The 72,089-nt window shown below is 35.7% G+C and overlaps 1 protein-coding gene and 1 long non-coding RNA gene across 3 annotated transcripts; one reads left to right on the top strand and one right to left on the bottom strand.

Moving 5' to 3' along the window:
* Positions 1-25,100: 25,100 nt before the first annotated feature.
* Positions 25,101-34,345, bottom strand: LOC101254698 (serine/threonine-protein phosphatase PP1 isozyme 3). The gene is made up of 4 exons (XM_004240727.5): positions 34,000-34,345; positions 27,224-27,783; positions 26,949-27,150; positions 25,101-25,302 (listed from the first exon to the last, which is right to left on the bottom strand). Exons 1-3 carry the CDS (start codon positions 34,175-34,177, stop codon positions 26,974-26,976), a joined length of 915 nt encoding a protein of 304 aa, XP_004240775.1. The 5' UTR covers positions 34,178-34,345; the 3' UTR covers positions 25,101-25,302; positions 26,949-26,973.
* Positions 28,518-32,628, top strand: LOC104647881 (uncharacterized). 2 transcript variants are annotated; one of them, XR_003247147.2, is made up of 3 exons: positions 28,518-29,642; positions 31,837-31,953; positions 32,076-32,628. It is a non-coding gene; the product is annotated as an uncharacterized lncRNA (long non-coding RNA). The 2 variants fall into 2 exon arrangements; XR_002027988.3 differs by having other exon boundaries at positions 28,518-31,953.
* Positions 34,346-72,089: the final 37,744 nt, after the last annotated feature.

Here is a 72,089-nt window from a genome sequence, read left to right as displayed (position 1 = left end):
GTGTTAATCAAGCATGTACCTAAAATCATGCCTATTTATCTGCTATCTAGGTTGAATCCCCATATTATAGTGATAAGACATCTTCACAATATACTTTCAGTGTTTACTGGAACAATATAGTTGATAAAAAGAGTCGACACTGGATGAGCTTGGGAACTTTATGCCTGCCAAAGGAGGAAGGTGGTGTGGGTTCCAAATCCTTATTTGATGTCTCAAATGCTTAATTCTGCAAATTGTGGTGGAATATAAGAAACAACCCCCCCTCCCCCCTGGAGCTTTTTTATGGTCAAAAAATATTGCAAAAAATTATATCATGTAATTGCTAAAAGCAACGGGGTATTTACAATCTGTATAAAGATTATTAAGGCAAGAGATTTTGTAGAACACCAAATTTGGTGGCACATAGGAATATAAAATTCTAGCTTCTGGTACGATAATTCGGCAGGCTTAGAGTACTATATCATGTCTTACCAGATGTTTAAGAAGAGGAAATTCGAGGTCAGCACTTTCACAGGAATGGAAGGATGGAATATACATGAGCTAAGGGATTGTGTGCCACATGAGTATGTGTAGCATGTTATTAGAAACAGACCACCTCTAGATATAAATAGTGATATTGACAAGGCAAAGTGAAATAGAAAACAATGGACATATTTTCTGTGAAGAATGCTTGGGGATATATAAGACTAAAAATGGAAAAGGAAGACATTTTGAAGCCTATGTTGATTTAAAAAATTGCCTTTCAAAATGTCATTTTTCTTTGAAGACTATGGAAGTTTAGAATTCCAGTAGATAGAGTTTTGCAAAATATTGGAATTCAATTTTATCTCAATGTTAGTGTTGCTAAACTCCTAATCAGGAGACTACGTCTCACCATTTTCTAACCTCCACCACAACTACAAGGTTGTGGAGATTGTTCGCTACTTTTACAACAATAAATATAGGAGGTTTGCAGCTTTACAACTGCTTAAAAAATGGTGGACAATACCATTTTGCTCAAAGCTAAGACCTATTATAACTACAATAACAAGAATTATTCTATGGACTTTATGGAAAAGAAGGAAAAGTATCAAACATGGAAGAATGATGAGTTACAGGAGTCTTCATTTAAGAGTTAGCAAGAACATATTTAGATTAATGATTACAAAATATCCCACTATGAAACAAATTCCTTGAAGTTGGCCAGATATTGTAGTATTTTTGAGAAATTACTAGCCCAAATTATACTATTTATCTATCACATCAAAACCACATGAGTCAATGATGATTCAAGATTTGGACTCATTTAGGGCTTTGTTTACAATGATTTTGTGTCCTCAATTGTCAACTTTATGCCAATAACTAATGTGAAATCCATGATTTTCAAATATATGGATGAGGACAAATCTAGGATAAAAATGAGCAACAAAGACAACATGAATGAAAAAGAGAAGCCTGAAGGTCGCTGAGGTCACTCAATGACACACCAAGTTGCCCCTTTACTGCCTAAAGTTACAGTATGCTAAATTTGGATTAGGATTAACTTTAGTGAGTAGCAGTTCCACTAGGTGTGACGCTGATCGCATCCACCATGAACGACTGGGTCGCCAAAGGTACTGATGAGACAAAAATAATCGCAGATTGACAAGTCAAGAGAATGAAGAGCGGATCGCCGAATGAAATGGCAATTTTGAGCCCGCTCTTCTATAACTATAGTGTTCGAACTAAGAAGATGTTAAGCAGGAAGGTGAGACAAAAGGAAATTGTTGTATTGTTGAACCGTCGACAAAACTCGACTTTCCTCGCCGAGGGGTTCCAAAGGGTCACACCATATTTTTGTATAAATTGATTTTTGCATGAGAGAAAAAGTATTTAGAAATTGTAAGGAACAACCTATAGTGAGCAAAAGCACTATTGTTGATTTGAATTAATTTTTAACAAGATTCTTCAATTGAGTTTTGCAATAGGGAATATATTATTAAATTTAGACTTCTGAATTTCATTTACCCATCTATGGAACGCATAACAGGTATTGAATTTAATCTTTTCACATGGTTGGCTAAAACCCTAACCTTGGGGTTTTACAATGTGACCAATTGTTGCATTTGACTAAGGTGTCATAAATTAGTGAATTTTGTGTTAATTTGAAATGGGTTTGTTCTTGATTGAAAGACTAGTATAGAACCAACATAGTAATTCGGCATCATTAATAGTGGGTCATTTCGGTTTCAGCTTAATAAAGTAAAACAAGAGATTCAGCCTTTTCGTCCAACTCAAAAGAGTAGACTTGATGAGAAAGTGGGATGGGCGTCTTATGGATAATGTTGAAGATTTAAAGAATTCAACAGAAGTAAGGAAATTGTTTGAGCGAAAATTGTTTTACATACGGTCAATTCTACCAACAAAAATTAGCATTGTTACTAATGATGTTCACTCACTAAATTGAATTTAATCATTGATTTGTCATTCCGCCAAGTGTTGTTTTGTTATTATCATTGTAGCGTGTTGATTGTTGAAGTGGGTAAGTAACCACAATCAGTAATTTGAATCCTAAACTCTTAAAGGGTGGTGTGTGTTCAGTTGAAAAGGTCATTGTCTTACTTTCATATTTGAATTCAAAAAAAGCTACTCTCTCTGGGATCGACCCTAACTTATGTAGTTGGGTTTATACTGATTTACGATGGTAGAAACTTAGAATTGGATGGAGCATCTTTGATACGCCTAATCAAATGGTACCCTAAAATGCAACACTAATAGAGCGTCAGGGGGTAATCCTAGTAGAAGTGCTTATGGTTGCTTTTGAGAAATCACAAAGGGGAACATATATACTCATAGGGAAGAAATCAATGAGTACACCAACATTGAGGCAGAGGAAATTGTAATCAGATAAGCAATTGTTCATTGTGTTTCCATATGTCTTGATAAGGTATACGTTGAAACTTATTTATTAATTTTTGTGAAGATCCTATCAAGAATTTTCGGAGTGCCTTGTGTAAGACCCCCATAATGAGTTAGGGTGTATAGAGACTCACTTGATCCTATAAGTTTGTTAACATGTTAATTAAGTGTTTTAAAGTATGCATGGGTGATTTGAAGTCATTTGAAAGTCAAGCATCAAGGGATGACCAAGACGTTCGACGAGTAGTCACCATGAGGCCTTAGATGTTTTCATGTGCTTATATGTGTATTATTGTCATATGAAGTCCTCATATGATTAAAAAAAGATATTTATAGGCAGTATGTTGAGATTCATGAAGTTCAGAGGTCAAACTTCCAAGAACGTCCAAGACGTTCGAAAGTTATCTTTTAAGACGTGCATGTGTGTGTCTTGAGTGTGTCTAGCATGTTTAAAGGTATTGCGTGTAATATTTTTGGGTAAACTGATGTGGAAGGTCCTTGACATGTTAATGTACATATTTACATTGGAAAAGCCCGGGTACGACTCCTCAAGGGCCCCGCAAGAGGCCCTCAAGAAGGACCCAAAGGTTGTTGACACACTGCCTTGGCAGTGTCAATCGACTGAACCAAACGACGCCTCGTCTGTTAAATGACGCCCCTTGAATGGGGGGTAGTCATTCAGGACTTATATTGGTGAAGTCTTAAGGCAGTTGACAATCCTTAGAGCGCAGGACGACCCGTCGATGGACTTACTGGGCGTCGATGGGTCCATCGATACAAGATGTGTCAAACTGCCAGACGACTGTTTTATTTATGGGGTAAATAGGAAATTCACCCCACGTTGTAACCTGACCCTACATGGTTTATTTCATTATTTTTTGGTGTATTTAGGTGATCAAAAACGTGACAACCCCATTCCCAATTCAATTCTCACAAATTAGACTTCCCTCCCAAAATACTCTCTAGAACCTCCATCGAAGGTGAATCTCAAGAACAGCTTGTAGATGTGATTTTCATAGTTTCTTCACTAAGTTTTAGAGATTTTCTTCTACATTAAGGTATGGTGATCATTCGTCTCTAGTTATCCTTCCATCTAGAGAGTTAATCTCAAAGTTTACAATGAGAAAATATGATCAAATTTCTTCTTCTTCTTCAATCTAGCCATGGGTTCTTTCTCAAAAAGTTTTTAAAGGCTTCATACTGATGAATTGAAGTTAAACATGTTTATTGTAATGTGAATTTTAATCCAATTGCATGATGAACCCATGCTCCCTTCAAACCATCGTTTTAGCATAAGTATGGGCTTTGTAATCAATCTTGAATTGATGTTGATTGAATTATGATTCTAGCATGTTGAATTGCTTATACCTATTGCCTACATTGTAATGTGATGATGAATTATGTAATATTGGATCAATGTGGTGGATGCTTGAAGACTTGATCTCTACTCCCTATATTGTGTTAAAATTTGGCATTTACTTTAAGATTGACTCTATTATGGATGAATGTGGGATTTGATTGTGTATGGATAATTGTATATACTGCTTTAATTGGATGTTATAGATGAATTGTATAGGAGTGATCCATAAGGATCAAGGTTTGATTAGCCTATGTTTTTCTATCTTCCATGGATTTCTAATGTAGCATGCTCACTATATCTCGAGTTTATGGCAATTGTAGTAGGATTTTGTTTTGGTTATGATTTATTTAACTACTACCTTATATTGATGTTGTTGATGAATTTTGGGTATGAATCATTCATGATCAAAGTAAAGGAGTCTTGGTAAGGATTGATTTTGGTTCTTCTAGCCTATAGAGTGGATGTTGTAATGTACATGATGTAATCTTAATTCTAGGGTAGATGAAGAATGAGTTAGACATGATTATTATGTATTTAGATACTTCCCTAGATTGATACTATTAATAAAATATGATTGATGATCAATGCAAGTGAATTTGATTAAAGATCTATGTCCTTCTACTTTTTAGTATGTTGATGATGTATTGTACTAGTTTGTAGCATGGTCTTGTAGTGGCTTATTCATGGTTTCTTTTATGAACTGCCTTTATATTAATTTTTGATGAAAAAGTAGTATTGATCAAGGATGATCAAAGGGCAAGAAAATGGTAAGAATGGTTTTTCCTCTTTACTTTCTTATTGTATTGATAGTTGATGAAACCTTGTATGGCATTGTGTGGTATTGTCCACTTATGGTGGCGGTGTTTACTTTATTGTCAATATAAATATATGTGATGTGAACATGTCTTTGAAGTAGGGGTGGGCATTCGATATTTCGGTTCGATTCGGTTTTTTTTTGATTTTTTTGGTTTTCGGTTTTCATAAATTGCGTACCGAATATCGAACCAAAATATTTTTGTTCGGTTCGGTTTTTGTTAATTCAGTTCGGTTTTTTATTTCGGTTTTTAATGGGCCTGACTGCTGCACGGCGCGCGGCTGGCTGCTGCTGAGTGCTGTCGCGGCTGGCGGCTAGCGGCTGGTTGCTGTTGTTTGCGGCTGGCTGTTGTGCTGCTGTCGCGGCTGCTGCTGCTTCCCTTGTTGTGGACGACGGCTGGCGCCTGGCGGCGCTGCTGAAGACAAGAGTGGTTGGAGCTGAAGAGGAAGAGGAGAAGAGAAGAGGAAGAAGAGCTGAAGAGGAGAGGATGAGGAGTGAATTGAAAGGAGAAAAAATCTGGTAGAAAGAGAAAGAGTCAAAGTAGGGTATTAGGGTTTTTTACTTTTTAAAAAAAAATATTTAATATTAATAATTATTAATTAATATAATATAATTTATAAATTATTAAATTATAGCATAATATTTCGGTTTAAACCAAAATACCGAATTCCAAAGTAATATGTACCGAAAACCGAACAGAAATACCGAAAAATACAAAAAATTAAACCGAATACCGAACCGAAAACCGAAATACCAAAACCGAAATTCTAAAAAAATTCGATTCGATTCGGTGTTTCGGTTTTTCGGTGTTTATGCCCACCCCTACTTTGAAGTCAATTATACTATGAATATGTGTTGGTGATGATCACCCTTTGTAAAGCCTATGCCTAGTTCTTATTCTAGCTATGATCTAAGTTGTATGACTAATGTTATGAGTATGTAAATGGTTATGTTAACTTTATATATGTGTGCTGCCTATGATAAGGTCTTATAATGTTATATGTGAAGTAAAGATAATATAGGTGCATAATGACTAGAGCTTACTATAAGAATTTTGTAGGTCTTGAATAAATGAGGCTTATGTTATGCTATCTATTATATGATGTTGTGTGATATATCATTCACTAGAATGACTTGATAGGTGTACTAGTATAGGCAAGGGTATAGGACCTTGTCTATGCATTGCAAATGTAAACCTTGATAGGATAGTTCATGGGTTGGTCTTCTAAGTACATGCATAGGAATGTATGAACATGTTATCAATATGATTTATATGCTATGATGTTAAGTATATTAAATGATTAAGTATGAATGTGCATATTGTCTTGGTGTGTTTATATGAAAGGATTGCTCATATAGTTATACCGATAGACTTATGCATTGATATATAAACATGTGTGACATTTAATGTTATGTGAAAGTTTTGCTCACATATAAGTATACACACACATGTATGATAATCTAGTCAATGGAGGGGCCTTGAAAGGTGTGCTCTAGTGTACCCTAAACTAGATAGGTGCTTACATATGTCGTGTACATGTGAAAGGGTTCCTCACATGATTTAGGTTGATGAACTTTCATCTATGACCTATGAGCTTAGCATATGAGGAGTTAATCTCCTTAGCCTAATTTTATAAGATAAAGTTAATAAAGGATTTTTAATAAAAAGGGAACTTATCTTAGCACTGATAAAACTTGAAGTTGAGGAGTGTCCCTTCCTATTGTAGAAGGTAGGTCACCAAAAACCTCATGAGGTGGATAACTACAATGCCTCAATAGCCATAAAGAGGGTTTCCATATGTGAATAACCTAACGCCCCATTTAGCATAAAGAGGGTTTTCACATGTACCTCCAAGTTTCATAACTATGCTTGTCATATAATATCTAGCAAGTGATTTCACTTAGTATGATAGCATGTGTTAATGTTCTACCTTGTCTAAGTAAGAACACCTTCCCCTGGTGTAAGGCTCTACAATACAAAATTTCATGTAGCATCCATGGGCTTACAGTCAGTTAAGGCTATAGTTTTCCTTAAGTAAAAATGACAATGAAAGTAAGGTAAGGACCCTAAATAGGATAACGTAATGGTAGTTGCTTAGTGCAGGTGGGATATGGGACTTCACCTATGCATTGCAAAAGTGGCTCTTGAAGAAAATCCTAGGAAGGTGTTTAATGCATGTGACTATATTTACGTTCCTTATGCATGAATTTGTAGTATGAGTCTACTTGTTAAGAAGATGTGCATGGTATGTGTCCTAATGGATCTATGTGATGTGGTCTCTTCATATATGCACTATGTAGGTCTTATTGATAAGGTGTTGAAGGTCTTACCGAGTTTGGATTAAGTTGTCTTCACTTACCATGTTGATGTATGAATTGGATGTTAAGGCTTGTGGTCTCATCATAGGTTTACTAAGTATGTGTGAGGTTATGGGGCTTCACATGTACATTGCATTAGTAGTCTTAGATTGGGATTATGAGTGAGGTTCATAAGGTCCTATGTGAAGTAACATTAGTATATGTGCAAAGTGAATAGAGTTCACTGTAATGTCTTTGTGGTCTTGACTTAAATGTGTCTATGATGTATTACACTTTATGATGGTATGTGTTGAATTATGTAGATTGTATGCATGACTTCCTTGTGGCCTTAAGGTGATACATTGCACCAACTATAACTAGAGAGTTACTTGGTGGAATAAGGAATTAGGAAGAAAGTGACTGTAAAATGAATGTTGTTCACCGTAAAGGGAAAATCAAATTACTGTAAAATGATTCAAAAATGTCTTAAATGCAATATTTGATTTTATATTATGTTTGACGATGAAATATGCCTATATTAAGTATGTAAATGATGTAATGTTTATTATATAAAGGTTTTATAAAGATTTTCTCAAAAAGGCATGAAGTATGATTTGTTTTATTTCGTTTTCGAAAACTATATTTTTATAAGTTTTCGACTTTTAGAGTCGCCACTTATTTTTTTTTAAAGAAAAAAATCAAGAAAAACTTAACTTTCAAAGGACTTAAACAGAAAAATGGAATTTAAAACTTAAGGGGGTTCAGGGATTCATATTTATATTTTACAATGGTTTTACGACACCTAAAATATTTGCTAACTTGCAATTATCCAGCAACTAACCTATTTGGCTAAAAAACGTCTAACTTGAGCTAAATTGAATATTTGTTTGAAAACCTTTAGAAATATCATCCTACTGTCTAAGTGAGTTATTAAAACTTGTAAAATTATTTATTTATTGCTTTTAAGTCTATTTAAAGTCAATCGAATCAATTTGATCGTTAAAAAAAGATAGTGGCATATTGCTGGGGTTCAAATTTTTTTAACCCTAAAACTAACGACAGTTAATAGTCAAACAAATAAACGATAAAGTAATAGAGAGTGAGAGAGACAAGGAGAGAGATGTTGGGACCAAGTCTGGATTCTGTCCGCCTGGACCGGTATTTGAACCCTGTTTGCTTTTAAGTTTTTGACTCATTTCACTTTGGTACCTATCCTAAGTCCTAACAATACAATAATGATAAAGGGCTTAAACCCAATAATACTAAATATACAATAATTTGAAATAACAGGGCCCTTTTTGTCCAAACTTCTTCAAATCTCCAACTTCTTAATTTGTGTGTATTCTTCAATTTTCGAGACCTGATCATCAAGTATTTAGTAATATGAATAAAATGACGAATGAAACATCTATATCATTATACTTAAGATGCAACACAAAAAACTGAGCAAAGGTTGCAAAGGATATAACATTAAAACCATGTACGGAATAAGATTAATCATTTAGATAAAAGCAAAGTGGTAGAAAAAATAGTAAAATAAGTCAAATCTTGCCAAACTTAAGCGTCAGAACTAAAGGGAAGATTGTTGTATCTTCTTATCTTATTATTTTTTTTTAAAAAAAAAATCCATAACGTCAAAAAAAAGAGAAGAAAATAATAATAAAAAGAAGAACAATATAATAATAATAATAAATAATAATAATAGCAATAATAATAAAATAATAATAGTAAGCAAAAGAAGAAAACATAGATAACAAACAAGCCACAAGGTTTAGAATAATTTCCACAAAATGAGACATATATTTAAAGATTAACGAGAGTAAACTCAATAAAAAACTCTAGCCTTAGGATTGTAATCTATCTGAAATGAGCAACAGTCAACATAAGTCATTTGACGAGGAAAGAGGGAAATGTTATATGCCTAAGGGACGCAGGAACGAATAGAACACCATTCCATCATAGAGAGATTTCAACTTAAACCATTTATGAAACTTGACCCATTTATCTTACACAATATATATACAAGTCTATGAGTGTTCATATGAACAGAAAATCAACATTCCAAATCTTCTTTTAGAGTTAACTTACTCACAAATTTCATGGAAAACATGCAAGGGTGTGAAAGAAAATAAGGTGAAGACTACTAAAAATTGAAATTATATGGAAATATGAGAAAGCAAAAATTCTAACATGTTTATAGATCAAATCAGTACAGCATGCTTCGCATAATAAGATGAAATACAAATAGTCGTACCAACTAAATAATAAAACTATCAGTGATTAAATGGAGTGGGTTTAATTCTAATTACTTGAACAAAAGTGATGATAAAGAAGCAACTATTAATCAAAGTGGAGCAAACCATTGAAGTTGATACTGCCGGAGCCAAAAGAATTGCAATATGAATTTAATAACTGTTATAAACTCATGCATTTATAAAATAAATCGAGTACTATACATCTGAGTAAATCAGCAAACCCAGTTAACGAAATAAAGTTGATACTTTGCAGAATTGTTGACATAAATGAGAGAAGGGTTTTAGTATTTTTTTCAAAAAAAATCTCATGAAGAGACAGGACAAGTGGAGGAAACAAAACAATTTTTGTGAGCTAATCTTAACACAATTCCGAATGTTTTTAATGATAAACAAGAAATGCATTAACACATAAACCTTAAGACTCTAATCCCATGACATACGACTCACTCAACAAAGACCATTATAAAAAAAGATAGAACACAACTCACACTTTATGAATACAGATGGGAGCGTGACAGACAAAAAACAAACTAACTAAAAAAAGAGCGATTGTTGCAACCTAGATACAATGACATTCAATCTCTCAATTAGTCAGATCGACATTTGCAGAAGCCAAATGAAAGAGTTTTAAACACTAAGAAAAACAACTAAAATGAGGAAATGACGATTCGACAGTATCAAAACGAGTATACACGAAAAAACATAACCCCACAAAATTTAACCCATGAATATGGGAACAGAAGAGATAAAATATATAGAATCTCAATGGGATTAATGTTGGGAAAACGCGGACAAGCACAAAAATATATATGGTAAAAGTAATGGAAATAAAATGGAAAAATAATGACACCAAGAATTTTACGTGGAAACCCTTCTAAGTAAGGGAAAAAACCACGGACTAAGAGGAGTCATTGATATTACTATAGTAAGAAATTTTACACTATGTAGTCACGAATACAATACTCAAAGTGACTACTACACACTCAAAAGGAACAACACTCTTTTGGTTTCTGTCTTACTAAAATATCGCTCACACTCTATTTTTCTTCACAGACTATTTTCTTGTATAGTCTATGAAATACCTCACTTTGCTCACAAAATGTTTTTTCTCTCTAAATTGGTGTATTCTACAAATGAGCAAGAATGCTCTATTTATAGAAGGATAAAATCATACCTATGTCACTAATGACATATGTAAACATAGCAAAGTCAAAAATGGTTGCAAATCTTACCAATTTGCCGACTACCAAATCTTTTCTTTTCAACTCCAATTACTATTCCTTTTTAACAATTGCGTATACCAATTGAATAGCTAAAGTTGACTAAAACAATGGGATGGATTCAACAAATCTCCCCCTCCAGTCCCATTTACTGGAAGAAGGTATCTTCAACTTCTTTAGAGAGAGCTCATACCCACAAGTTCTTTGCATAACTCGAACTTGTCTTTTGGTATCATCTTGGTCAGCATATCTGCAAGATTTTCACTTGTGTGAATCTTTTTGACGTGAAATGATTCATTCTCCACTTTCTCGCGAATCCAATGATATCTGACGTCAATGTGTTTTGTTCTTGCATGGTACATGGAGTTCTTGCTCAAGTCTATTGCACTCTGACTATCACAATAGACATTATACTCCATTTGATTCAAACCAAGCTCTTTAAGAAATCGCTTTAACCATATCATCTCATTGCCGGCTTCAGTAGCCGCAATATACTCAGCTTCAGTTGTAGATAATGCAACACACTTCTGCAACTTTGACTGCCATGATATAGCTCCCCCTGAAAAAGTAAACAAATATCCCGTAGTGGATTTTCTGTTATCAAGGTCACCTGCCATATCAGAATCTGTATAGCCTTTCAAGATTGGATTTGATGCTCCAAAACACAAGCATTCATCTGAGCTTCCTCTAAGATACCTGAGTATCCATTTCACAGCTTCCCAATGCTCTTTTCTCGAATTTTTGAGAAATCTACTGACAACACCAACTGCGTGAGCAATATTAGGTCTAGTGCAAACCATTGCATACATTAGACTTCCGATGACGGAGGAATATGGAACTTTGGCCATGTTCTCTTTTTCCTCCCTAGCTGTAGGACACATCTTCTTGCTCAACTTCATATGACCAGCAAGAGGTATACTAACAGGCTTAACATTCTTCATATTGAAGCGCTCCAGTACGCGTTCAATGTACTTCTTCTGGGACAAATAAATCTTCCTTTTATCTCTAGGACGAGTAATTCTCATGCCCAAAATTTGCTTGGCATGACCCAAGTCTTTCATAGAAAAAGACTTACACAACTCTTTCTTTAGCTCGTCAATCTTGGAAGTATTTTTGCCCACAATCAACATATCATCCACATACAACAAAAGGATGATAAAATCATTGTCAGAAAATTTTTGTACAAATACGTAATGATCTAAAGAAGTCTTCTTATAGCCTTGCTCCCCCATAACATATTAAATTTTTTGTACCACTGTCTAGGAGCTTGTTTTAGGCCATAGAGACTCTTTTTGAGTTTGCATACAAAATTTTCTTTACCATCTACTTTGAAGCCCTCAGGTTGTTCCATATAAATCTCTTCTTCTAGATCACCGTGAAGGAAAGCCGTTTTCACATCCATCTGCTCAATCTTCAAATTAAGACTAGTAGCCAAACCCAGAACTATGCGAATCGAGGACATTTTAACAACAGTAGAAAATATTTCGTCAAAGTCAATACCTTTCCTTTGACCGAATCCCTTAACAACCAATCTAGCTTTGTACCTGGGCTTCAAGTTGTGTTCTTCGACTTTAACTTTGAACACCCACTTGTTCTTCAAAGCTCTCATGCCCTTGGGCAATTTTACCAACTCATAAGTGTGGTTCTTATGCAAAGACTTCATCTCGTCTTGCATGGCTTCAATCCATTGATTCTTGTGCTCATCTTCCATGGCCTCCTCATAACATTCAGGTTCTCCCCCGTCAGTGAGTAACACATACTCATTTGGTGAATAACGGGAGGAAGGAAAATGCTGTCTTGTAGACCTTCGAAGCGGAATATTTGATTTGTCCACAACTTCATGAGCAACAGGATCATCAATAACAATATCATTATTATTATCAACATCAACATGTTGATTCGATACATGGTTCTGGGCGTCACCATGATTATCAAACCCAATAACATCATGCAAACTTGTGTGAGGAACTTCAACATGATGGACTATACCATCAAAATTTGAAGATTCTACCTTCTCCGCTTTGTCAATATCTTCAATTGTTTGATTCTCCATGAAAATAATATCACGGCTTCTCACAAGTTTCTTTTCAATTGGATCATATAGCCTGTAACCAAATTCATCTAGGCCATATCCAATGAAGGTGCATTGCCTTGTCTTGGCATCTAATTTTGACCTCTCATCTTTTGGCACATGTACAAAAGCTTTGCAACCAAATACTCTCAAATGGTCATAGGAAACATCCTCTCCATACCAAACACTATTTGGTACATCACTTTGCAAAGCAATAGCAGGAGATAGATTAATAACATGTGCAGCGGTCAATAAAGCCTCACCCCAAAATGAGTTTGGCAACTTTGCTTCAGAAAGCAAACATCTAATTCTTTCCATCAAGGTCCTGTTCATCCTCTCAGCCAAACCATTAAGCTGAGAAGTCTTGGGAGAAGTCTTCTGGTGTCTAATACCTTGATGCTTGCAGTATTCGTCAAATGGTCCACAATATTCATCACCATTATCAGTACGAATACATTTCAATTTCTTTCCAGTTTATCTTTCAACTGAAGCATGAAACTGCTTAAAGACACCTAACACTTGGTCTTTAGTCTTCAAGACATAGACCCAAAGTTTTCTCGAGCAATCATCAATGAAAGTGACAAAGTAAAGTGCACCACCCAATGTCTTTGTCTTCATTGGACCACATAAATCAGAGTGCACTAACTCAAGCAACTCTGTCTTTCTCGAAGGAGGGTAGGACTTAAAGGAAACTCTATTTTATTTACCAGCCAAGCAGTGCTCACATTTTTCTAATTTAGCACTTTTGAAATTTTACAATAATTTCTTCTTGGCTAGTACATTAAGTCCTTTCTCGCTAATGTAGCTAAGCCTCTTGTGCCATAATGTTGAAGAGTTATCGCTCTCAACCGCATTCATCATATCAACACAAGCAGAGGCCGTAGTCCAGTATAGACCACGACGTTTGTTACCACGAGCCACAACCAAGGAACCCTTAATGAGCTTCTATTTTCCATCACCGTTGGTACTAACATATCCTTCATCATCTAAACACCAACAGAAATTAGGTGTAGACGACCATCAGGAGCATGTTTCACATTGTTCAAAACTAGTTTAGTTCCAACACTAGTTTCCAAACAAATTGTACCAATACCAACCACCCAGAAACAGTCTCATTACCCATAATCAAGGTTCCAAAATCACCAGGAGTGTAGGAAGAGAAAAAATCCTTCCTTGATGTCACATGAGATGCGGCACCAGTGTCCACAACCCAGCTTGACTCATCACAAGCAATATTTATCATGTTTGCATCAAGAACGGTAACAAGATCTTCGGTGGTGACGGTGGCTAGGCAATTTTCATTGCCATCTTGTTTAGTTTCCTCTTTGTTATTGTTCTCCCTCTTCAACTTCCTGCAGAACTTCTTTGTGTGCCCTTTCATGCCACAATGATAGCACTCAATATCCTTAAGTATGCCTTTGGATTTTCTCCTATTTTGTTCTCTATGCTGAGAACCACGAGTTTTATTTCTCTTCCTGGGGCCTGTTATCAGGACATCCGACGAAGAGGAACCTTGAGTTTTTCTTCTCATCTCTTCGTTCAAGACACTACTCTTGGCGGAATCCATAGAGATCACACCATCCGAACAGAATTTGACAATGACGTTCTAAATGTTTCCCAAGAATCTGGTAGGGAACCAAGTAGAAGCAAGCCTTGAATTTCTTCATCAAATTTGATGCCCATAGCAGATAATTGGTTCATAATCCCCTGAAAATTATTCAGATGGTCTGTCATTGGAGGACCATCATTATATTTCAAACTCAACATCTGCTTTATTAAGAATATTTTGTTGTTGCCGGTCTTTCGAGCATACAAACTTTCAAGATGCTCCCATAGGGTTCGAGCATGTGTTTCCCCAGAAATATGGTTCAACACATTATCGTCGACCCATTGTCTAATGAATCCACAAACCTGTCTATGCAACAGATTCCACTCTTCATCTGTTTTATTATCAGGCTTTACAGTGGTAAATACTGGTTTATAAAAATTCTTGACATAAAGCAGATCTTCCATTTTCCCCTTCCAAATGACATAATTAACACCATTCAAAGTAACCATTCTACTTGTGTTGGCTTCCATTGTTTTCCCCAAAAAATATGGTTATCGCAAATCAAAGTAAATCTTTTCTGATGTGGAAGTTCAGACTGTGGTGCAACCACAGAGCATACTCAGATAAAACCTTGGCTTTGATATCAGTTTTTTGGGAAAACGCGGAAAAGCACAAAAATATATATGGTAAAAGTAATGGAAATAAAATGGAAAAATAATGACACCAAGAATTTTACGTGGAAACCCTTCTGAGTAAGGGAAAAAACCACGGACTAAGAGGAGCAATTGATATTACTATAGTAAGGAATTTTACACCGTGTAGTCACGAATACAATACTCAAAGTGACTACTACACACTCAAAAGGAACAACACTCTTTTGATTTTTGTCTTACTAAAATATCGCTCACACTCTATTTTTCTTCACAGACTATTTTCTTGTATAGTCTATGGAATACCTCACTTTGCTCTCAAAATGTTTTTTCTCTCTAAATTGGTGTATTTTACAAATGAGCAAGAATGCTCTATTTATAGAAGGATAAAACCATACCTATGTCACTAATGACATATGTAAACATAGCAAAGTCAAAAATGGTTGCAAATCTTACCAATTTGCCAACTACCAAATCTTTTCTTTTCCACTCCAATTACTATTCCTTTTTAACAATTGTTTGTACCAATTGAATAGCTACAGTTGACTAAAATAATGTGATGGATTCAACAATTAACTCGACCTTAAAATCCAATCACTAAAGCCAATTAAATACGTCATACTCCAACAGGAAAAAAACCTAGTACTTAATCGGCAAACCAAACACATCACAAGGTCTTCAATTTCGAACAATATCAATTTAGAATCAGAAAAAAGGCGAAGATAAATACAATAACGGAGAGAGCATTATCTTTTTGAGGGCAGCGACCGACACAAGAGGTGAGCGATGAAAACACAAGCAAGTTCCACTACACAATCATGAGCCAAAGAAGGAAGTATATATTTTGGACGTATGATGGTTTCTAAGCAGTGAATCCTTTCAATGAAAGTTTTAACGAAAAATACAAACTCACCGAAATCTCTTTTGTATTTTCTTTAATATATGTATCTGTATCTTGTTTTTTCTCTAACGCAAAAAAAAATCCCTTCCTACAGTGAAGGATAGGAAGTATATATGAGGAAGATTAGGATTAAGACTTTTTTTTTGGAGGAGGGGAGGGGGGGGGGGAGAATCAGAAAACGGATAGGAACATGGGGGAAAAATCGTCTCTTTCTAGTGTTTTTATTTCGCTGGTGTTATCATCTTGTGGATACGCCGTCTAGGATAGTTTCTTTGTCGTGATAGGTTTTATTTTTGCTTGAAAAGAGAAAGCTTGGGTTGAGTCAGGGGTACAAGGGTTTGGGCTGGGTCGGTTAAGCTACAAAGGGAATTGGGCTGGGCGGAAAATTGCTAAAAGGGTTGCTGGGAGTTGGAATTCATGAGGTCTAGGAAACCTTAAACTATTTTGGGCTACTGGAAATTGAACTAAAAATGCGTTTCTAAATGAATTAAGGTACTCGGTAGCTAGATAGATGGATTAATATAGAATAATTAATTAAATAAACTTCTTAATTTTTAACAAACTAAAATAATCGACCTTCTAATCATATATAATTATATAAAGCATATATATTTTATAAAAATTATAAAGAGGCAATAAGATTAATTCAAAATAACCTTAAAACATTTTAAAACTCAACAAAAGCTAATTATTTACAAATAATTTACAATTAAGAAATTCATTAATTAATTTTTTATTGGGGAGGGTCAAAATTGGGTGTCAACAATTGTCCCTCATTTTACTTGGGTTGACGCAAGAAAATAGAGGAAAATGAAATTGACCCAAACCAATTTTGGCCGATCACACCTTCATCTTTGGGTAAAAGGACTTGGCACGGACTTTAGCAGTCATGATCGAACCCTGAAATGGGTTTCTATATATCTAAGGCTATATGAGAATTCAGGCCACTTGTAGTTCGATATGCTTGATTTAACACACAATTTTAAAAAAATAAAAAGGCATCCCAATACTGAATTATGAAGGGGCCAGAGTGCTAGAAAATAAGATTAAAGAGAAGATGTTGGAATACAGCAAGTTTTCAAGATTGATCCCTCATACATATCCTCATACACGAGGAATCATACTGTTTGTAGTTCGACTCAATCGGTTGAAAAGGGGATCTATTATGCTATATAACCTTTGGCTCTGGACAGGTGCCAAATTAAGTCGAGTATGAAAAAAAGGCTTGTAACCTCCTAGCCATGAATGTGGTTCACATTACACCCATAATTAAGAACTTACACGGACATAATTTACAAAAATCTTGGCGCGTTGTCACTAAAATTGGAAACCTATTTTTGGCATATACAAAAATTTATGAACGCAAAACCAAAACTGACAAAACCGAATGAAAAACCCACATGCCTTCTGATAGGGGTGTGATTTGATTATGGTAGAAGTCGCTCCTCTGCTCGCGTCCTAAGAGTTTGACACTCCTCTTTGGAATATGTCTCAGTTCGCCGCTAAGAAAAAGTTCTACGTTGTGCTGCATCCTTTTTGACGTCATCCGCAATTGTGGTTTGCTTTTGGAGAATTCATCCTTCCGGATGCTCTCGATAAAGACTGAGATGAAACTCATCAGCATAAAAATAAATTTCAAATGAGAGATAGTGTATTTACCATGTTGACACTTAGTTGTTCTCCTTCAGCATTTGATGTCAACTCGATCGGTTTGACATAAAGCAAATAAAGTTTATGTCTTATATTTGCAATATAATCTTTGGTGTACTATTCACTTGATGTCGAAGTAAATAAAAGATGATGTCGTATGTTGATATTTCTCTTGATGTCGTTGTTGATAATTTTTTGGTGTTCACTCTTGTCAAAATAATGTGTTGACGTTGATGGGAAAATATTACTCTTGGGATGCACGACTTACATCTCTTGCAGTGCGTGCTTTCTCTTCCGCAATGCATGACTTTTCCACGATGCATGAAGTTTTTCTTGCAATGCATGACTTCATCTTTGCAATACATAATTTTTCTGCGATGCAAAAATAATAACTCGCGATGCATGGTTTTTCGCAATGCATGATTTTTTGCGAGGCATGACTTTTTGTGGGGCATGGATATCTTCCCACGATGCCTGATTTTCTGCGGGGCATGAACATCTTCCCGCAATGCATGAATATTGACTCGGGATGCATGAATATTAACTCATGATGCATGATTTTCAACTCGTTATGCATGATTTTCGATGTTACATGAATATTAACTCGCGATGCATGGATATTAACTCGTGATGCATGAATTTTTGTGATGCATCGATATTAACTCGCAATGCACGATTTTTTGTGATGCATGATCTTTTATGAGGCATGACATTTCTGTGGGGCATGAATATTTTCCCATGATGTCTGATTCCCATGGGGCATGAATATCTTCCCGCGATGCACGATGCACGATGCATGACATTTTCCGCGAGGCATGAATGTTTTTTGTACCAAATGAAGATAGTGCTCCAATCGAGTCACATAATGATCTTTTGGGTGCCTCCTGGATAGAGATATCGTCTTAATTAATGATATGATAAAATGACCCCTCAAGTAGTGTATCATCTCAATCGATGATACAAATAAAATGACCCTCCAGTAGTAATACTATCACGTCTGATAATATGATGCAGATGACATCATCGACGAAAAGCTGTAAAACGTCTTTTTCGAGATTTTTATTCAATTCATCTTTAAACACAATTATATCTTATTTCATGTTATTGGGAATTGGATGAAACAATGTTGTACACGTCCCCAAGTCTTCGGTACAAGCAATATAAAAGAATTCATGCATCCACAGAAAAAACTATTAATTTTGGGGAGCTATTTGCCCTATTGACTTCTTCATATTCATCGATCGGAGGAATTCGCTGACATTAGAGCAAACCTATAAACCTGCGTTCACAGAAAAATCATTAGTTTAAAATGAACTGATCTGTGTCGATTTCATCAGTTGTTCGCTCCTTGTCCTGGTATGTCCGATTTATTTTCTGATTCATCGACTCTTGATAGATAAGACAATATATTTTGTGCCAAAACAAATGACACATAAAGAGAAAGTTTTAAGAAAAAATAAATTTTCGAAGAGTAGCATTTTGAAAAAGGTTACTGCCAAGTATCATGTCACATCAGGCTTAGCAAACTTCTTTGAGTCTGATGCTTGGAGGTCTATCTAATTATTCACTGGGTAGTATTCAAAGTCACTATAGATTGCCGACAAACCCCAATTGAAATTTTGAGGCCTTGCTCAAAATTTTTGTCCAGATAACGATCTTGGTTTATCTTTAACTGCCGGTGAGTGAATCACGGAATTTTTGATTTTTCTCAAAAATTCTATCCCAGTTGGAGATCCCAAAGTAACATCAGTCTAGACTTGTTGAGGAGAAATCTTCTTCTCGAGAATTTTCGAGTCCCTCTCAAAAATTATGTCCTAGTTTCCGTAAAGAGAAATAGAAATATTATGGGAGGTATGACCAAGCTCTTGTGGCACTTACATATCCCGTTGAGGCAGGAATCAGGTCAAACATAGTATTGGGTTTTATTTGCCCTAAATTTCTTACCATAAATAGGTTTTCCTTGTTGAAAAAAGGTTTGGCTTAACTAATTCTTTTCTTGTAGGAAAAGGTTTAGTACTCTATAAATAGAGGCATGTTCCTTCTAACTTAATCAACATTCACAATGTAGTCTTAAGGGCTTTGAGAGTTTTGGTTAGGGGGAGAATTTATGGGTCACAAGCTTGATACATTATCGCTTGTGTGAACCTCCCATGTATTCCGACTGAATTGGTTAAGGTTGTTTCCCTCTGTATTTTGTACTCTCATATTTATAATGGATTGCTCATCTCCTTTGTGGAAGTAGGTAGATTGACAGAACTACGTTAAATCTCTGTGTCTTTTGGTATATTTCTCGTTGTCTTCTTGCTCGTGGTCTTTCAAGGTTTGCATGGCTAGCTTCCGCATTTACACATGCTTATTTCCGGTCCTAACAAATAGTATCAGAGCTAAGGAGATTCAACACGATCACCGAAGATGGATAGTTCAAAGCTTGGAATCGAGAAGTTTGATGGATCCGATTTCAGTTTCTGGAAGATGCAGATCAAAGATTATCTGTACCAGAAAGATCTTCACGAACCATTGATCGGGGTGAAGCCGGAATTCATGACGGAGGAAAAGTTGAAACTCAAGGATCGCCAGGCTCTAGGGTTGATCCGGTTGACTTTGTCAAGAAACGTGGCGTTCAACATCGTGAAGGAGAAGACTACGCCCGTTCTGTTGAAGGCACTGTCAAATATGTATGAAAAACCATCGGCTATGAACAAGGTATATTTAATGCGTAGATTGTTCAATTTACAGATATCTGAGAATGGATCCATTTCTGATCATATAAACGAGTTCAATATGATTGTGAGTCAACTCAATTCTGTGGATATTAATTTCAAAGATGAAATTAAGGCGTTAATTTTGATGTCATCTCTGCCCGAGTCTTGGGATACTGTTGTTGCTGCGATTAGCAGTTCCCGTGGATCTGAGAAACTGAAGTTTGATGAAATCCGTGATGTTGTTCTTAGCGAAAGTATTCGCAAACGAGAAGTGGGAGATTCATCGTGCAGTTCTCTCAGCGTTGATCGAAGGGGGAGAAGTAAGACGAAAGGCCAAAATTAACATGGTCGATCAAAATCAAAGAATCGAGGAAAATCACTGAATAGATCAAACGTGACTTGTTGGAACTGTGGAGAAAAAGAACACTTTCAGACGAACTGTACAAAGCCAAAGAAGAAACAGAATTAGAAATTTGGAGATGACAATGATTCTGTAAATTCAGCTGAGGACATAGGGGATGCTCTAATCCTTAGTGTGAACAACCCGGTTGAATCCTGGATTTTGGATTCTGGTGCATCTTTCCATTCGTCTCCAAGCTAGGAGTTGTTCCAAAATTTTAAATCTGGAAATTTTGGAAAAGTATATCTTGCTGACAATAAAGCCTTAGAGATTGAAGGAAAGGGGGATGTTTTAATAAAGACCACCTCCGGAAACTAGTGGACATTGGAGGATGTCAGATATATTCCTGGGATCAAGAAAAATCTGATCTCTGTTGGTCAGTTGGATAGCACGGGATATGAAGCAGAGTTTGGGAAAGGTTCGTGGAAGATCGTGAAAGGTGCTATGGTAGTAGCTCGTGGCACCAAATCTGGAACCTTGTACACCACTGCAGGGTGTATAAACATGGCCGCTGTTGCTGAAGGTGCTTCTGGTTCATGTCTGTGGCACAACAGACTTGGACACATGAGTACTAAAGGAATGAAGATGCTGGTTGCAAAAGGAGCATTAGAGGGTCTGAAGTCTGTTGATATGGGTCTTTGCGAGAGCTGTGTTATGGGCAAACAGAAAAGAGTAAGCTTCACAAAGACTCCTAGAAAGCCAAAGAAAGTGCGGTTGGAAATGGTCCATACAGATGTTTGGGGACCATCTCCAGTATCATCACTTGGGGGATCCAGATTCTATGTTACCTTCATTGATGATTTCAGCAGGAAGGTATGGGTTTATTTCTTGAAGCATAAGTCAGATGTGTTTGAAACTTTCAAGAAGTGAAAAGCTGAAGTTGAGAATCAGACTGGTTTGAAAGTCAAATGCCTAAGATCTGACAATGGAGGAGAAGCAAGTTGTTGAAGATTAAGTAAAGAAGGTGGACAAATTTATTTTGTCAGAAATTCAGATGTGTTGGGTTTTATTTGCCCTGATTTCTTACCATAAATAGGTTTTTCTTTTAGGAAAAGGTTTTGCATTGACTAATCTTTTTTTTTGGTAGGCTAAGGTTTAGGACTCTATAAATAGAAGCATGTTCCTTCTAACTTAATCAACATTCACAATGTAGTCTTAAGGGCTTTGAGAGTTTTGGTTAGGGGGAGAATTTATGGGTCACAAGCTTGATACGTTATCGCTTGTGTGAACCTCCCATGTATTCCGACTGAATTGGTTGAGGTTGTTTCCCTCTGTATTTTGTACTCTCATATTTATAGTGGATTGCTCATCTCCTTTATGGACGTAGGTCGATTGATCGAACCACGTTAAATCTTTGTGTCTTTTGGTATATTTCTCGTTGTCTTCTTGCTCGTGGTCTTTCAAGGTTTGCATGGATAGCTTCCACATTTACACCTGCTTATTTCCGGTCCTAACAAATGGTATCAGAGTCAGATTCAATGAAGAAGTCAGGTTCAGTGGTTTGATAATCGATGATTGAACCAGGTTAGAAAGATGTGTTCATCTTGGTGGTGTAGTTCTAGCAGTAACCTTTTTGACAGTATTGAAGATTTTGTTGGAGAAATTGTTTCAGAGAGATTCTTTGTGTTGAGACATAAATTTTGGAGATTATGGAGAGGAGAAGCAAGTTGTTGAAGATTAAATCAAGAAGGTGGACAAATTTATTTTTTCAGAAATTCAGGCCAAGGGGGAGATTTATTGGGTTTTATTTGCTCTAAATTTCTTACCATAAATAGGTTTTCCTTGTAGGAAAAGGTTTTGGATTGACTAATTCTTTTCTTGTAGGAAAAGGTTTAGTACTCTATAAATAGAGGCATGTTCCTTCTAACTTAATCAGCATTCACAATGTAGTCTTAAGGGCTTTGAGAGTTTTGGTTAGGGGGAGAATTTATGGGTCACAAGCTTAATACGTTATCACTTGTGTGAACCTCCCATGTATTCTGAGTGAATTGGTTGAGGTTGTTTCCCTCTGTATTATGTACTCTCATATTTATAGTGGATTGCTCATCTCCTTTGTGGACGTAGGTCGATTGACCGAACCACGTTAAATCTCTGTGTCTTTTGGTATATTTTTTGTTGTCTTCTTGCTCGTGGTCTTTCAAGGTTTGCATGGCTAGCTTCCGCATTTACACCTGCTTATTGCCGGTCCTAACACATAGTTCCCCCTCAAAGGTTAACAATAAAAAGAAATTTATAAAAAAACCCGACCGAGGTCAACATAGACCACCTACTTATCTCATTCTTGAGAATTCTGATCGAACGTAGTTCAAATACAAAGAAATATAAAAAAGGGATAATTAGGACGACCGAGGCAAAAATAGATCTCCTGCGTAGCTCACTCTTGAGAATTCTGATCAGACGTAGTTCATTACAAAGGGATAGAATTTTAAACAAACCAAATACAAGCAAATCGAAGATTACAAGCAAATGACAGAAATGCAACTGAAGCTTCACATGTAGTATCTCTTGACATCATCTGAGTTGATCAGTTTCAGTCATGCGGTGCCATCCATCTCCAACAGGATCGAAGCACCTCAAGATAATACTTTGTGAAACGAGTAAGGACCTTGCCAGTTTAGTGCGAATTTTCCTTTGTACTCATCCTGATGAGTTAAAATGTGGTTAAGTACTAACTGACCAATTTCAAAAAATTTGTGTCTCTCTTGTGAAAAGCGCAAACCATTCATTGTCAATATAGTTGACCATGACAAATGGCAACCATATTCTTCTCGTTAATTAACGTCAATTGGTCAATCCACTTACTGACCCACTCATCATTATTCTATTCTGCTTCTTGGACGACTCTGAAGGACGGTATCTCGACTTTAGCACGTATGGCTACTTTTGTTCCATACACTAGCAAGTATGGACTAGCTCCAATCAACGTTATGACAATTGTTCGATAACCCAACAAAGCATATGGTAACATCTCATGCCAAATTCAGTGATTGTCAATCATTTTCCTCAGAATCTTCTTGATATTCTTATTTGCAGCTTCTACATTTCCATTCATTTGAGGACGATAAGCGGTTGAGTTTCGGTGAGTAATCTTAAATTGCTCACATATACTCTCATCAAGTAACTGTTGAGATTTGCACCATTTATAGTAATAATGGATTCTGGTACTCCAAACCGTCATATCAGATTGTTGCGAACAAAATTAGCTACAACTTTCTTGGTTACCAACTTGTAAGAAGTTGCTTCCACCCACTTGGTGAAATAATCAATATCAACCAAAATAAATGTGTCCATTAGGCTGACTCTATCAGACCGATGACATCCATGCCCCCAGCTACAAAGGTCCAAGGTGAACTCATAGCATTGAGTTCGTGAGGCAGCACTCGGATCAAATCACCATGCACTTGACATTTATGACATTTCTGCACAAACTTGCAACAATCATGCTCCATAGTCATCAAAAAATAACCGGCTCAAAGGATCTTCCTTGCCAAAGTGAGTCCATTCATGTGCATGCCACAAACTCCAGCATGTATCTGTCAACATCGACACATTTGAGAAGACCTAAATCTGGAGTCCTATAAAAGATTTCTCCACTCAGAAAGAAGTTGAGAGTCATGCGACGTATCGACTTTTTTTGATTGGATGTGGCTTCTTCAGAATAAATCCAAGACTCCAAATGCGTCTTTATATCAAAATACCATGGCAAACCGTCTGGTTCTACTTCAACATGCGAACAATGGACCTGATGTTCTTTCAGATCTATATCTAGAGGATCAATACAGTCAGAATCTGGATGCTTACTCATTGACGCGATGGTGGCAAACGCATCAGCCAACTCATTCTGTGTTCTAGAATTATGTCTGAACTAAGTCTTACGGAATCTTCTGCACAACTTTTGTATATATTGCAGGTATGGCGTAATCTTTAGGTTTTTAACAGCCCATTCTCCTTGAACCTTATGAATTAATAAATCCAAATCTCCAATAATCAATAGCTCGTGGACATTCATGTCAATGGCACACACATACGCCCGCACACACACACGCACACACACGCACACACATGCACACACACACACACAGCTAACGTCATCTCGCCGCAATCAACAAAGAACCTACTGAACATGGCATCAGACAGTTAGCAACTCGGTGAGATACAGAGGGAGCCCTAATTTCTATTTCTGTATAAGAGATCAAAAGAAAATACCCCATACAAAATTAAAGATTTTAATTTTAACTCGCCCTGCCCCGCCCCATATTTGACCAAACCTGCCACACCCTACACCCGCCGCCCTGCCCCATTGTCATTCCTATTTCAAATGGATGCTGGTTTCCATGCGCAGTAGGCCGAGTCTTCTATGCATCAAACTGCGAAGAAAATGTCTAACAATATATATTCTTGTACATGTTAACCTCTGTTGGAACCAGAATAAATTTAGAGGTTCTACAATGCTTTCTTGCATCTGCTCATACACAGTCACAATAAAAAAACTAACTGGAGTAAGAACCAAATGTGCGACATTTTCATCATCTGTTCCACGACAAATTAAGGTCCTCTGCAAGAATTAAAAGCACATGTTAGCTCTAGAATAAAGTTTCAACCAGAGGCAAAACAACAGAGATAGAACGGGAAAACAAGAGGAACAAAAAAGAATATATAGGTAACTAATGAAAAATGTGATGGAGAATGAACAAAAGGGGAAAGAATTTAACACTTAAACACACACACACACACAAACCTATTTTAAACCATATAAAAACAAGCTAAGCTAGAAATCAGACAAGAAATAATGTGTCTTACATAAGCTGAATCAACCAATCAATTTATCTAATCATCTGACCTACATCATAAGCTTTCAAAATCGTAAAATTTCCTTTCCTTTTAACACAACCAAGCAGGTAATAGTCATTACTGGTTAGTGCTAAACCAGACCAAAAACATTGGTGAATCATCTTTTTAAACAAAGGCTAATGCATTGATATTTGTTAAGATACTAATCAAGTAAACAAAAGTGTTGTATCTAACACTTAACAACTTAAACTTTTAGATGGGATAGTCACACATTTGAACATGGTATCGGAACTAGTTGAGGTTCTAGGGCCATGCCTCACAGCCACCAACTATCTAAAAGAATTGCCACGTGTTTGGCTCATAAAAAAAAATCAAGCTTGCGCATGAGGGGGCATGTCACTAGAATACTTAAGTAAATGAAAGAGTGCTCTCTAGTAGCATAGCTTTTAGATGAGATCGTCCTACACTTTAACAATACTTGTAGGAGCTAATGTCAAAAACAAACTTGCTCATTGGAATTTTGATTGGCTTATTTTAAGTGTTTTGAGCCAAAATAACTTTTAAGCACCTTTTTAGAATTTGGAAAAAAATTAAAAAGTGCTTACAAGTGTACTTGATTAAAATGATACAATCAAGTCATAAGCCATAAATTAAGATTTATCTTATGATATTTGGCTTAAGTTAAGTCATCCAAACAATCTCTTAAATTATTACTTTTTCGCGAGTTTCATACCTCAACCATCCATTGTTCCCTTTCCCTACTCAAATTATTCCCCCCTTCATGTTAAAGCACACCTTGACGTTGAGCTACTAGTGCATCTGAACACACTCCGCTTTAGTTTTTTAAAACAAGTGCCAAGTGGCACTCCACATGGCTAATTTTGTCCACAATCTAACTAGGATGTTTATTAATGATTTTAATTAAATGGGTAAAAGTTCTTAACCTCGATTTTTACCCTTTAACCTTTCAATTTTCAGCGCAAATTATTGTTTAGCTTTTGATTTTGTTAATTAAAAAAATCTAGGGTTCTATAAAATTACATGCCACCTTGACCGATATTTATGGGTTTATAAGCTCCCACAGCCCTATCCAACACAGCAATGAGGTGTGTTTTACTACAAGAGGTGTGACAGTGTAGGTAGGAAAAAGCAACAATGAATGGTAGAGGTATGAAACTCGTAAAAAAGTGATAGATCCTTTTTGTTTGAAAAAGATTTCCTCCCAATAATTTCACTGAAAAACACCCACGTATGGTTTTTGTTTTAAACTTGAACCACAAATGTTGCTGAGGTGGATTTTAACAAGGTACATCCTCCCGAATCACTAGGACTTGAGTAATAATAAAGCAAGAGGGACAGCTATATTCAACTAAGCATCCATTATATGTCAAGGACAGAGAAGAAGGTGACCTCTATAAAAGTAGGAAACATCTTCTCACATCATAAACTTATTTTTCTTCTCTGCTGGCTTAAGAATTTGGAAAGAGCACATCAAGTTTTCATCAACACCCATCATAGCACCAGCATTGTCAAACTCGCCGCAGTAATTGGGAGCTGAAAAAATGGTGACAAGCTGCCTGTCAGCAAAGAATTCATAACCATCCTCCACGACCTGCAAAAATAGATGCAAATCAATTACCTCAGAGGAGAAGCACACAAGGACATACAAAACAGCGTTCCTTTACCTGATGGGCACGACAGACAAGGTCCAAGTCATGCTTTGACAAAAACTCAGAAACTTTATCAGGACCAAAGGTGTATGAAACTCCCCTATCATTCATCCCCCAACCCTTTACATCTTTACCAGGATCTGACCAAAGTAAATCGCAAAGCAAACCAGTGTCCGGGATGGCAGTTGGACGTGGTAAGTTCCGAATCTGATCCAAACTAGAAAGATCAGGGGACAGACCCCCATGCATGCATAATATCTTCTCATCGATAAGTGCTGCTACAGGAAGACAATTAAAACAGTCTGTAAAGGACTTCCATAGTTTCACATTGAACCGACGCTTACACTCATCATAGAATCCATATATCCTATTTATAGAAGCACATTCATGGTTTCCTCTAAGCAAGAAAAAGTTCTCAGGATACTTGATCTTATAGGCAAGCAAGAGGCATATTGTTTCCAAGCTCTGCTTCCCACGATCTACATAATCACCCAAGAATAAGTAGTTAGCCTTCGGAGGAAAACCACCATATTCAAAAAGCCTCAACAGATCACTGTACTGCCCATGAATGTCACCTGAAACGGAAAAAGAAACAGTTACATGAGTAGGGAGATATTGAAAAAACTGAAGCGAGTAAAGGGAAATAGGTGGCTTACCCTTGACTTTATTAAATAAATAAATCTGGCTTCAAGTTAGATTAGCACAACATTTGTACTATTACTTCCTCTGTGAGAGTATATCAATTTTACCTCCGCTCAAGTAGTTCACTGAATTTAATATCACTTATTCTCATATCATATCAAACATTTTCACATACTTGCATACTAACTTCTAGTTTTGATAATCCTGGTGTTTAGATCAGCATCAACTTGCGTGCACCTCAACTAATACTGTGGGGTACTTGCTGCCTCTTACTGACACAACAATACACATATGGGATAACTCTATCCACAAAGGCTTGACAGATGCAAGAAATAACCATGTGTCTTTTTCCTCGACATGAAGTTGAAGCGAAGAGCTCATGGTTCTCAACCCATTTCATCGACCATTAGGCCACACCTTGGGTGCTTGACCTTTTTTTTAAAAAAAAGATGGTGAAAAGCATGCATTAAAATTTGAGTGGGCCATATTTACTAAATGTATGGCGTAACAACCTCTAAACCAACAAACTATCAACTGTCTTATAGATACTCTAGACCTTGTAATAGAGACTTGGTGTCTTCTATGTACTGTTGCTTACACCAAAAAAGAAAAAGCACAATACAACTTAGTTTTATCTTCTGGATTAAGTTGCTTTTTCCCCTCAAAACATCTTAAATTCCTTTCCTTACATATAATTATGCAAGCCGTGATCATGTTCCATCTTTTCTGAGCTGTTGAGACTACTCTTCTGTACCAGCTAGACAGCAACCCTTGTTTGGCATTTTCCAACTCAAGGCTATTAAATAGTTGTAAAGATGTCACATAATTGTGTAGTCACTCTGCAAAGCATAAAAAGGTGACTTGCAATTTTCCCACATAAATGACAGATAAAACAAAGTTGTACACTTGTACTCCCTCTCTTAAGCCTTCTTGTGTCAAACAAGCCGTCTTAGCTACTAATCAAGTAAAACATGCCACACTACATTGAATCTTTCCCTACATATATGTTTCCAGGGCCACTGCTTACTTAGAATAGTGGCATGATTCAACATGTGATAAGATGTTCCAATAGAGAGAACTCCGGAGTTATGCCCGAGCCGCCATATTCAGTCTAGACTTCGTTCGTTCCGATGAACTGGTTTAGTGCGTTGTGAAATTCAGCAAACTTGTGAACGTCCCAATCATTCAAAAAAAACCTTGGAACTTCAACTCCAACCCGTGTATTCCATAGTACACTAATATATAGTTTCCTTTTATTGTTGATTTAAGGTGAAAACGTCATAAATAAAAGCTTGAGAGTGGCATGTCCTAGGTTAGTTGTCTTTCGAGAAGGATATTTACTGCCCATTTCCAACGACCAACGCTGACCTAATCTTGATTCTAAAAGTTCGAATAGATTCCCGACATCAACACCATGAACAGTAGTCTTCTCTTTTGTCCTTCATGTGCTGTCTTCTACACATTTTCCCATGATTACATTTGATCGGCAGCACGAAATGCATGGTTTTAGTTATATTCCGCAGCATATTTCGTACGTGTTACTGTGTTTGAGTTCCAATCCGTTCAATTTATCCCTAATTTGTGTATTTTCTTGTGTAGGACATGATGTTGAACACATGAATGATATGAAGCTAAAAAGGATCAAATAAGGCTTTGAAGTATGAACGAAGTCAAAGAAAACTAATCGGGATCATGTCCAGGACAGAGAGTGTGCACATCAGCCGACTAAAGACATTTTGACACTATTGTATGCCCACCCGGTGCATGGAAAGTTGAGCCTTGCGATGTGGAGGTATCTTTTTAGGACTACCTGCATAAACTCATGTACTCTGATGTTTCGTCTAGACAATGCACATGACCACACATACCACGACATAGCACAGTGTTTTTGGTCCTATCCAAGTCTGTTTGGTTTGGGAAAGGTGTTTTAGTCATAAGGCGTGCCCACATATTATAGACACAATAAAAAAGATTAGACTAGTCAGAAGGAGAGAAACCAGGGGGAGTGATTCGAGATTCCACGAGGGGAAGAACAGCTTGAGCTACATCAATCCTAAGATTTCTTTCATCTCCTCTTGGGGATCATTTGGTACGTGGGGCATATCCCAGGATTATGTTTGGAATTAGATTTATACAATGGTTGGTTGATGGTAAAAACTTATCTTGAATCCTGCCAAGAGAGGGTTTGGAGATTCCGCGAGGGGAGGAACAATTTGAGCTACATCAATCATAAGCTTTTCCTGATGTCACCAAGAAAACCAACGACTATCTAGCCTCTACAACTATTTTACGCATTAACATTCTAGTGTCATCCGTCCCATTTGAGGAGCTTCCCACCTCCCTCTGGTAAACCCAACCCCCCTACCCCTTTTTTGTCACCAACAAGGTCAGCGAAGGAGATATTCTGACCCCATGCCCCATCGACATCAATGAAACAATGTTCTGAAACTTATCCTCCACCCAGATAGAGCTTTGACCCGTCCCCAGCCCATTCGAGCGGCGTTTCTAGTCTTTATTAATACAATTGTTACCTTTCTCAAAAGAGAAAAAGGAATGACAAATAACTCATAATCATCAATATCAATAGAGGTTGCATATATAAGTGGAACATAAATAAGAGCAAGTGAGAGCACCCTCAATAATATGTGTCACACACTCAAGATACATTCTCTCACTCACACATAGAAAGAGGAAACTTACCTCCTCATTTTCCTACCGGAGACATCGGGCCAACAAATGGTGTGAGCATTTTCTATGTTGTTTTTTCTATATTGTAGTTAAAACATGGTAAGTTACCATATCTATATTCTATTTCCTTTGCCGAAGAAGTAAACGGGAGAGGAGATTAGACATGATATGACGCAACTTCAACTTAATGAGAACATGACCACAGAAAGGAGGTTATAGAGGACACAAATTAGGGCAGAAGGTTAGTTTTCTTTGAAACTGGTAAAAATTACTAAAACCCAACCATGCTTTCGACTGCAGCTTCACAAGGAACCTATCACATCAACTAGCGATTCAATATCCTCTACAAAGTTTTCTTTACACCAAAAATGAAACAAAAGAATAAAATTCATCTAGACTTTCTGCACAAGATTTCTTGTCTTCAAAAAATTATGTAGTTCCTCTCCTTCCAAATTGTCCACCATTTACAAGTTGGGACAAGTTTCCACCACTTCTTTTGTCTCACTGCACCACCATTATAGTTCCAACACTTCAATAAATTACAACTTGTTGCTGGAATAGACCATCTTAGTCTTACCAAGTTTAAAAAAGGCATAATACATACATATGCCCCTTAACTTGGTTTCAAATTATAACTTTGACCTTTATGTTTGATTGTGCACAAACAGACACTTTAACTATCCAAAATTTATACAAAAAAACCACTCAAATATTTCAGACACAATGCGTGATATACAATTGCTCTGACGTGGATAAGTGAACCACTAAGTTGCTACCAACTAAATAAAATAAATACACCTAGATTTTAAAAAAAATAAAAATAAATTATAATATAGAATAAGGTGAAAAAGAAAACAAATTCATTTTTGGAAATATTTTTACCACGCTTTTCTCTCTTTCTTCTAGAAAAAAACAAACCCTAACCTAAATTCCAGAATGCATGCCCTTATATTCAAATCAAAGAAAAAATTGTTCAAGATATGTATAGAAAATTCATATACTTGAACGATTACTTAATGGAAAAAAAGATGTTTTATATATTATGATTGTTATAGTGAATAGCAAATTACAGTTACGATTTTTCAGAGGCTAAGAAATAAACATAAAGAACTAAAAATTATTAAGTAAAATGGTGCACTTAAACTGTTTGATAAAATGCCTAAATGAACTTCTTAAGTTGTATTTTGTACATCGATTATTGCTACATCTTGTGATGACTACTGTTCAGGAAGATTTGTCGGGCTGTTCATAGTATTATGTCATGACTTCTTCATTTCCATTTTTTTCAATTAAACAAGCTCAACCTTGGGGAAAAAGGTGGTAGGCTGATGTTGAAAGTTATACTGCTTCGGGCTACCTTTTCTCGAGTTATGGGTCTATCGAAGTCAACCCCTCTATCTTAAGATAGTGCAAAGGTTTGTGTACCTTTTACCCTCCCAGACCCCACTTTGGGAGATTATACTGGGTATGTTGTATATTTTATCATATTTAGTTATGTATCATTTTTGAGTGATTTTATTACTTTTCCTATCTTCAGGAACAGGACTAACTAGAGTGTCACAGTAGGTTTCCAGTTTACCAAATTTTGGTGCTAACAATCAATGCCTTTGGTGATTTTTCACAAGGTATCATTTGAACTGTACTTAAGAGCTAGAGAGCAGAAGAACCAATCAATGTGCCCATTCAATATTGTTAGAAACTATGGATGGTGCACACACCAACTAAAAATTGTTGCAAAAGATGGTTACATGGGCTAACCAGCAGCAAAACAAAAGAATCCGATCCAATCTAGAGTTGGTATCTACCTCCATTGATTATCCAATACCATCCATGGTGTTAACAATGATCAGACGGCATTGCTCAACATCAACTAACAGAGGCCAAAGCTTTTTATTGATATCCCCAATGATGGTGGTGGTAGAGAAAAGTCAGTGTTGCTCATTGGTATACTACTTCCTATTCTAGTATAAATATCACTCATTAGTTTCTTGGGTTGAACATGACTATTTTATTTATTGATAATGCAAAACGTAGTGAGACCTATATAATTTTTGGTGGTACTTTAAACTCTTCTTCATTTTACATAATAACTGAGAGTACTACAAATGAACCAAACAGAGCAGATAACAAAGTCAAACCAAGAAAATTGGATGGTTTAAAAAAATCTAATTTTAGACATATGCCATAGATTAATCGAGATATCAGCATGTTATAATTTCTCTAAAACAACATTGACACCCCTTGTTTGATTGCAACTTTAACTAATGACTTCATATTTGAAAAATGGACTATAAGCAACATTTCTAATCTAACAGGAGGAATAACCCCTGAACAAACAAAAGCTACTTCAATGGGTCACTTCAAAAGCATTGAATAAAAAAGAGCTAACACTGAAAGCAATAAGAGTTAAAACTAGTATAAGTGGACTGCTAACCAAAACAAATGTGTAGCAACAAAGGATACAAAATAAGCATGATACCATGATGACTGCCATAGTTAGTAGTGAACCAGATGCAGAAAGAGATGGTGAACTGTTGACTAGAAAATCGTAACCTACCCTCTTGTGAACCAAGGAAAGTAGTCAAATAAGGCAATATAAAGTAAAAAGAGTAGATATAAACAGTAACCACTTATCACAGTGGCAATGGATCACCCACCACCGGAAGGTACACTTGACGTAGACAGTGGATCCTCAATCGTGTTAAAAGAGTATTCTTTACTTGGATTGTCAGAGGTTCAAAATCCCTAGAGGTGGTCAACTTCAGGGGTGGTCGTTTTTCGTCAATGTAAACCATTATAATTTTGTTCCCTCCCATAATACACACCTAACATTCTAAAGATACATGCATGAATCAAACAAATTATGCATCAGTATTTTATTTTCTTAATACATCGTTTTGCATTAGTACAATCCAAGCAACTAGTCAAATTTGCACATATCACCAGAACTTTCTCTTATGAATCTTCTTTTACTTATAATATCTAGGATGAATCAGACTCTGTAGGGATTAAAATACAGCCACTGTTATCTTAAAATTTCACCAGGTTCATTAAGCTGGAGAACAAGAACTCTCATCCCCAGTTTTGCAATAAAAACATAGGATATTTCAAGAAGCAAGTCATGGGTTGACAGTCTTGCAAACATCAAAATTTAGAAAAAGCACTAGGGCAGCGACTGTGTCACAGAAGGACTTTATGATTTGATTTCTTCGCAACCAGAGCTCATTCCTTCAAACAAAAAAAAACAGATTACCTAGAGGAGAACCTTGTATGTCATTTTTCCCTCTAAAGTTGACAGAATCAAAGGGCCTATAGAATCTAAACTAGCCATTAAAACAACTTGCAACCATATAGCAAAAAGCAACAAAAATAGCAAACATAAAAGTATATCCCAATCGGTGATACAAAGGACAGAAAGAGCAAGAGTTAGAAGGAGAGCTCCCATAGATAGGGTATATTACCGCAAATTTTGATGGGTGCTTCAAGTTCAAGTAGATTTGGCTGTTTAACGAAGATATCTCTAGAGGAAACACATAGTTGCTTGATTTCAGACTCGGAAAGCTGCACCAACTTGCCAGGCTTCGATAATCGAACTTCTAATAGCTTCTCAATAATCCTATCGACAGCTGCAGGGTCCATGACTCCCCTGCTACCGTCCTTCAATCCCCCAACACCGATCCACACTGATTAATCCCTATTCTCGCTACTGTCAAAGGGAAACCAGGACTCAAAAATGCTTTTATGCTGATGAATCAAAATTGACTAGTCGCCTCTAATGTAAGGGTGTCAAACAACATTTCAAAAAGGAAAACACTAAAAAATGTCCTTAAACTATTAAAAATAATACGTAAATACCTTTCAATTATATTTCGACACAAAATTAGTTTTTCGGTTATATTAATGGATTAAAAATTCCCTTCTTGTTAACTGAAACTATTAAATGTCATGTGAATGCCACATGATATACCACATAACATGCCACAATTTCATTCATTTTCACATAGACTAATATTAATAGAGTGATATATCTCCGAGTGAACTAGAGTGAGGAGTGTCTGTCTCTTCCCACATAGCTTATGAAATGTCCCTTTTCTTAGCATGATTTCAAAGAATGTGTGCATATGGTCTTATACTTAGTACAAGTGGTGTACTAACCCCATCTATTCCTTTTTCCCAATATTTTAGGTTTCGGTCGTTGAAGTGATTTTGAAGAAGACTTGGATCTCTTGATCATCCAAGTAGGTTAGGTCATCACTTTCTGAGGGCGATGCCACTATCTAACTAATTGAGTTGTTTTGAGTTTAAGACTATTATGTTATTTCTTTTCCATTTAGTATCAAACATTGTATAGCCCATGTGAGGCATTCTTACTTTGATGCATGGGCTATGCCCAAGTTCTTACACTCCTGTTAGATGGTTATGTGATGAGACGACTATTATGACTATTTTATATTTTATATACTTATGTGCAACTAAAGTAGAAGACTAAGTAATCTTACTATATGAAGGGTCTATATATATATATATATATATATATATATATATATATATATATATATATATATATATTATGTGTATATAGAGGTCTACGTAAACCTCCAAGTAAATGTAATTAAAAGTTTTAAATATTCTGCTAAATTAAACTTATGAATGTAATGATGTAAGCTAAAAGGCTAGTCTTAGTCCTCAAAGAGGACGACAACGCTTGTTATGTATAGGGGCTATTCCCGGATGTGACAAACTTGGTATTAGAGCATGAGGTTAAATATCTTTGGGTCGATGTCTCTCAACCACGTCTATGTAGGTTCGTATTCATAATTGTGAAGCACTCACACTTATGAATAGGAATCTATAAGATGCTTAGGAAACTTTCACTTTCTTGGAAGTCCAATATTGTGCGTTTAGAGTGTTAACTCTACGTTCTTTTGCATCTAATCCACTTATTGTGATTATAGGCAATGAATACTCAAAGGAATATGGCACGAAGACTTGAAGAAGAAATTTCCAATGTGGGAGTTCCTCCCTGCGGTGATCAAGTTCCTCCTCTTGAGAAATATGTGAATGATGACCAAGCCCCGGTGAATCCTCTTCCTTTAACGGATGAGAACATAAGGGCCGCTCTCTTTCAAATGGCCCAAGCCATTACTACCCAAGCACAAGCCGTCAATACTCAAACCCAAGCCATGACGACCCAAGATAATCGGAAGGTTGTACCTCGAGCATCAACAAGTTGCTACCATCGCCTCTCGTCTAAAGGATTTCACTAGGATGAACTCTCCTACTTTCTATGGGTCCAAGATTTAAGAAGACCCCCAAGAGTTCATCGATGAAATCCACAAGATCTTCTATGCTATGGGGTTGTGTACTATTGAAAAGGCTGAGTTAGCCACCTATCAACTCAAGGATGTGGCTCAAGCATGGTACGTCTAATGGAGGGACAATAGGACTTTAAGAGGTGGACTTGTGACTTGGGAAGTGTTGAAGAAGGCTTTTCTTGATCTTTTCTTTCCTAGGGAGAAGAGGGAAGCTAAAGTGGTGGAGTTCATCAACCTTCGGCAAGGAGGTATGAGTGTTCATGAATACTCCTTGAAATTCACTAAATTGTCAAAATATGCTCTTTCTTTGGTTTCCGATCCTAGAGATGAAATGAGTCATTTTGCGATGGGGGTGTCAGATGATTTGCAAGAGGAGTGTCATTCGACTATGCTACATGACAACGTGAACATTTCTCATCTTATGATTCATGCTCAACATGTAGAAGAGGCAAGGGCTAACAGGAAGAGTAGAGATGCCAAGAGGGCAAGATCATTTGATGGAGGTTCTTCAAAGGGAAGGCTTGAGATACAAGACAAGCCTAGGTTTAAGAAGAGGGTTTCTAATCAAGTTCCTTTTAAGTTTCCTAAGGCTAGGGATGGCAGGGTGACTAACCCTAACCCTAAAAAGGGAAATGGTACTAGTTCACCAACCGAGAAGCCAACTTGTGGAAAGTGTGGCAAGAAGCATTATGGTGATTGTCTTAAGAGAACAAATAATTGTTTTGGTTGTGGTAAAAGTTGGAACAAGGTTAGGGATGCCCTAATGTAAGGTTTCAAGACAAGGGTAGTGGTCAAGCTCAAGCAAGCGGTTCAAATGAGGCTCAAAGGAAGAATCGGTTCTATGCTCTTCGCTCTAGGAGTCAGCAAGAGACTTCTCCTGACGTGGTGACCGGTATGTTGAAAGTCTTCTCTATTGATGTATATGTCTTACTTGATCCCCGTGCTACCTTATCATTTGTTACTCCTCTAGTAGCTAAAAACTTTGACATTTTGCCCGATATTTTGCATGAACCTTTTATAGTGTCTACCCCGGTGGGTCAGTCGGTTGTTGCAAAAAGGGTGTATAGAAATTGTCTTATAATGTTGACCAATAGAGTTTCTTATGTTGAACTAGTATAACTTGATATGCTAGATTTTGATGTCATTTTGGATATGGATTGGTTGCATGTTTGTTTTGCCACTATAGATTGTAGAATGAGGGTGGTGAAGTTTAACTTTCAAAATGAGCCCGTCTTAGAGTGAAAGGGGAGAAATTCTTCCTAGAGGTCGCATGATCTCTTGTTTGAAAGCATGAAAAATGATATCTATAGGGTGTTTATACCATATAGTAAGGGTCCAAGATTTAGACTCCGTAATTCCTCCAATTGAGTCGGTCCTTGTAGTGAAGAAATTCTTGGAGGTCTTTCCTAATGATCTTCCTGATATTCCTCTTGAACGGGAAATTGATTTTGGTATTGACTTGTTACCGGATACAAATTCCATTTCAATTCCTGCTTATCAGATGACTCCAAATTGAAAGATTTGAAGGCTCAACTCAAAGATTTACTAGACAAAGGCTTCATTAGACCTAGTATTTCTCCATGGGGTGCTCAAGTTTTGTTTGTGAAGAAGAAGGATGGTCCCTTAGGATGTGCATTGGTTACCGCCAACTCAATAAAGTCACAATCAAGAACAAGTATCCTCTCCCTCGGATTGACGACTTGTTTGATCAACTCCAAGGGGCAAGCTACTTTTCTAAGATCGGATCTATCGGGGTATCACCAACTTAGGGTAAGAGGTGAGGGTATACCGAAGACGACCTTTTGGACTAGATATGGTCACTATGAGTTCTTAGTAATGTCATTTGGTCTTACAAATACCTCGGAAATGTTTATGGATTTCATGAATAGAGCTTTCAAAGTTACCTAGATTCATTTGTCATTGTCTTCATTGACGACATTTTGGTATATTCAAAAAATGAGGATGATCACATGAACCATTTAAGGGTGGTGTTGCAAGTACTTAAGGAGAATCAATTGATTGCCAAATATATAAAATGTGAGTTTTTGGTTAAGGTCGGTAGTGTTTCTTGGTCATATCATCTCTATTGAGGGAGTTGAGGTTGGTCCAAGGAAGACCGAGGCGGTGAAAAATTGGCCTAGACCATTGACTCCAATCGACATTAGGAGTTTCTTGGGTCTAGTGGGTTATTATCAGAGGTTTGTGGATAGTTTTGCGTCCATTGCATCTCCCTTGACTACTTTGAACCAAAAGAGTAAGAAATTTGAATGGTCGGAGGCATGTGAAAAGAGCTTCCAAATGGTCGGAGGCATGTGAAGAGCTTTCAAATGTTGAAGGATAGGCTTACTTCCGCTCCAGTTTTGACCCTATTGGAGGGTACAAAGGGTTTTGTAGTATATTGTTATGCATCCCGAGTTGGGTTGGGTGTGTTCTCATGCAACATGCGAAGGTTATAGCCGATGCCACTAGGCAACTCAAGGTGCATGAGAGTAATTATCCGATTCATGACCTTGAAGTAGCGTCAGTGGTATTTGCTTTCAAGATTTGGAGGCATTACTTGTATGGGGTCCATGTGGATGTGTATACGGACCATAAAAGTCTTCAATACATATTCACTCAAAAGGATTTAAATCTCCGATAAGGGAGATGGTTAGAGTTGTAGGAAGACTATGACATGAGTGTCCTCTATCATCCCGGTAAAGCCAATGTAGTAGCGGATGCTTTTAGTCGTTTATCCATGGGAAGTGTGTCCCATGTTGAAGAAGCCAATAGTAAAGGATGTTCATAGGTTGGCTCATTTAGGGGTTCGAATTGAAGATTCTCCCATAGTTGGTGTGGTGGTATGTCATAACTTCAAGTCGTCTTTGGTGGTCGAGATGAATTCCAAACAACACCTTGATCAAGCATTGATGGAGTTAATGGATTCGGTTCTTGGTAAAGTCAATGATTCATTCTCCTTGGGGGGGATAGTGTCTTGAGGTGCCAAGGGAGGTTATGTGTTCCTCATATAGATGGTTTGAGGAGTCGGATTCTTGAGGAAGCTCATGGAACCCGTTACTCCATTCATCCGGGTTCAACGAAGATGTACCATAACCTTAGGGAAGTATTTTGGTGGGAAGGTTTTAAGAAGGACATAACGGAATTTGTCGCTAAGTGTCCAAATTTCCAACAAGTGAAAGCCGAACATCAAAAGCCGGGTGGTTTACTACAAGAAATCCAAGTTCCTACTTGGAAGTGGGAGAACATCAATATGGATTTTGTAGTAGGGTTGCCTCGGACACAAAAGCAATATGACTTTATATGGGTGATTGTGGATAGGTTGACCAAGTCCGCTCATTTTATTCCCGTCAAGGCTACTTATTCGCCGGAAGATTGTGCAAGGATCTTCATATATGAGATTATGTGTTGCCGTGGTATCCGTTATCTATCATATCGGATAGAGGTGCAAAATTCACATCTAGGTTTTAGAGGTCATTCCAATAAGGGTTGGGTACCAAGGTGAAGCTAAGCACCGCTTTTCATCCCCAAATGGATGGTCAAGCAGAGTATACTATTTAAACCTATGAGGATATGCTTAGATCTTGTATTATTGATTTCAAGGAAAATTGGGATAAGCATTTGCCTTTGGTGGAGTTTGCTTATAATAATAGTTTTCATTCATCCATAACGATGGATCCTTATAAATCCTTGTATGGTAGGAGGTGTAGGTCTCCTATTTGGTTTAAAGAGGGTAAGCCTTCGATTCTTGGTCCCTATTTGATTTATAAAACTTTGGAGAAAGTTCATATCATAAGGAATGGTTGCAAATGGCCTATAGTCGGCAAAAGTCTTATGCCGATCATAGGAGTAGGGATTTAGAGTTCAAGTAGGTGATAAGGTGTATTTAAAAATTTCGCCTACAAAAGGGGTGGTTAGATTTGGCAAGAAAGGGAAGTTGAGTCCTTGTTATGCGGGTCCCTATGAAATTTTGCAAAGGGTTGGTAAGGTTGCCTACGAGTTAAGGTTGCCTAGTGAATTGGCTTCGGTTCATCCGATTTTCCATGTTTCTATGCTTAAGAAGTGTATCGGTGATCCCGAGTGTATTCTTCCTATTAAGGGTCTTGGTGTGAAAGATAACCTCTCTTATGAGGAAGTTCCAGTTCCAATCCTTGATAAAAAAGTAAAGAAATTGATAAATAAAGAGGTGTCTCCCGTACAGGTGTTATGGAAAAGTCACCTACTTGAGGGTGCAACATGAGAAGTCGAGGCCGATATGAAGTCTCGTTACCCTTATCTATTTGATAACCAAGGTTAGTAGTTTAATGTATGATATGGTCTGCACTAGACCTGATATAGAACATGCAGTGAGAGTTGTTAGCAAGTTCATGGCGAACCCTGGGAAATAGCATTGGGAAGTTGTGAAGTGGCTTCTGAGATATATGAGAGGTACATTCAGTACTTCACTTTGTTTTGGCAAAGGCAAGGTGACTCTATAGGGTTTTGTGGATGCTGATCTTGGTGGGGATGTTGACTCGAGCAAGAGTACATCCGGGTACATTTACACCATAGGTGAAACAACAGTGAGTTGGATGTCCAGGCTTCAGAAGTGTGTTTCTCTTTCATCTACTGAAGCTGAGTATGCAGCAATAGCTGAAGCTGGGAAAGAGATGATATGGCTGGCAGATTATCTTGAGGAATTGGGCAAGAATCAGAGTAAGAAGATTCTTTACTGAGATAGCCAGAGTGCCATACAGTTGGTGAAACAATCCAGTCTATCATTCGAAGAAAAAGCACATCAGAAGGCGATACCATTTCACTCGCAGGGCAGTGGAGGATGGTGATATGTGCTTGGGGAAGATAGAGGGTGCAAAGAACCCGGCAGACATGTTGACGAACTGTGTTGATGTTGGGAAGCTGAGGTTATGTAAAATCTCGGTTGGTCTTCTATAGTTGTTGTTATAGATGTTGCGGTGCGGTAAAGATGCTGATGATGAAGAGATTTTTTTTGAGAATGTATTTTTTGGATGACTGAGTCAATCTCCAAGTGGGAGAATTGTTAAGTAGTGGAGCCTGATTAATTTTAGGCTTTCCTATTTATTCTATATTTTAGGCCTTCCTATATATTCTCTATTTTAGGCTTTCCTATTTATTCTCTATTTATTCTCTGTAACCAAAAATACTCTGATTTATTAATATAAATATACCTCACCATCGTGGAAGTTTACTCACGGGGTGTTACCACGAAATATTAGGTTTTCTCCTTCTCTCTCTAGATCTCTCATCTCTTTCTCTTGAAAGTTCTTGTGCTCTTCATTCATCTAGTGTGTGTGCGTGAATTGGATCCTAACACTTTAGGCATACCGGATGATTCATTGCATGCTGACTCAAGCAACTCCTTGTTCTCTTGTTTTTGGAACTGAAGAAGTCCTTCAACTTGAACGACAAATATCGTCATTGAGGCTTGACATTCAAGAGGGACAAACTGAAGAAGATAATGCTTGTCTGCTACTAGAAGATTTAGAAGCCCTCGATGAGAAATGGTTGGAAGCTCAACAAAGTCTTGAATTCTATCAAGCTCGTCTTTCTCGTGCTTTTAATAAAAAGGTTCGCCTAAGGTCCTTCCAAGTTGGTGATCAATTCCATGCAGTTAGAAGACCAATTATCATATCTCATAAATCTAAAATCAAGTTCACCTCAAAATGGGATGGACCATACGTCATCGAAGAAGTCTATTCAAGTGGAGCTTACAAACTTGTGGATGTAGACGGCTTGCGGATTGATCCCATCAATGGAAAATTCTTGAAGAAGTGTTATCCTTGAAGCGGTGTCATACTCCTGATCCGCAAGAGTATAAATTGTGTACAAATCCCCAAAAAATTGTCTGCTAGGTCGAAAACTCGAAAGAGGCAGCCTAGGCAAAAGTTAGGACACAGAAAATAAATTAAAGCTCGCTTTCTAAACTAACTTATGACTTGATCGTCTTCACTGAGGTACGTAGGAAGCTTAGAGTATTTTTACTCTAGGTTCAGTCATAAGAAGAAGAAAAAAATATAATATCTTCATATGAACATCATGTTGATTCTTTCAAATAAAGAGTTAAGCACCCAAATTTTGAGCTGACTTTACAGACAAATCTGCATTAATCCGTAAATCCTATTGACGTGATTTTTGTATAGACTGAAGATATTGGAGTTGTATTTCTAACAAAAAAAGAATCTCAGTATTCCCATGCTCCTACTCTACATTATGAATTTTCTTCCACATGTGCGCAAAGCTGAAGAAAGCTGAAGAGTTAAGCACCCAAATTTTGAGCTGACTTTGAAGATAAATCAACATTAATCCGTAAATCCTATGGGCGTAATTTTCGTAAAGACCGAAGTTCTTAAAGTTATCTTTCCAACAAAAAATAATCTCATTATTCCGATACTCCTACTCCACGTTATGAATTTTCTTCCACATGTGCACAAAGCTGAATATTCAAGCACACATATATTTGAGTGAACTTCGAACACAAATTTGTACTAATCCGTAAATGTCATGGATTTGATTTTTATGCAGATTGAAGATATAGAAGTTATCTTTCAAACAAAAATAATCTCATCATTCAGATACTCCTACTTCATGCTATGAATATTTTTTCCACATGTGCGCAAAGCTGAAAAACTAGCGTTTTAATGCAATCTTCATATAAACGCTAGAAAATTTAGTATTTTTTTCAATAAAGAAAGGGGGCTAGTGGAAAGAAACAATTACAAATTTGAAATTCAAGAAGGGAAAATTCTTATTGAAATATGAGTCACTATTTCTTGCTTCAAAAAAAAAAAGAATCACTACACTAGAATGAGTGAATCAGAAAATTCTAAGCAAATAAAATAATTCAACAAAGGAAAAAGTTTAAAACTTATAATTTCTTGGCGGCTTTTCTCAATCGTCTATTCTAGCTTGACTACTCTCTCAACTTCATCGTTAGACATCACATTATTTGTCTCAATGGTGTAAATCTCGCCCTCCGTAATGGTGACTTTCTCTTGATTTTTGGACAACTTCTCTTGATATTGATTAATAAGCGGAGTGTCACGACCCAAATCGGGCCGCGACTGGCACCCACACTTACCCTCCTATGTGAGCGAACCAACCAATCTAAACCTTAACATTTCGAACATAATAAATAGAAAACAATGCGGAAGACTTAAAACTCATTAACAAAACCAATAATCAACTTCTATAACTCAAAACTAATCATTATCCCCAAAATCTAGAAGTCATCATCACAAGAACATCTTTGATCAAATTACTAAACTAAGAGTATTCTAAGAAGCTAAAACAAGTAAAAGCTAGTCCATGCCGAAACTTCAAGGCATCAAGACATGAAGAAGAAGATCCAGTCCAAGCTAGAAGCGTTAGCTCACCCTGATATCCGAAGTAATGAAGATTGGCTAGAGTTGCGATTGAGTTGAAGACGACGGTACGTTTGCTGCACTCCACAATTTACAAAGAAAACAAATACAAGTAGGGGTCAGTACAAACACAAGTACTGAGTAGGTATCATCGGCAAACTCAAAATAGAAAATAGTATATATCAGATAACATCATAAAATCAACTAATATCCTTAGCATGCAGCATTTACAATTACCATAACCCTTCGTTACAACACCAAGCACATCAATGAGTACTCACGTCTCCTCATCATACTCATTTGAGAATTAGGTTCATTAGATTGAATATATTATCATCTTTCAAGATTCATTATCTTTATTCCCCTCGTGTCGGTACGTGACACTCCGCTCCTCATATACTATCCTGGTGTCGGAACGTGACACTCCGATCCTCATTCTATCCTGGTGTCGGAACGTGACACCCGATCCATATTCTATCCTGGTACCGGAACGTGGCACCCGATCCATATACTATCCCAGTGTCGGAACGTGACACCCGATCCTCTAATCTCACTACTTTCGTTCATCAAGCCTTCTTTTACACTAAGGCATCATCATTAACAAAGTAGATTAGGGTTTCTCAAGATTTAGGATTCACAATAGCTTCATCATGCTTATTTTATCACAATTACATAATCACATTCATGCAAGCATACAATTAAGCAAATAGAAGGGTTTACAATACTACCCATACATATCATTCGCTATTAAGAGTTTACTACGAATAGTATAAAAACCATAACCTACCTCCACCGAAGACTAGTGATCAAGCAAGCAAATTCCCAAAGCTTTGTTCTTCTTCTTTCCCTGTTCGTTTGTTTTCTCCCTCTCTTGTCCTTTCAAATTTTCTTATTCAAACCCTCTTTCTTTTACCCTAATTAGCATATAATTAAGAATAAAAGGTGGCAATAATAACCCACTAATTAACTTAAGGTTACCTCTTTTAACCCCCACGTAATTAGACTTATTAACATTAACCCACTAACTTTATAATTAAAGCAGGAATAGTCAAAAACGTCCCTTAAAACATTTAAAGAAATCCGACCCTTCCTGGGATTACGCAGCCTGTGACGGCCCGTCGTGCCTGCGAAAGTCCGTCCTGCTGCTCCGTCACAGAGTTCAGAGACTCAATTTCTCTGAAGAGTCTGTGACGGTCCGTCATACCTGTGACGGTCCGTCCTGCCATTCCGTTACGAAGTTCAGAGAGTCGATTTTAGTGCCCATTTTTCAGAATTATAAGTATTTTGGAACGAGACCCCCTCGACGGTCCGTCGTGTCCATGACGGTCCATCGTGGGGTCCATCATTTCTGCCAGCTTTTCCAAAATCAAAGTCTGCTGCTCAAAACGACTAAACAGGTCGTTACAGGGAGTGACCTTCTTTTTCTTGGAATTCAAGACTTTTATGTTTTTCTCCACATTTGCTAGAGTTGGTTGAAGTTTCTCCATGGATCCATTCAACTTTTCATGTGCTAACTTTGCACCATCGAGACGACGTTCCGCATTAAAGAGGGACTTTTCATGTGATCTTTTAGACATTTTTTATGATATTAAAGTATCACATTCTGCGTACAACTTGAAGAAATTCTCTACATGATCCTCAAAAGAAGAGGCATCATGTGTGGTTATTCATCAAATCCACAGCTCTAAAAGAAATGCGCCACGCTGCAATTGTAGAAGAAAATGTAGGCACAAAATATGGTTCATCATCAAAGTTGACGATACGAAGAAGATATGTCAAGTGAGGTTCGTCGTCAAAGCCGCAATGGTAGAAGAATATGTACTATGAGTTGTTCGTTACTAAAATCACAATTGTAAAATGAGAGGCACAAAATGTGTTCGTCATCAAAGTTGACACTAAAAACTAAGATGCATGAAGCGGTTCCACGTCAATTATAAATTACCCCTCATTTGTTTTATTGTATGATATGGAGGTTATTTTTGATCCATCGTAAACCTGGTAAAAAAATGATGTGTCTCACGGTGCCAATTGCACGAAATTTCAAATCGGCATGGTGAGAATTAAGACATATGCTCTAGCGCTCATTATGATGAAAAATTTGTCTCACGATGTCAATTGCACGAAGATTCAAATTGACATGATGAAAATTATGGCATATACTCTCACGCGTGTCATGATGAACGATGTGTCTCACAGTGCCAATTGCACGAAGCTTCTAACCCACATGGTGAAAATTATAACATATGCTCTAGAGCTCTTCATGATGAAAGATGTGTCTCACGCTACCAATTGCACGAAGCATCACATCGGCATGGTGAAAATTATGACATACGCTTTACTACTCGCTATGATGAAAGAGGTGTCTCATAGTGTTAAATGCACGAAGCTTCAAATAGACATGGTGAAATCTACGGCATATGCTCTTGGCTCATTAGGATGAAAGATGTGTCTCACGTTGCCAATTGCACAAAGCTTCAAATTGGCATGATGATAAAAAAAAATCTCAATCAATAAGGAAATCAGTATGCGGCTCTTTGGCAAAGATACATAGAATTCAGCTCATGAAGACTTAAGAGTCTATTTTCTATTGATTCAAGTCGCTCTCCATTCGAGCTCTCTTACCCCCAAGATACAAACGTTTTGGTGCGACTCCACAATCTGCAAAACAATAATGACAGAATTGAAGACCAACTTCAAAAAAATTAATTCTCATCAATCCATGAAGAGTTTTACATTTATTTTTTGATATATTGTGAATTTTATGTCTAGTTTCTATAGAAACAAGTCGTTCGTCATTCACAATCTCCTCCACCAAGATAGAGACATTTTGGTGGAAGTGCATAGAGCTATATAATAAAACAGATCTGATAGCAAATTTCAAAAATCAATTACCGTCAATTTTGAAGTGTTTTGTTTTGAATTTTTGATACCCTCTAAGTCTAGTTTCTGGAACATAAAACGGATCATGATTTCAATATTTCTACACCAAGTTATGAACTTTCTACCGCCGGCGTGCTGTGCTGAAAAAAGTGACGAAAATTAAGTTATGTATGACTTAAATTGACAATCAATCCTTGTAATAGCATGTGTATTTATAGAAATCAAAGTACATAAATTGTATCCTACAAATTATGAAAAATTATAATGATAGAAAGTTTATTTCCTACAAATTATTAAAATTATGGTAAATTTTCATAGAATTATATCATGGAAATTTTCCATGGTAATCAAACTATAGAAATTCCATAGAAACCAAATTATAACAAGTTTTCATAAAAATCAAATTATGATTTTTTTTCAAAAAAGTCGTATTATGAATATCTCATATAAACCAAATTATGATAATGTTTTCTCGAAAATTACATGAAAAAATATGTCCTAATGAGAATAGACTCGCGTCATGAGAATTTGAATTCCTTGGATTCTATTCAAGTGAAAGTCTAAAATTTGCGTCGAAATCACAAGGTATCTATCACTAAACCAAGCTTGTAGATGCAATCCTTGTTCATTGACTTGACAATCATTTCGTAGTTGATGACCCAAATGAAATCACCACACTATGAAGAAATGTCATTCAATAAGTCTTCATGAGCTTAAAACACTTCAAGTCGAAAATGAGTTGATAAATAACAAAAGTCAAATGACCTCTTACAAATTAGATAATATTTTCATGAAGACTCTGGTAAATGTTTATGTCAACATATACGCACAGTCATTTCTCATGAGGTTTCAAATGTCTAGTGAAAGATCAATTACGACGAAATATATATATATATATATATATATATATATATATATATATATATATATATATATTTGCTTCACAATTACTTCGAGGCTTGTCTTTTCAACTTCAAAAAATTCAGCACTCCAACATGCCTCGAAGCAGAGGGAATTTGTAGACAGTGATGTTTTATTGCTAAATTCATATTAAATTTGGATTAAATCTTAAATTCACCATATGTTGACCAAGTCATATTACTGGTTGATAAAGTCGGATTAATATCTAAGTCAACATTGTATGACTTAAATCAAGTCCAAATCACTTGGCCAGTCCATTAAGTTGACAAGATGAGTCCAATCATGTACTTCAGGCCCAGGTTTCAAAATTGCTTGGATCAAAATACCCCTAAATCCTTAACTCAAGCCTATATAAAAAGGTCTTCTTTTGACCAAAATAGATAAAAATACATACACACAGGATTACATAGTTGCTCTGCGACTCTTCCAATCTCTATACAATGTCTGTAGGATAGATGAGATCTATTTGCCCATCCAACCTCAAGTAATGTTTTAGGCTTCAACATCATCATAAAAGACTAGAAACACTAAGATTACGTACTCAAAGCCAACAGGTTCTCCTAATATATTAGCTCTCACTATATTTACTACAGCCCTTTCAAATATTATACAAGAGAATTCATCATATTAATAGATTTTTAATTCAATTTAATTTAGTTCTATTTGGAGTAGTTTTCTTAAGCTGGTAACTTTTGAACTTATTTTGCAAATTTGTTTTAGCTGAGTGTTTCTAACCAAACTATTTGTAAAATGTTAAGTTTCCAATGATGAGATAGTAGCACCATTTCCTATGGATTGATTGGCCCATATATATAGATTATTTTTCTCAAATCTTAATTAGATAAAAGAATCTTTTTGTGAAAGATAAAAAAGTTTGTTGAGCCTCATATAAATGTAATAGATGATGATTACATAAGTTGCTAGATTTTTCCAAAATGTTACTTGCACCTGTGTTAGAGCCTTCAAAGATGTATTGCATGTGACGCATATTCGATGACATCTTTGAAGTGTCAACCAACATAGATAATCACTATACCATTTCGTTCACTTAATACACAACATTGACAATAATATGATTGTTCATTGTTTCTAGTTACAAGATATTTTTCTATTTTATTTTGTAGGATATTAAAGACGACTTTGGTAGACATAATCTTCAGTTATGGTGGAGACTGGATTAAAAATATAAATACCATATATTCACATAAATTAATTGTTACTTGGATAAGTTATGATCCTAACCTCCTTTCCTTTATGTGAAGATTACAAAGGTATACGGCTTAAGATTTTAATCAACAATATATACACATACTTCTATTTAATTACTAAGGAAGTTTCTAAATTACAAACATAGCACATTTAATTAATTTCCAATTTTATTTATTTATTTGTTTTCAATTTTAGATCTTTTTGGGATTTTTTGATTATTTCGGGGGGATGATAATCATTGTATTAAATGAATAAATACGATTTGTTTTCAAGTTTAAATATGATCATTGTATTAAACTTTAACTTCTAATTAAAGTTTAATGGTTACACATTTTGTTTTTTCATTCTTTCTTTTTATCTCTCTTCTTTTTGAGTTAATCTATGTATGTAAAGAGAAATTTTTGTAAGATTGTTGATTGCATTTTAGTTTGACAAATATATTGGTGAAAGTACCATGAATTCAAATTAATTGGCGTTATATAATACATTGATATTATATCATTAATTCATATTAATTTGATAATACATCATTGATATTTTTGTGAAAATATTAATTTCTATTATGTTGTGACAGTACTGTAAACAAGTAAATCTTTAAAATACTAAATAACTTTTAAAAAGATAGTATTAACACCACTATGAAACACAATATTGTTTTTTTGGTGTAATATTCACAAGTATTCGTAATAATTGGTGGTATATAATGAGTGAATTATTGATGTTTGGATACCAACATCAATAAGTGAATTTGTAAAATCACTAGTAAATTTAAAAAGTGTAATATGACACATGAAACACAATATCTTGACAACATATACATACACAATTTTAGTGAGTAACTGAACATGATATAATACCAAAAATGATTAAATTTCATAATATTTGTGCTACACAATAAACGCGCTTCTTTCGTAAAATTCATAATGGATTGGTGGTGTATAATAGTTAGAAAGTATTGTAACATAACAAAAAAGGTAGTTTACCATAACAATAAAACACAACATTATGACACATATTTATGAGCATCTAATAACAAAAGCATTAAATACAACACAATATTTTGACAATATGTCGCAAACTCACATTGAATTAGTCTAAAAAGCAACTAAGTAACATAACAAAAAGGTACTTTACCATCACAATAAAACAAAATTTTTTTGTAATACCTCATATCCAAAACAAACCAAAAATACAGATTTTAAAAAGTTGTAGGTATCAACGATGGAGCCAATTACGGACCGTCAGTCGACTTATAGTTTGCCTGTCGACTCATTCGATGGGCCAGTCAACTTTCAGTCCTCAGTCGCAAACGAAGGTCGACCAATACGGACCGTCAATCAACTTACGATCCGTCAATCGACTCTATTGATGGGCCACTTGACTTTCAATCCTCGGTTGTGAGCGACGATCGACCAGTACGGATCATCAGTTAACTTACGGTCCGTCAGTCGACTCCGTCGATGGGCCTACGGACTTTCAATCTTTAGTCGCGAATGACGGTCGACCAGTACGGACAATCAGTCGACTTACGGGCGCGTCAGTCAACTCTGTTAGTGACTCCGTCTGCTTTTGAATCAAGAATCTTTTAGTCTTTTCCTTGTTCATTTGGACACTAAGATATGCCATTTAGACCCTAAATCATGAGGTCTTAGTTAGTTTAAACCTAAAAATATAATTAAAACTTAACTAAGTAAAATCATTAATCAAAACTTAGAAAATTAGAAGCAAGAGAGGAGAAAAAGGTCAAGAACGCAATAAGGTTCCACCAGTTTTAACCCTAAAGATTTATATGTGGTATTCGTCATCAGGTTTGTGGGATTTCACTAGTGGGTTCCTTTCACCATTGGGTCCCTAGATTTCATTCAGATTCTTGATTCCCTTATCATGATTACACTTGGGGTTTCTAGAAGTTCAGCAGATCATCATGATTTAGTTAGTTGTATGTTCCAAATCAGGTTATCATGTTATTACTCTGTTTATTGCATGAACTCTAGAACCCTATCTATGTATTCTTTAATTCTTGAATTACACATGCTAGGTCAGATATTTTGGTTATTTAGTCATACATGTCTTAGTTATTAATGCATCAATATTAGTTTAATTGTTGCATCCTCAGTTTACATGTTTAGTTTGAGCTATCCAGTAAATTACACAAGTTCAGTCATAATGTGTTAATTACTTAATTCATTGGGAGTAGCATAATACCGAGTTGGACTAGTACTCATCATAACCAAATAGTCCCAGAACTACTAGCCAAGTAGGTTATAAATCTCCTCTGTGGGCATCAATTTAGTGATCACACCAAAATGCCTTTATACCTCTAGTAGGGTATAGTGGGTCCTCTCGATGGGGCGTATACATCGGACTCCACATTTAGCTCATGTGATTTTATTATCAGTTATTAGTAGCCCCCACAATTCATTCAGACTACATTGCACTGACCATGTTCCAGTATTTCAGTCATACCATATTATAACTTGGTCATTGCATTCAGATTAGTCATGCCTAATATTTCAGCATCTTTATCATAATCAGATTATTTCATTGCTTTATTGCTTTGTTCAATTATATGATATTTCATCTTTAATTTATTCTCTACATGCTCAGTATCTTTCAAGTAATGACGCATACGTGCACTACATCTTCTTATGATGTTGGTTCAGGTTCTCAGCATCCAGATCACGCTTAGATCAATTCCTGGTCTCAAGTTTAGCAGAATCAGTGTGAGTCCTCATTCTTCGAGGACAATAGTCATGAGTTTATTTTAGTATTTTTAGTCCTTTAGTTTTAGTTTTGCTAGACTTAGATGGGGGCCAGTCCCAATATTTATAGTCAGTTAGAGACTAATTTCAGACATAGTTAGTTTCAACTTAGTATTGAGTTAATATTTTTTTTATATTAAACTCGTCAGTTTTCATATATCTCAGTAATAGTATATAGATATTCCACATTTTTTCATTTTAATTATGATTTAGCTTCCGCATCAGTTTATCATCTTTAGAATGCTCATGATCATACAAACAGGGTTAGCTTTGGAGCACTTGTAGTCCTAGATCCCGCGTCCGCATCTCAAAAATAGTTTGAAGCGTGACAATTTAGATAAAAAAATTGTCAGCTACATCAAACATAATATAAGCAATAAAACTGCTCGAGAATACCAATTAAACTGATATCCAAACGTATGACAAAAACATTATTTTTTTTCAGAACAAAATCCTACAACATATTTCATAAAAAATTGTTTTAAAGTGAAAGAATATTGATTGTATTGAAGTGTTAACCTAATAAGGGAATACATGGGAGATATATATAGGGGATATAGGAAGGAGTACTAATCCTAATAGGACTAGGATTAGTACACAGTAAATACTAATATTATATAATACTATTTATTTAATACTATCTGTTATTATCCCCCCCCCCCCAGCTGAGCTGAGCGGAAGCGAACAGAAGCTTGGAACTGAGGTAATCGTGCTGTCAGCTCGGAGAGGCTTGGTGAGAATATCAGCCGGTTGTTCTTCAGTGGGTACATACTGCACAGTCATGGTGCCAGTCTGAACTTAATTGCGAACAAAGAGACAATCGGTATCAACATGCTTCATTCTGGTGTGTAGGACGGAATTCTTGGCCACACAGATGGTTGATTTGTTGTCACAATAGAGAGCAGGAACAGTGTGAGTGGCGCGGAGTTCGCGAAGAATATAAGTGACCCTCATGGTCTCAGCAGCAAGAAGAGCAAGGGCGCAGTATTCAGCTTCAGTCGAGGACCGAGAGACCTTGGGTTATTTTTTTGTACACCAGGAGATTAGGTTTGGCCCCAAAAAACGAGAAACCCTAATGTAGATTTTCTGTCACTTTTATCATTCGCCCAATCTGAATCTGAGAAACCCCAAAGCTCCAAGTCCCCTGGTCGAATGAGTAAACCACGACCAAGAGTGCCAAAAATGTACCTGAGAATGCGTTTTAGACAATGGTAATCATGTTCACTTGGTTGATGCATGCGCTGAGCAACTCAGTTTACAGCAAACTGGATGTCAGGATGGGTAATGGCCAGATACTGTAGAGCCCTAATGAGGCTGCAGAAGTGGGTGATATCGACAAAGAGGGTGTCGGCTCCATTCGTAGACGAAGAGACTGCCATCGGTGTTGGTTGACTGGTGCATTTTTCCAGTCCAACTTTCTACAACAGATCTCGAGCATATTTTGACTGATGAAGAAACAAGCCGCTGCCTGTCCGAGAAACCTCCATTCCCAGAAAATAATGTAACGGGCCAAGGTCCTTCATTTTGAAGGTAGTATGCATAGCTCGAGTGACATCCTGAATGAGAGCTGCAGTAGAGCCTGTAATAATGATATCATCTACATAAACAAGAAGAATGACTGTACCGTGTGCTGAATGTCGAGTAAACAGACTCGTGTCGTGTACGCAACACGTGAAGCCGAGTCCCTGGAGGAACGTTTTCAGACGTGTGTACCAAGCACGGGGGGCTTGCTTGAGCCCATACAGAGACTTCTGGAGTTTGCAAACATGTTGAGGGAAGCGGGGATCAACATAGCCCGATGGTTGCGTCATGTAGATAGTTTCATCAAGCATGTCATGAAGAAAAGCATTGGAAACATCCAACTGATTGATGAGCCAATTGTTGCGCACAGCGAGTGACAGTACCGGCGAATGGTTTCCTGCCGAATAACAGGACTGAATGTCTCGGAGTAATCAAGCTCATACTCCTGATTGTAGCCTTTAGCAACCAAACAAGCCTTGTACCTGGAAATACTGTCATCTGCATTGTGTTTAATTTTGTACACCCATTTACAGCCCACTGGGTGCCGCCCATGGGTCTTAGGTACAAGAACCCAAGCTTTATGATCAGTCAAAGCCTTAAACTCGTCATCCATAGCATGACGCCAATAAGCATTTTTTGAGGCAACAGAGTAGGTTGTTGGTTCACTATCGGGAAGGGGTGTATTTGGTAGTATGGTAGCCTGAAAGGTTTTGGGTTTAAAGATACCGGCTTTGCCACGGGTTAACATGGGATGAGTATTGGGGGGTGGCACGGGCAGTGGTGATTCGGACATGGCCGGGAAGGACCCAAAATGGATCGGGCTGGAGATGTTGTGGGAATGGGGTGGTTCGGGTTGGTTGTTAGTATGGGTGGTGGTTGCGGGTGTATTGTGGGTGATGGTCGAAGGGGTGATGAGGGGTGGTTGGGTAGTGGGTGGAGGTGTGGGGGAAGTTGGTGAGGGACCCTGCGAGTATGTTGGAAAAAGGGGAAGGACGCGAATGAATGATGTATTTGTGGAAGAGAGGATAGACTCGTAGGAAACTCATTTTCGACAAATTTGACATGACGAGATATGTAGACTTTATGAGTTTGTGGGTCAAGACAACGATAAGCCTTGGAGGTAGGATGATAGCCCAAAAAAATACAAGGACGGGATCGGGGTTGTAATTTGTGAGTAATATGAGGGCGTAGCCAAGGGTAGGCAAGACACCCAAAGATGCGGAGGTTGATATAATTGGGAAGTTCTTGGTAAAGGAGTTGATAGGGTGATTTGTTGGAGAGGGTGTGACTGGGCATTCTGTTAATAAGGTAGTTTGCGGTGGCTAGAGCTTCTACCCAGAAGGAGACAGGGAGATGAGATTGATGTAGAAGAGTAACCACCGTCTCAATGAGATGGCGATGCTTACGCTCAGCCACCCCATTCTGTTTGGGAGTGTATGGACAGGAGGTTTGATGTATAATTCCCAGGGATTGCAGAAACTGGCCAAAGATGTTATTTACATATTCCTTTCCATTGTCACTTCGAAAAAGTTTAACATGACAATTGAATTGTGTTTTGACCATTTTTTCAAAAGTGACAAAGGTGGTGTATGCCTGTGATTTGTGTTTTAGTGGGTACAACCAAGTGTATTTTATAAAATCATCCACAAAACAACTATAATAGCGAAAACCAACAAATGAAGGAACAGCAGTAGGACCCCATAGGTCAGAATGAATAAGTTGAAAAGGTGCAGTTGTACGCTTCTCAGATAAAGTAAAAGGTAATTGATGAGATTTAGCAATTGAACAGGAATCACAATTGTTTACATGAATGGAAGAAAAAACTAATTGAGACATTAAAGAATTTATTATTTGAGTAGACGGGTGACCCAGACGACTGTGCCATAACAGACTGTGGCCATCAGCCGAAAGAGCCACCGGAGCCACAGGAACGCTTTCTGAAACTGGGTGGGCAGACGAACTTGTGCCAGGAAGAACGTACAGACCATGATCACAGGGGCCCTGAAAAATCACCCTCTTGGTAGTATTGTCTAGGATCTGAAAATCATTAGAGGTGAACAAGAATGAGCAATATTGTCTTTTGTGAATTGGTGAACTGAAAGAAGATTGGTTTTAGTAGAAGGGACGTAGGTAAGGTTACCTAGGTGAAAGATAGCGGTGGGGGTTTTAATGGTACCCGTGCCAGTGTGAGAAATATTAAGGGACTCACCATTGCCAACAGTAGTATCATTGGAGCCATGATATGGATTTGGAGCGTTAAGCTTGGATAGATCAGAAGTAACGTGCATGTTGGCCCCAGTATCCAACAGCCATTCAGAGGAAGGGCCGGCTTGAGATGCATAATTGGCACAGTTATCACTATTTCGGCTCTCCTCATACCGAAACCAGCAACGAACAGTGGTGTGTCTTGTTTTCTGACAGATTTGACAAGTTGGACGATCCCGCTCGTAAGTGTCCTGCCTGCCGCTGGAAGATGACTGCCCGCCGCTGCCGAAGGAGTGCAGGCTGTTGTTGCTGCCGTGCTGCTGACCGTCGTACGGCGGACGACTGCCCTGCCGACCGCCGCGCCTGCGGCCTCCGCAGTTTCTGCCGTAGCCGTCGCGGCTCCCCTGTCGGCCGCCACTACGCTAAAGTTCTAGCTTGCGGTGAGGGCGTTGGCCGGCTCCATAACAGCGGCTTCTCGGAGAAGAAGTTTGATCTCCAGATCCATGTTGATTTCTTCACTTTTTAGCCACGAGGAAAGAGTAGCCAGGTCAATGGGCGTTGAACTGATGCGAACCGCCTGTTTAATGGAGGAGTAAGCTGATGGGAGCCCCCGAACGACGCACATGACGAGATCTTTTTCGGGAATGATTTCGTTCACGGTGTCGAGGTTGTGATGATGGTGGAGACCTCGTCTAAATACTCCACCATAATTTTTGTGCCTTTGGTAATTGTGTGGAGACGATCACGCAATTGAAAAATATGAGAGTGGGAAATTGATGCATAGCGTGTTGCGAGGGCCGTCCACAGGGCTGAAGCAGTTGTGTAGGATCGGACGTGTTTCTGAACCGTGGGAGAGATGACCGCAATCAAACATGATCGGATCTGGCCATCCACTGCTTTCCAGGCGGCATAGGCCGGATTGATTTTTTCTGATTTGTCCGTGGCGGTGATGACTGCCGCCGGCGGTTCTGTGCTTCCATCCACGTATTTGAGAAGTTAATTGGCCTCAAGGGCTGTAAGAACGGTGATTTTCCATGTAGGGTAATTTATGTCTAATATTTTTTTGGGAATCAGGGCATGAAGATGCCTGAGAAGGAGTTTAACGCCAGAAGGAAGTGAATCGAGAGGATCCACCTCGGTTGTCATGGCTGCCGCCGCCCAAGAGAAGAAAGGGAACAATCGGTGCCCTAAAGAGAGAAAAAAAAATAGAGAAAAGAAGATCTAGGTTTTCTGGCTCTTGATACCATGAAAGAATATTGATTGTATTGAACTGTTAATCTAATAAGGGAATACATGGGAGATATATATAGGGGATATAGGAAGAAGTACTAATCCTAATAGGACTAGTATTAAGGAGTACTAATCCTAATAGGACTAGGATTAGTACATAGTAAATACTAATATTATTTAATATTATTTATTTAATACTATCTGTTATTATAAAGAAACATTTTCCTTTTAATCCTTTAACTGACCACCTTTCCCATTTGGTACACTTTCACTCGTGGAGATAGACCACATGACATATTTGAGTTTGCATCTTATATCACTCCTTTAATATTGCAATCCATGTTTTACTTGTGACATTAAAAAATAATTAGCGAAATTATTAAATAAGAATTATGTATAAAAGAATGATATTTCCATTGTAAACAAATTACATAAATTGATATATAGAATGCTTTTATTGTTGGTATACAAAATGGTTTATGAACAAAATTAATTTTCTAGTTTTATAATTATTTGAGTATAGAGTATACATACATATAATAATAAGTATCTTTCAATAATTATTCAAATTGCTGTCTATAAACAAATCAAAGCACACTATCAACTGCACTAATATATGTACCAAAAAATTATCACGAAAGTTGGTGTTTTTATATAAGACCTAGAATTCACAAACTATGATGTTTGTTAAAAATATATATACACTATTAATCACACCAAATCATTTACGCCAAATATACTATCTATTACACCTAATATTCTACCAAAAATTATCAACGAAATTTAAAGTTTACATATGAATTAAAATAAACCATCATTTTCACCAAATCATTCATCAAAAAAATAAATAAATCAACAAGTTTGTTGTCTTTAAACAATCCAAAACACGCTATCAACCATACCAATAGATGTACCCAAAAATTATCATGAAAGTTATGAATTATATATGAATTAAATATAACAATTATACCAAAAAATAGTCAACGAATTCTGATGCTTATTATAAACATAATATATAATACCAGCTACACCAAATGACATAAACCAACTAAACTATCAATTAGACCTAATAATGTACTAAAAAAATATTCATGGATTTTGATCTTTATACACGAATCAACATAGACCATAAGTTTCACAAACTCACTTACCAAAATAGAATCACGAACTTTGCTTTTTATAAGAAACCAAAAAACCCTACATACTAAACAATATCAAATACCAAAAAAAAAAAAATTCACAGATTTGATATTGGATTATTCAACTCAAACCATAGAAGTGTTTTTTAAAGGAACTATTTTAAATGCATCATCATATTCAGTCCTAATATAACAAAATTTTGAAGTAAAATTCAACAACTAAACACCTAATTTCATATGTAAAACAAAAACATATACCAACCTAATATAGATTACTAGATGCCGATCATAAAAAACATACTTGTTGCGTCCCATCGTCTGTAGTATTGAATTAGAACTGAAAAACTATTTGAATACATAATAGAACAATCAACCAGAATGGGGAGAATGAGAGTTTTAGTTTGGTTAAAAAGATATTTTTTCAATGAGAGATAATATATAACCAATCTGAGTAAATAATGGAATGTAAAAAAATTGGAAAAAATCAAGGAATAGGGAGAAAATCGTGGATGCTTATTGAAATGCTACATAATTTTTTTAAATATTAATTCCTATTTTTGAAAAAAAACAACTATTGCTATTTTGATGAAAAAATAAACTATTGCTCCCTTCCTTTATCGAGATAGTAATGAGTACACAAGTAAGTTTTGATATTTAGGTGTTCAACAACTTATTGTTATTGTTCCTTCTACTAACTTGTAACATTTCAAAAATCCAAGACGAGTCTTAAAGCCTATCATAGGTACCATGAGGTCTAGACACTGTTTTTAGGACTATAATAATGAATATAAGTCATTTAGGAGGTTTAGAAACCAAAACATCTAAGAATGTCCATGACGTTTGAAAATTTAGTTCAAGGACGTACTGGTATGTCTTAGCCTATTTGACTAGCTTTTAGGAGTAAAAAATTCATGAAATTAGGTGGAAGGGTGTATAACATGCGCTTAAGGTGATTCGTAGTCGAAACTTTTGGGTACGACTCCCCAAGGACCAACCAAGGGCCCTTGAGGAGGACCCTTACAAGTAGGAGGCAATACTGCCTAGGCAGTGTTGTAAACTGCGAAAGCCAAGGAACGACTCGTGTGTGGATCAACGGGGTGTCGATGCCAACCGTCGTCCCACACTTAGCTAAAATGGGGAAATCCCTCTCCTGCACAAGTCTCTGAACAAAATGACAGTTGTGCAGGAGGGAGGGAGGACCAATCGTCGACTCATAAACGGCTCCTCGACTGGGTTCCGTCTCTGGGGGTCAAATTCCCTGCACATTTTAATTTCATTTCATTAAAATAATTGATGGGGTTTAGGGGTTATTTAGGGATTAAAAGAAGATTAATTAACTAATTTAACCCCCCATATAAAGACTCCAACCCTCATTAGCCTAAACACAACTTACAAAATAAACCCTCTTCCTTCTCTCATCTTTCTCTCTCTATTGGAAGACACCATTGAAGACAAGATAGAGGGAGGTTTTGGGGAATGGAAAGGGACGATTTCACCATCAAACTTTATCAAACTTTAATGTATGGGATCTAATTCACCTTTGAAACTTCATTCCTAAATGGGCTCCTTCAAAGTATTTCAAAAAGTTGGATTTTCAAGTGGGTTTAATTCAATTACGAATTTGATGTTATGAACTAAGTTGTTTATGGTTTATTTAGGATATAATGAATAGATTAACATGTATTTTAACTTGATTATGGTAATTTGTGATGGTTTGATCTAAATTGAAGAGCATGCTCCTTAACCCTTAACCCTAGGTTTGATCTTGATGTAAACTGGGTTGTGATTTATTCAATTGACTTGATTATTAGTTAAATCACTATTCAATGATGTTTTTACACTAATTATAGACAAATTAAGATGATTTGTATTCCTTCACACTAGTTCTTGGGAAGTGATCTAGGTTATGAGAATTGACCTAAGTATTTTGTCTTAAGCTTTGATTTAGTATTGAATTATGGTTTAGTGATTCTCTTAGTCTTGTTATCATGTTGATTATCGAATTATGATGTGGTACATATAAATTGAATTGAATTGAGGGTTTTATGGTAAGACGTAAATGATGAATTATGAGGAGACTTGGTAAGTCTTATGATCTCTATCTTTACTTTCACTTGTGAATAATTGTGGTTAAGTCATGATGTTATATTGGAGTATGCCTTGTATTAGGATTGATAGGATGGTATGATGTTGAATTGAAATGTCTTGACTATGTTGTGAGGTTGATTAAGGTGTATGTGTTATATGGATGGTGATGACTATCAATGTGCATTATTATGATATGAAATGCTAATGTGTCAACCACACTTATATGTGAATTGTAATGAAAGGATTTATACAATTCTTATTGAGCTATTGATAATGATGATTATACAAAGAGTAGACCCTTTGACCTAAACTAATCTATGATTGATAACTAAAGGCTTAAAGACATTTCAATAAAGGGACTTAACTTAGCACCGAGTGAACTTGACAATGGGAGGTGATGACTTCCCAAAGAGGAAGATTCACTCTATTGTTCTACAAGAGATGTTGACTTCCCAAAGAGGAATACTCATCCAATAGATTCCCATGAGAGGAGACCCTAATTACAAAGTGGTATGAAGAGGGAATATACTATCTCTTAGTTCTTGAACTATGTTGCCCCCAAAAGAAGACTAGCTAGTGGATCCACCTAGAAAACTACGTTTATGTTTGGTTTTACTATGGCCAGTAGACCACCTTCCATCGGTGTAAGGTTTTAAACACCGGACCCCACACTTAGCTCTTGTGGTCTATGTCGGTTAAAGCAAGTGTTTCCTAAACTAAACTAAAGTAATGAAGTATAAACTAACTAAGGTGACTTTAGAGGTTTGACTTAGCTCAGGTAGAGGTATGAGACTCTACTTATGCATTGCACTTAGTTGGCCTTGATGGAAGTTTTAGGGAGTTGATATTATGCATGTATGTGATAATGATGTATATGATGATAATATGTTGATGATATACTATACGGCATTACATGATGATGATTATCCTTATGAACATGTATGTAGATTATGGTATTGAAGTGGACATTAGTTATGTTTTCTTTTGGGTCTATCTTGCTTATTATGATATGGTTAACTCTTATTCATGCTTATGGTGTCATTCCTAGATGATAGGGTCGTAGTAGATTATAGGTTCAAGTATGATGATATGCATATTACTTGTTTTAGTTAGTAAGCATGTTTTGTTACTTGGTATGACTTTCTTGATTATGCATAAGACTTTTTAAGGGTAAAATAGCATGATTTATACTAAATGTCCCTTTTTGGCATATTTGATCTTATATGTGCATATGTTCTCATACTTAGTAAAAGTGGCGTACTAACTCCATTTTCTTCCTATTTCCCAAATATTTTAGGTCCGATCGTTGAAGGATATATATATATATATATATATATATATATATATATTATGTGTATGTAGAGGTCTATGTAGAAGTAATAAAAGTTTTAAATTTTCCGCTAAATTCGACTTATGAATGTGATGATGTAAGATAAGAGGCTAGTCCTAGTCTTCAAACAGGACGACGACGTTGGTTACATTTAGGGGGTGAACCCGAATGTGACATAACTATTATGAGATAAAAGTCGATAATGATATATGGTAGTTATTATGTTTACTGTCCGAAGAATTTAAGGTCTTTAACATGCATGTTGTAGGTTAAGGTGAAGAACACTACAAAAAAAGAGTCATTTTGTGATGTTTTTTTTAACGATTTGTGGGAGTTTTTGACCCACACAAAATTAAATGAGGCAATTTTAGAAAATGCCACAATTATCTACGCCACGTGCATATATATATTTGTGACTGTTTAACAGTACCTCTATTAGTCTACAACAAAATGAATTTCTTATTTGTGGTGGTTTTAATAATCAATTTGTGGTAATTTTAGCAAGTACTACCATTTATAACTCAGACTAGATTAAAAATATTCAAGTTACAAAATAACATAAATCTATTCATGACAAACTGACATAATTAATAACTATGTTTGATAACTTAAAGTCTACAACTTTAACAAGTTATTTCACATCAAAGAAATGTTAAATGGATAATATATGTGGTTGCTAGGTTAAACTCTATCCACGGGCATTTTCCCCATCTGCATCATTAAACTGAAATAATAAAATAAAATATCAGATAAAAACCTATTAACAAAACTAATTGCAAAGCCTTAGTTAGTGGATGTCCAAAAAATAAATATGTACAAAATATTAACATGCCTTTGAATTGAACAAACTATGTATTCAGGATACAAATCATTTCAAGTATTACTCTGTAACCAAATGAGTAAACATGATGCCAATCCCACCAAAACTTAGCTTAAGCAGACGAGCAAATAAGAAGCACTAGTGATAATTTTATATAAAACTTTGTAGGAATTTAACAAATAACTAAGCTTTTTGGCATTCAAAAGATCAAATCAATACTCATTTTATTGCATGAAAAAAAAGTTAACTCAGTCAAAGCATTTATACCATAGAATTTAAAAATAATTAGTTAAAATGAATTAAATATAGCTATGGTCCGATTGGAAATGCTTTACATGTAAGAATAATTATTAATTATTCTTATTTATAGCTCAAGCTTACTTGTAACACAAGTAATATCATAAATAGTACTTCTTTCGTTTCAAAAAGAGTGACCTGCTTCGACTTGTACGGAGTTTTAGAAAATAAAGAAGATTTTTGAATCTTATGGCCCTAAATTAAAGTTATGTCAAATGTACTAAATCACCTTCAATCTTGTGGCTTTAAACATGTCATGTGACAAGCTGAAAGTAAAATATTACCAAAAAAGGAAAAAGATTATTCTTTTTGAAACAGATTAAAAAGGAAAGGAGGCCATTCCTTTTGAAATAGAGAGATTATTTAATAAGGAATATAGTCCGTAAATTGGTTACTTGATGGATGTACCAGATTAAATCATAACCTCACGACCATGGTCCTCCTTCCACCCATTAGGGTTACCACATATTCTCTAAAATGATTCCATCACTGACGGTTTTGGTAACATAAAGTTAGGACAAGGACGTAGAAAATAATTTACGACTATCACTTTCCTTTTTTTCTGGGATGATGGCTTCCTCATCAGGTATGTATTCCTAACGATCTCTATGGAAGATTATTGTATTCAAGATCCTGATATTATGTTATAAAGTATTAATCTTACATGTGACAGTTGAGCCTGAATTGTTTGAGCGGATTATCTTACATATGTATGAAAATAATCATCATGTGACCCAATGAAAATTTTTGACACGAGAATGTCAACTTTACGGTTCCTCAAGCTTTTGTACGTGGAATATTTTGTTTTAAGCCATAAAAGTATATGATCTTAGCCTTAAGTAATTAAACAAATAATAAGTACTACTAGTTTATAATTGAGAATTTGAATTGCAACTAGTAAAATATGTCACTTGCGAAACATATGGATATTTAGCTCAAGAATATGCACATCGGTTATTGTTCTACTTCAGTTAATAACTGGGAAGAATATGGGCACTCTAAATATAAAGCATTGTGATTGTATAATGGATTGTCAAGCAGATTAAGATCTTAAGACAATATATATTTAAAAGATACTATGGAACTTTAAACCAAACTAAGCCATTATTTAAATTAATTCACCAAAATAATATATTTTTAATTTTTTTTATAAAACTAGTATAAACGTATTTTTGAGTAACATTATTGGGTATTTTCATTTTTAAAATTCAACGGACAAAAACTGACGGAGCTGACGACGCTAAATGAATAAACGTAATCCTGAGTAACGTTTTACACCTAAAAGGTTACTCAGGAGTACGTTTATTGAGAATCCAATCACAGTCCACTAAATCCAATCTTGCAAATGTAGAGTCAAATCCTACAGATTAAAACGTTACTATGAAGAACGTTTTAACCTAAAACGTTATTCAGGGTGAAGTTACTCGTTAATCTTTTGCAATGATGTCGTTAGTGTATAAATTTTTCCTTCAGGTGAGTTTTCTAGTGTGAATAATAAGCACTGTGCTCCTATTTTTTGTCAAGTACACAACTAATACAAGATTAGAGAAAGAATGATACCTCCCAATGGTTATAATACGATAAAATTTACAAAAAATCAATAACCAAATAGATAATTACAAAAATTGCAAGATTTATATCTTTTAGCTGATTAGAGGTGGTGGAAGTATAACCCCCATCTTAGCAAAATTGCTCTCCATAACCACTGGAAAAACACACGCCAAGTACAAAATAATTCAAATATGCATGATGTGTTGCTACTGTTCTTATTGAAAATTAAAAAGTTTTCTGAGTAATAAAACATGTTACAACTGGACAACAGTTCTTATAATTGAGACATTAACACAAAATGCAAAGGGACTACAACTTGTAACTACTGGAACAAGGAGGTAAGTTGTAACAAATCATTCGCCGCGCCATGTCTCAAACAAAGCTGCAATTTTTTTCTGAGAAAATGGCCAATTGGTCTTGATGTCCTTTCTCCTGATTCTGAAAACATAATCCCTACAAATCATGAAATCTCATCTCATACACATCCATAAAATCTTATACCACAAAATCGCAACATAAAACTCATCTCATACCGTAAATTTATATAGTTACATGAAATCTTATAGCACCTGCGTAGAGTACATCTTTTACTAAACATAAGTTTGAATATTGCTAAGACGGGGGGTTATACTTCTATCTCTAATCAGCTAAAGATATAAAAATGGGGGTGTTTAGGTGTAAAACGTTTAGTAACGTTTTAAATTTCCGGGATAGAAGTCTGCATTTGCAAGATTGGATCCAGTGGCCACTCAGAAATACGTTTATACTAATTTTATAAAAAAAATAAAAACATATTATTTTAGTGAATTGGTCTAAAGAGTGGCTTAGTTGGATCAAAAATTCCATGTAATGAACATAGCACTATAAACAAAGTCTGTGCATGATGCACCATGTGATAATTACATGTACAATTTACTTCTACCTACTAATAAAAAAAGTGTAATGAGTGGTAGAAGTTCCGGTTTTAGTTGAAGCTTGCCAAAAGAGCAATCATATATATGCTAATGTAAATCAATACTACAAAAGAATCACTAGTTATTTGATTGGTAATTGTAACATCAAGTATTTGTAGTATTTGTTTGACTAAGCGATAAATATTATGTGTGTTTTATATTTATATATAGTTTGTTAGTCATCAAAGTGGTTAAACAAGAGAAAATTAATGTTTACGCATATCATGTTTATTATCAACCTGATTCATGTATTATGTTTCTATAGTTTGTTAGTCATCAAAGTGGACAAACTAGAGAAAATTAACGTTTATACATATCATAATAATACATATCATATTTATGATCACTTGATGCGTGTATTATGTTTCTATAGTTTGTTAGTCAGCAAAGTAACCAAACTAAAATATTTAAAATTATTCACATACACAGAATTTTGTGATTTTATGTGTGCTTTGTATTTATATAGTTTGTTAGTCACAAAGTGACCATACAAGAGAAAATTAACGTCTACACATATCATATTTACGATCACTTGATGTATGTATTATGTTTCTATAGTTTGTTAGTCACCAAAGTGACCAAACTAAAATTTGAAAAAAATTTCACATTCACAAAATTTTATAAGATTATGTATGCATTTGTATTCATATAGCTTGTTACTCACCAAAGTGTCTAACTAGTATGGTTAAGAAAAATATGCACTCTTAAAATCGTCATTTATCTATGAAGGTTAATTAAATACCTATATTGAAAAATAAATACATAAATCAACTTTCACTATTGCTAGAACTTAAAAAGTTTTATCCAAAGGTGAATCTATCATTCTACGATTAGTGAAAATTATGAGGTAAATTAATATTTTCAATCAAACATGTATTGTATATCCAAAGATGTCGTGTATGTTTAGTTAAAATTATTTAATTGCCTATTAAAGATTTTTAGAAAATGACATTTAAATTATTATTGTGTATCGTAGTATCTACCCAAAATAGAATTCTATGTACGTTTATCGTTTTACTGAATTCACATTATTTTTTTATATGTGAGCATGTATTTATTTGCAGTTATCCTTGTTCCTTCGCATACTTTGTCTGTTACTATGTTCAATGGATTGAACTTCTCTGAATGACATGAACAAATCCAGTTCCACTTAGATATGATGGGCTTGACTTGACTCTATTGAATGACAAACCTACTGCAATTACTGATATGAGTAGCTAGTGAGGATGAGAAATCTTTTCATAAATCATGTGAACGATCTAAAAAATTGATCTTTATGTTCATGAATGATAAGTTTCTCGTTAGTACACTAATGATTGAACTTACCACCATGAAGTTTGATGGGTCAAGTAGTATGCAAAATCATATCATCGAGATGACTATCATTGCAATAAGACTTCAGACCTTGGGGATGAAAGTGGATGACACCTTCTTAGTTCAATTTATTTTGAACTCATTGTGTCTTGAGTTTGGACCATTCCAAATTAACTATAACACTATTAAGAATAAGTGGGATGTTAGTGAATTTTCTAGTATGCTTATTCAAGAGGAGTTAAGACTTAAGAAAGAAGGAGGTCATTCCATTAACCTCATGGGTAAAGGAGCTAGTAAATGACTTAAAGTGAAAGTCCATAAGTTCAAGAAAAAGAAAACATCTACTAAAGTTTCACATGATGTTCATAAGGAACTGAAGGTCAATCTGTGTCGTTTCTGTAAATAATGAAGGGAACTATCAGAAAGATTGCCTGAAACGTAAAGCTTGGTTTGAAAAGAAAGGTACTTTTAGTGCCTTTATATGTTTCGAATCAAATTTAGTAGAAGTTCCTTATAATACTTGAGGACTTGATTCAGGTGCAAATAATTATGCATCTACTATGTCGCAGAGATTCACTATGTTCTAAACTACGAATCCAAATAAAAAAATTCTTGTTCATGCGAAATCGCATGAAAGCTAAAATTGAAGGCATATGGACTTATTGTTTGATCTTGGAGACTGGACATCACCTTCATCTATTAATAACTTTTATGTTCCTTCAGTTTCTAGGAATTTGATTTATATTTGGACATGGTTATTTCAATTTATATAAGAATACTATTTTTATGACTTTAGTGTTCTTATTAATGATTTATATAGATTGAAACTCGATAATAATTAGATGCAATTCACTAAATGAAAGTTCTACTTATTTATGGCATAAATGTTTGAGTTATGCATCCAAAGAAAGATTAAAAAGGTAAGTAAATAATGATATTCTTTCTAATTTAAATTTTATTGATCTTGATATATTCTTGGATTGCACTAAAGGAAAGCAAACTACGCATATCAAGAAATGTGCAACAATGAACACTCAACTTCTTGAAGTTATACATACTGATATTTGTGGACCATTTGATGTTCCATCTTTTGGTGGAGAAAAATATTTTACCGCCATTATCGATTATTCACATTATATATTTATCTATTTGTTGAAAGAAAAATAAATCTCAAGCAGCAAAACGCTCTCAAAGTGTACCTTAAAGAGGTTGAAAGACAATTAGATAGGAAAGTGAAAATCATTAGATAAGATAGAGATGGTGAATATTATGGAAATTGCAACAAATCAGAACAATGTCTAGGTCCATTTGCAAAAATTCTTGAGAATGGTGACCAGTTTAACAATAAACGTACCTACTTCTGCACCAATTCTTCTTGTTGAAGAACACTTTAACAATGTTGTACGATATTTGTGTGAAACACTTCAAGAAGAAACTAATTCACAAGTAGTGACGCAAATGAACCACAAACAATGTCATAATGAAAATCGACTATTATGTGATTTAGTTGTAAGAGTTAAAGATTTTGACATTAGAACTAATAAAGATTTGATTTCACTTTCACAGACCACAGAAAACAATGAGTTTGATAAATGGATTAATGTCATGAATAAAGAGTTAAAATCCATGGAATACAACAAAGTCTGAGATCTCGTTCAATTAATAAATTTTTTAAAAATTATCGAGTGTAGATGAGTCTTCAAGACCAAACATGATTCCAATGGTAATATTGAACGATAGAAAGTCAGGCTTGTTGCCAAGAAATACATTAAAAAAAAGAAGAAAAAAATAGAGGCATTGATTATAAAGAGACCGGTTCACCGGTCTAAAAGAAAGACTCATTAAGAATTGTTTTGACTTTGGTAGCTCATTATGATTTAGAGTTACATTAAATAGATTTGAAACTGTCTTTCTTGATGTATATAATGAATTAATATGTTTATATGGACCAACTAAGGGGTCTCGATATTAAAGGAAAAGATCAAACGGCGTGTAAGCTAAATAAGTAAATATGTGAACTTAAACCCTCACAATAATGGTATATAAAGTTTGATAATACTATAACATCTTTTGAATTTAATGTTACCAGTTTTAAAAACATATCTTTTGAATTTTTTAAAATTACCGTTGATCAGTGCATATACCAAAAGATCAGCGGGAGTAAGTTCAGAATGATATTTTAATTGTTGCTAATGATTTATGCATATTGCGTGAGACGAAAGACTTTCTTTCTCTCTATGAAATTTGAAATGGAAGATATGAGTGTGACATCCTATGTGATAGGGATAGAATATTCCGTGATAGATCACAAAGATTATTGAAACTATCTCAAAAAGACTTTATAGAAAGAGTTGTAGAGAGATTTAACATGAACAATTGTTCAATAAGAATAATTCCTATTAAAAATGGATAAATTTAATTTCATGTTATGCCCAAAGAATGATTTAGAATGAAAGAAAATGGTCTCAATTCCTTAATCTTCTATTGTTTGAAGTTTGATGTATGTTCAAACTTGCACAAGACTGTATATTAGCTTTATGATCGAAATACTCGGAAGATATCAAATTATCTCTGAAATTGATCGCTCAAAAGCTGCAAAGAAAGTTTATGAAATGTTATGGAGCCTTAATTCATGCATTATGGGTGCAGAACTTTATTTCAGGACTTGGGGTTGTCGACACAATTACCAAGTAGTTGAATAATACTTTACCAAGAATGATAAGTACTCCAAATGTGCCAAACATATAGAATTAAAGTACTCTACTGTCAAGGAGGAAGTTCAGAAATAAAAAGTGTTACGTGAGAATATTAGAACTGATCTCATGATTGCGAATCTTTTAACAAAGTGCTTACAACCAAAGACATTTAAGAACATGTTCAAAGAATGGATCTTGATTGTATTTATGATTGATACATTTATGAATTTCACACTCTGAGCTCAAATTATTTGTTTTTGATATACATTAATGAATATCTTGTTTCTCATAATGGTGTACACATTATTGTTTTGAGAAATTATAAAATGAGTCTATGAGACATTTTATGGACCATAATGTTTATGTTTTACAACTTATGAACCTAGTATGATAAGTTGCTAATGAAGTATAATATATGAAAGGAAGTGTGTAATTTAAAATTTAGTCGAACCGTCATAACTCGCATTAGTAGTTTCTTATATTGTGGTATGTATGATGGACATTATAGAAGAGATCCATTGTATGCACAACTCATGTTTTATTAAATAATTATGTTATATGGTTATTGGACCAAGTGGGAGAATGTAAGAATTATTAATTATTCTTACTTATGGCCCAAGTTCACTTGTAACTCAAGTAATACCAAAAAGAGTATTTAATAAAGAATAGATCTCGTCCGTCCATTGGTTACTTGATGGACGTACCAGACTAAATCATAACCTCTATAAATTGGTCCTTCCTCCACCCATTAGGGTCTCCACAGATTCTCTACAACAATTCCATCACTGACGGTTGTGGTAACATAAAGTTAGGGCAAGGAGGTAGAAACAAATTTACGACTATTGCTTTCGCTTTTCTCTATGATGATGTCTTCCTCATCAGGTATGTGCTCCTAATGATCTCTACGTAAGATTATCGTGTTCAAGATCCTGATATTATGTTATAAAATATTTAATCTTATATTAGATTCCACATTTCATTGGGGAATGAACTAGCGGTCTACTTATATGGATTTGAGTAAATCTCGTCTCAAAAACTAGCTTTTAGACTCGGGTTGCATATTTTTGCGAGACCAAATCTTAAGGACATAGATTATGGATCAAAACACTTCTAAAGTTTTATGTTGTCCATGCTTAGACTTCTAAAAAGGCTCTCTGGTTCTTAATCATCAAAGAGGTGTTATTACATAGTTGAATAACCAAATAACTCCTTTTAGAATTATTACTCAAACAAGAAACTCTTAAAATACAAATAGACAAATTGATGTTGATTTATGAACTTAAGAATAGTCAATAACCTTTTATAATATCAAGCTAGAATAAAAGATTTGAGAAGTACGACTGAGTAACTGAAATGGTACTATTTCATTACCAGAAAAATAGAGAAAATGAACTCACGTGAGTAATTTAGTTTTAGTTGAAACAACTCTTAGAAAAATCATCTCAACCCCTCATATTCAATGTTTTTCTAAGTCACACCACTATCATGACTAGGGTATTAGTGGGTGAGCAAAATTGACCACTTAAACTACGATATCTTATCAATAGTAACTCAAGATTAGATGTTGCACTGATCAATTTTGATATGAAAATGAACGACAAATAATTATTAAAAAAATCAAAAGAAACTCATTTTTATTCATATGGTTAACTTTGATAAGGCATGAAATTTATGGGGTTTTACAACTGAAATGTATTGCTTATCCATTATTCAACCAACCTGCCGAGAAGCAAAGTGATGCATATATATCATACAACAGAAACTATTGAATGAGACGAAAAATACAAAAAAAACAATATCTTTCTAATACAAATATACAATCTTTTACTCGAGACCTTCCAATTCAAAATCACACCCTCATTTTTTTTCCAAATAATAATCATCATGACTCTTAATAGGGTAACATTAGCAATCAAACCTCAAAAACAAAGGAATCCACAAAAGAATTGAGCCAAATTTTTCCTAAAGAAACATTGAAAACAGTTCAACTATTGATAGTCTGAAAAACATCCTTTTACTTGATTAACTGAACTTAAATAAATAAATAAATAATCTACCCAATCTTGCAACATTAGTGAAAGATGTTGGAGTAAATAGACAGGAAAACTTTTCAGAAGAAACCGAGAATGTATTCTGAAGTCTATTCTATTTTTCTGTATATGAAATCACAGGAAAGTACAACTTTTTATAGACATGAAAATAACAAACTACTAAGTCACTAAGTGACAACTACTTTCATTAACTAAACAAGTAATTATTAACCAAAACACAACTAAAAAGTGTTGCACCATGATCAACATATTTGCTAACAACTAGCCCTAGAATATAGGACACTACTAACAAACTTAATTGACTAGGTCATACTTTGAATGAGTCTTCAATATTCCCACTTGATTCAAAGTTACAGACACCAAGCAAAGCCCTCAAATAGATAACTTGTCTGCTGCCAACGTCTTTGTAAATATATCAGCCAATTGCTTATGAGTGCTATAATGCTTCAATACAATCTCCTCCTTTGCAACCAAATCACGAATGAAATAGAAGCGAACATCAATATGCTTCGTTCTACTATGAAAATTTGGATTCTTTGTCATGGAGATTGATGCTTTTTTCTCGCACTATATCTCTGTTGCACTTTTCTTGCTTATGCTGAAGTTCAACTAACATCCTTCTTAGCCATATAGATCGGCAAGCGGCTGAAATAGCTGCAACGTACTCAACTTCAGACGTGGATGAGGTTTTTGTAGCTTGCTTCTTTGAGTTCTAATTTATTACTCTTGACCCAAGAGTGAAAATATGTGTTGAAATGCTTCGTCTATCATCCAATGAACCAACATAATCACTATTAGCGAACCCACATAATCTAAAGTTAGAAACTTGTGAATACCAAATCCCATAGTCCATACTTCCAGCGACATAACATAAAACTCTTTTTGCTGCTCCAAAAATGAACTTTTGAAGGTTCTTGCATAAACCTGGATATAACACCAACAAAGAATGCAATACCGGGATGAGTATGGGTTAGGAAAATTAAACCTCCAACCATGCTTTTGAAACTTCTAGCATCGTCCATCTTTGCTCCATTCTTGAGCAGCATTTTTCATCAACATTTATAGGTGTAGTAGCAGGCTTGCAATTAAAAAAATCAGACTTAGTGAGAAGGTCCTCGACATATCTCCTTTCTGAAAGAAATATTTCATCTTCAGCTTGATGGACTTGAAGTCGAAGAAAATAATGTAATAATCCCACGTGTGACATCTCAAACTTATTCATCATTTGAGACTTAAATTCATCCACCGGAGAAATAGAAGAGCTAGAATAAATGATATCATCAACATAAAGGCAAACAATGATGAAATCATTACCTTTATTATTTACATACAACGTTGGTTCATTCTCACTACCTATATATCCCTTTTCTTGAAAATACCCATTGATTTCTCTATACCATGCTCGAGGGGCTTGCTTCAAACCATACAATGCCTTTTTTAGTCTGTAGACCTTTGTTTCATCTCCCTTCTTTATAAAACCTTCTAGTTGTTGTACATAGAACTCTTCTTGTAGGTCTCCATCGAGAAATTCCGACTTGACATCAAATTGATAAACTAGCCATTGTGACTGTGCAGCCAATGCTAGAACAAGTCTAACAGTTTCAAATAGAGCAACCGGAGAAAATGTTTCTTCAAAATCAATACCATATTATTGTGCATATCATTTTGCCACTAGACGAGCTTTATGCTTCTGTAAGGTCCCATCAGTTGCAAACTTTGCCTTGAACACCCATTTCAAACCAATTCCATTTTTATCTTTTGATAATTCCATCATCACCCATGTGTCATTCTTTTTGATAGATTTCATTTCTTCTAACAACGTTATTCGCCACTCTTCCATTTCAGTTTCTTCTCCATAATGTGTACGATCTAAAATAGCAAAAGAAGATTGAC

Source organism: Solanum lycopersicum, chromosome 6 (assembly GCF_036512215.1).
Source record: "Solanum lycopersicum chromosome 6, SLM_r2.1".
In the NCBI taxonomy this organism is placed as follows: domain Eukaryota; kingdom Viridiplantae; phylum Streptophyta; class Magnoliopsida; order Solanales; family Solanaceae; genus Solanum; species Solanum lycopersicum.
Note: the sequence above shows the minus strand (reverse complement) of the source record. Positions and strands in the feature narration are given on the sequence as shown.

Excerpts from the sequence above, each read along its gene's own strand:
- LOC101254698 (XM_004240727.5), bottom strand. The coding sequence starts at position 34,177 with ATGGACCCTGCAGCTGTCGATAGGATTATTGAGAAGCTATTAGAAGTT. Across the intron at positions 27,784-33,999 it reads AGCACCCATCAAAATTTGCG|GTGACATTCATGGGCAGTAC; the intron begins GTAATATACCCT and ends TTTCCGTTTCAG. Across the intron at positions 27,151-27,223 it reads TTGTCTGTCGTGCCCATCAG|GTCGTGGAGGATGGTTATGA; the intron begins GTAAAGGAACGC and ends CTATTTTTGCAG.